General features: G+C 50.0%; 1 protein-coding gene across 2 annotated transcripts; it reads left to right on the plus strand.

The window, feature by feature from the left end:
• Window positions 1-5739: 5739 nt before the first annotated feature.
• On the plus strand, window positions 5740-53516 carry Anxa6 (annexin A6). Of its 2 annotated transcripts, XM_070022682.1 has the most exons (26): window positions 5740-5859; window positions 15367-15406; window positions 21286-21376; window positions 22475-22569; window positions 22977-23090; window positions 25039-25129; window positions 25417-25496; window positions 26873-26929; window positions 27691-27784; window positions 28283-28378; window positions 30328-30386; window positions 30793-30915; window positions 31615-31673; window positions 32882-32960; window positions 35421-35502; window positions 37131-37225; window positions 38113-38226; window positions 38350-38440; window positions 39318-39397; window positions 39946-39999; window positions 45743-45760; window positions 46993-47086; window positions 48517-48612; window positions 50510-50568; window positions 51748-51870; window positions 53082-53516. In XM_070022682.1, the coding sequence occupies exons 2-26, from the start codon at window positions 15389-15391 to the stop codon at window positions 53139-53141; spliced, it is 2022 nt and encodes a 673-aa protein (XP_069878783.1). In that variant the 5' UTR covers window positions 5740-5859; window positions 15367-15388; the 3' UTR covers window positions 53142-53516. The 2 variants fall into 2 exon arrangements, with proteins under 2 accessions (XP_069878783.1, XP_069878784.1); XM_070022683.1 differs by lacking the exon at window positions 45743-45760.
• The last annotated feature ends 16822 nt before the right edge of the window (window positions 53517-70338 follow it).

The following is a 70338-nucleotide window of genomic DNA, read 5'->3' on the forward strand; positions in this document are numbered from 1 at the left end:
TTAGTCACTTGGGCTGATTTGGGGCATCATATTTATGCATTTCCATTATTCTTCTTGCAAATTAAGAATGCTAATAAGTTTGGCACAGTGGTACAAGCCTGCAATCACACGCTGCTGGAGGAGAAAGGAATATCCCTAGTTCAAGGTCAGGCTGGGCAAAGTTTACCTTGTCCCAAGAATAAAAAAGAAAACAAAACCTAGAGGTTGGGAATTCGATCAATGGAAGAGCACTTGCCTGGCAAATGCAAGGCCCTGAGTTTGGTCCTCAGCTCTGGGGAGAAAAATACAATAAAGAACTGGGAGTAGCCCATGTGGTAGAGGACATGAGTTCAAAACTAACACCAATGAAACAAAACCAACACTAATAGTCCCTCTGTTGTACATTCGATCCCATTCTCTCTCCAAACATTGCACCAGTAATTCTCCACTCCCTTTTCCTGATCAATGTTCAAACTTGCATGTGAGCAATCTTCACCAGCAGACAAATAAGTTCTGATGTCTTCAGTCTTAAGAAAAAGAAATCAGGGAATATGGTTTAGGGGTAGAGTGCTTGCCTTGCATGCATGAAGCCCTGGGTTTGATTCCTCAGTACCACAATAAACAGAAAAGGCCAGAATTGGCACTATGGCTCAAGTAGAGTGCTAGCTTTGAGCAAAAGAAGCCAGGGACAGTGCTCAGGCCCTGAGTTCAAGCCCATACTGGCAAAAAAAAATCAACCAAATCATTTCTTGACAGGTACTGGTGGCTCAAGCTACTCAGGAGCTAAGATCTGAGCATCCTAGTTTGAAACCAACTCAGGCAGGAAAATCTGTGAGACTCTTATCTCCAATTAACCAGCAAAAAAGCCAGAAATGGAGCTGTGGCTCAAGTGGTAGAGTACCAACCCTGACTGAAAAGGAAAAAAAAAAAGGAGCTAATAGACAGTGTCCCAACACACACACACACACACACACACACACACACACACACACACACACACACACACACACACACACACACACACACACACACACACACACACACACACACACACACACACACACACACACACACACACACACACACACACACACACACACACCCCTCTTGACACAGAACTGCCAGATACTGCTTATTCTTGGTCTCTTAAGCCAGGCTCTGTCCCAGCATTCTGACACTCTGTTCCTTGCTGCAAGAGAAATATTGACCTTCACGTTGCTCAATCCCACAATGGATAGACTATTGGGCCTGAGCCTGCTGGACTTAAAAGCAGTGCTGACACAACTGGTCAGGCTTCCTCCTGGTAGTGTGTGTGTGTGTGTGTGTGTGTGTGTGTGTGTGTGTGTGTGTGTGTGTGTGTGTGTGTGTGTGTGTGTGTTACTTGCCTCCTGCCCTCTCCTGGGATATTTTCCTCTCAACCCCAGCATTGTTCCAGTCACCTTTGCTGGACGCTTTTCCTTCTCCCCAACTTGGAGTGTGTTTTTTGTTTCTTTGTTTTGTTCTGCTTTTGATAGCCCTGGAGTTGGAACTCAAAGCTTGGTGCTTGCTGGTCAAACACTCCACCCACCTGAGCCACATCTCCAGCCCTTTTTGGGGGATAAAGTATTGCTTTTTTGTCTGGGCTAGCAAAAACAGCAATCCTGATACTTATGCTTCCCATAGTAGCTGAGATTACAGATGTAGGCTACTGTGCCCAGTCATTGGTTAAAAAAAAAAAGGGTGTCAAGAACTTTTCTGCCTAGGTTTACCTCTTACAACGATCCTCCTGTTCTCTGCCTCCCAAGTAGTTAGGATTATAGGTGTGAATCACCAGTGCCCTGCTCTTCTTCCCCTGCCCCCCCCCAACTCTTAACAGATTACCTCTAGGATTCCCAGACTTACTAATCAACTGCCTATTTGACACAGCCCTTGGATGTCTACTAGAAACCTTCAACAAACAGGTCAGAGATTGAATTTCTGGTCATTCTCTCACTTCTACCCACAAATAACAGATCCTTCCTTTCACATGCTAGGAATTGAACCCACCCAGCTGCTTGGCCACTAAGCTGCTTCCTGTTTCTCTTCTTCTTTTAACTTCACATCCAGTCCTCCAAGTAATCATTTTCAGCTGACCTTCAAATATGTTCCATCTCTAAGTCCCCCCCAAATCCTCCATGTATATACCACTCTGGCCGAGCCATGGCCTCTCCAGCCTAGTAACTTCCTACAAAGCCATGTGTGGTAGCAAAATGAGATATAGTCCCAGCACTCAGGAGGTCTAGGCAGAAGAATCAAGAGTTCAAGACCAGCCTGGGCCACTCTAGCACAAAAAGAAAAACCTCCACAAAAAGTTCCTCTTTTTTCAACATTAACAATACTATTTTTAAAATGGGGAAAATAAAACAAAAGAAACATTAAATCTAGAATTCCCACGGGACTACATCAGTCTCACCCCTAAGTAAATAAAATAAGCGAACCAAACACAGAAGTGTTTCCAATCATTTACATCAATACTATTCACAAAGGTCAAAGAACTTAAGTCACTTGAACTCCAACAACAGATGAATGGAGAAACAAAACGTCATATTATGCAATGGGTTATTATTTAGTCTTAAAAAAAAAAAAAAGGTGCCAGTGGCTCATGCCTTGTAATCCTAGCTACTCAGGAGGCTGAGATCTAAGGACCACGGTTCAAAGCCAGCCTGGGCAAGAAACTCCGTGAGACTCTTATCTCCAATTAGCCATCAGAAAACCAGAAATGACACTGTGGCTCAAGTGCTCACCTTGAGCTGAAGAGCTGAGGGACAGCGCCCAGGCCTAGAGTTCAAGCCCCATGACCCCAAATAAATAAATTGTGTGTGTATGTGTGTGTGTGTGTGTGTGTGTGTGCACGCGCGCTGTGGGCAAAAATAGGGAAAGCAAGGGGAAGAGCAGTAGGTGGAAGTATGGAATTATGGGAGGCTTTGTGGAGAGACTGAGATTCAAATAAGATGCAGCAGAGGCAAGCCAGGGTGCAGAATTGAACAGATGGTTGTGGAAAGAATCCAAGCAAAGGAGCCAGGCGCTGGTGGCTCACGCCTGTAATCCTAGCTACTCAGGAGGCTGAGATCTGAGGATCGCGGTTCAAAGCCAGCCCGGGCAGGAGAGACCGAGAGACTCCTATCTCCAGTAAACCACCAGAAAACCGGAAATGGCGCTGTAGCTCAAGTGGTAGAGCGCTCGCCTTGAGCTGAAGAGCTGAGGGACAGCGCCCAGGCCCAGAGTTCAAACCCCACGACCGACAAAAAAAAAAAAAAAAGAATCCAAGCAAAGGAACATCTGGATAAGAGCCTCATAACAAGAGAAGGTCAGTCTGTCATGTCTCCAGATCTCTAGGAGGGGTGAGCTGGGCTGGAGCAAAGCCAGTGAGAAGTAGGTAGAGATAGCAAGAGCGTAGAAGTAAGAGGGAACGAATCGTGCAGGGCCTGTGAAGCCCGAGGGGACTTTGCCTTTTACTCTGAGTCATTTGGCAGCTGTCGCAGGTTATTGAGCAAAGGAGAGTCATGACAGTCACCATGTTGTGTAACCACTGGGTTCTGTCCAGTGCCCCAACCTTTTCATCACTGCAAAGGGAAACCCCCCACAAATAAGCAGTCATTCTGTTTCCCATGGACCCCCTAGTCCTAGTGGCCACTGATTTGCTTTCTGCCCCTTTAGTATTATGAAATAGTTACATATTGTATATAAATGAAATATAATGATTCCATTTGTGTCTGGCCTTGTTCATTTATCAGTGTGTGTGTGCATGTGTGCAGATACATGTAAATATTCACATGTACACATGCCATACTAGTACTGGGGCTTGAGCCAGTGCCATACTAGTACTGGGACTTGAACCTAGGGCTTTGTGCTCTCTCTTGGCTTTTTCCATTCAAGGCTGGCACTTTAGCCACAATTCTGCTTCTGACATTTTAACTGTTAATTGGAGAGGAAAGTCTACCTAGGCTGGCTTTGAACCTTGATCCTCCATACCTCAGCCTCCCAAGTAGCAAGGATTACAGTTATGAGCTAATTTGAAGTTTATCCACATGGCAGTTTGTGTTAATACTTCATTCCTCTGTGTGTGTGTTGCTGTTGTTGGTTGTGGGGCTTGAACTCTGGGCCTGGGTGCTGTCCCTTAGCTCTTCAGCTCAAGGAGAGCGCTCTACCACTTGAGCCACCATATAACTTCTGGTTTTCTGATAGCTAATTGGAAATAAGAGTCTCACGGACTTTCCTGCCCAGGCTGGCTTTGAATCGTGATCCTCAGATCTCAGCTTCCTGAGTAGCTAGGATTACAGGCATGAGCCACCAGCACCAAGTTGGGCATATTTATTTACTGTTTATCTATTTCCTCCTCTGCTGGCAGACAGACTCAATGAGAGAACAGAGATCTTTATCTATACAACTCTCAGAATAGTGCCTCTAATCCTAGCCCCTTAGGAGGCTGAGATCTGAGGTTCTAAATTGGAAGCCAGCCCAGGCAATAAAGTCCATGACATACTTATCTCTGATTAACCACCCAAAAGCTGGAACTGGGTCTGTGGTTCAAGTGTACAACACCAACCTTGGGTGTATATAGGGTTGGGGGGAGCTAAGGGATAGCACCCAGGGCTGAGTTCAAGTCCCAGTACTGGTGTGCAAGTGTGCACACGCACACACACACACACACACAGAGAATAGTGCCTGGCACATAGTAAGGACTAAATAAATGTTTTCAGAGAGTTGTGAGGATGAAGTGTGACATTGCATATAAGATGTTTACCTGAATGAAGTCTTTGCTTATAGAAAGTGTTAAATAGCAACCATTACCGTGATGCATAAGAAGAACTCACCAACATCTTCACTAGGTTCGGCTTCTCTTGTTCCATTCCTTCATGAAGTGCGCTCCCCTTCCCCCCCCCTTCTCCCCCTACCCCGCCCCCCCCAACCAATCCTGGGGCTGAACTCAAGGACTGAGTGCTGTTCCCTTATTTCTTTTTTGCTCAAGGCTGGCACTCCACCTCTTGAGTCACAGCTCCCCTTCCAGCTTCTTGGTGCTAAATCAAAAAATATGAGTTTCATGGGCTTCCCCCCAACCCTCCCGGGCTGGCTTTGAACCACAATGCTCAGATCTCAGCCTGGGCCAGGGGGAGCCCTGGCTGACAGTTGTTTTCAACACAGCCCTAGAGGGTCACTTCTGGACTCTGCCACCTTCAACACCGCCCCCCTCCCCATACACTATTCTATGCTCCCCCAGGAACCGAGCATCCAGGGTTGCTAGGGCCCAAGTTCGAATCCCGCACCACAGCCTACTAGCTGAGCGACCTAGGTCAAGGAACTGCCTCCTGCGGCCTGGGCTATTCTCCTCCTGGGAAGGGAGTAAGTCATGCCAGTGACCTGAAGGGGATGTTGAGGCATGAAACCCGATCAGGCAGCTGAGGTGTTAGGCCTCTCTCCACTTTTCAGTTTCTCAGCAAAGCGTTGGGGCTGTGGAGTTGCGGGAAATCTGGGGGGGTCCACAAGTCGGGGACACCCTTGGCCACACCTCCTTTACTCTGCAGATCTGGGGGTCTGGAGCCCCGGGTCCCCCGACGCCTCCCAGTACTGAGTGACATTCTAAAGATTCCCGAAGCAAAGGCTCCCGGGTGGGGTGGGGGTGGGGGCGTGGCTTGGCGGAGGGGGCGTGGCCAGTCGCGGCCTAACCCGATTGGCCTCTGCGTGCCACGTGCCCGGCGCCCAGGGTCGGCCCCGCCCCCTCGCTGCGCCTTGGCTGCAGCTGCTCAGCTAACGGGGCCGCGACCAGCGAGCTCGGCGTCCTGCGCGTCCCGCCCCGGTGCGCGTTCGTCCCTCCGTCCGTCCTTCCGTCCTTCGATCGCCCCGCGACAGGACGCTCCACGCGCGGTGAGTGGACCCTCGGGGGGGGGTCCCCATCCAGGGCTGAGTTACAGAGGTCTCCACGTCGGCTGACCCCGTGCCCTTTCCACGCGGGGCCTGGGGAGGGGTGCAACGACCCTGAGTGATCGGGGGGGGGGTGCGGGGCGCCAATGGGGGGGAGCAGGCCGCGCCCCTGCTGGGGATGGGGGGGAGAGGGTCACCGAGGGGGACCCCCGGCTTTGCTGAGGGTGTGGCCGGAGCGGGGGGGGGGGGGGGCGGCGCCTTGCGCCCTCTGCTTCTGATCGTGGGGAGGGGGGACCTGACTTGGGGGGTGGGAACTAAGAAACCTTGAAGGTCGGGGGGCGCTGAGGACCCGCAGGGATGGGTGTGACTGAGGCCGAGACTGAGCGTGAAAAGGGACAGAAGATGGCCTGTGTCGGGGTGTGTTGGGGGAGGGGGGAAACCCAGGTGCAGCTGGAGGAGGAGCAGGGACCCTCTTGTGCCCACCCCGGGCTCTGCGGGTCCCTCCTGCCACTGGGCCACGCTTGAAGGAACCTCCAAGGGTTCTTGGAGGGGAGACAAGGATCCCCCCCCACACACACACCTTTCTCTCTGCTTTGCTGGAAAGTCTACACCTTCCTCAGAGATCAGAGTCTTCGAGGTCCTTGCAGACATACTTGTAATGGGAGTTAGAATCCCAACCTCAGCTGCATCACCAAAACTTGCTGGGTGACCTTGAGGCTAGTGACTTTCCCTCTCTGAGCCTCCATTTCCTTCTCCCACGTACCCAGCGAATGACCCCAGCCATCGGTTTCTGTGCCAATGGTTCTGTCAGGTGCCAGGACCCTATTACAGGTTTGGGATTCTTGATGACAGGTTTGGAGTGCCTTGCCTACCCTCGTAGGCCCTGGAAGGAGAAAGGGAAGGGGGAAAGTGGGGGGTGGGGATCCTTTGGGAGGACTGCTCTGGTCCCACTTCCTCTCTCCTTCCTTCCCTCCCTCCCCTTCCTTTTGTTTAAACTCTGGTGGGTTTTCCAGAGAACTCCAAATTTGGACATACGGCTGCAGGGTTTGTGAAAAGACTCTGGTTTCGGCACAAATCTATCCTTCCTCCCCTCTGCCCTCCTCCCCTCTGAAACTGCCCCTCCCAGCCACACAGGATAGCTAAAGCCCTCACAGATGAGTGTCTGCGACCCTGCTAACCCCTGTGGACAACCCCTGGGGCCTGATCTCCTGTAAGAAGGAAGACTGCCCTGGGGGTGAGGAAAGCTAGGTTGCAGGTCCTGACGGGTAGGGCAGGGAGAGAGGGGAAGACTTAGACACCCCCGTTTTCCCCTGGGCCCCAAGACAGTCTTGCTGAGCTGGCTGCAGGCCACACTTGCCCACGAGTGTTCAGCTGTTTGAAGATTCAGACTTCTGGGAGTTGGGTGTGGCCAGGCTGGGCTGGAAGCAGAGGCCTAAGCCTCCAACCCCCTCCCCCACCTCTGCAGCTGTGGCTGTCTCTCATCGACCTCCCTTGCTCTTCCTACCCTTTGTTTCTGCTATCTCTGTGCATCGGTGGTTTCTGGGCAGGTGCTGCAGCTGGGGCCGGGGCGGGATGGAGCTCTGAGTGTTGGGAGGAGAGAGATGTCCCAGGAAGGCTAGGCCTCTAGGGCAGGATGGGGGTGGGAAGGGGAGTCTGCAGTGCTGGGTAGCTGCCCAGGGCAGGGAATCTCTGCACTGCAGCACCCAAGAGGGAGCCCTGGGGATGCCAGGCCTCAGCCCAGCCCCAGCCTCTGCCGTGCACCCAATCAGCTGGGTGCCCTGGGCACACCCACCTTGTTGGACTCAATTCCTTTTGCCGTGGATGGGTGAGTCCTTGGCGTGGTTGGCCTCTGGCACGTCCTGGGGGCGCCCCAGGCTGCAGCACCCAGCCTCTTTGGAAGACTTCCTGGGTGGGGAAGCTGGCTGAGGATGTGGTCTCTACACGGAATCCTGAGCCTGTGCGCCCCGCCCCCACCAACAGGAAGTGTGAGAGGGCTGGGAAGGACATTTCAAGATCCTCATCTTAAGAGATCAGGCTGGTCTTGTCTTCAGCCACTTTCCCTAAGTCCTTTTTTTTTTTTTCTCCTCCTGGGCTGAGAAATCCCCATTGAGCCTGGCTGTAAGAAGGATGGATGGCTGTCCTGTAAGAAGGATGGATGGATGGGGACGAAAGTTCTGTGAGCCTCAGATCTCCCATCGGCAAATGGTGAACACAGGGCTGGGTAGATGGCTTAGTGGGAGAGTGCTTGCCTAGCCTGCATGAAGCCCTGGGTTCAATTCCTCAGCACCACAGAGACAGAAGTGGTGCTGTGGCTCAAGTGGTAGAGTGCTAGCCTTGAGCAAAAGAAGCTCAGGGACAGTGCCCAGGCCCTGAGTTCAAGCCCTGTGTGTGTGTGTGTGTGAGAGAGAGAGAGAGAGAGAGAGACAGAGACAGAGACAGAGACAGAGAGAGACAGAGAGACAGAGAAATACAGCATGCCACTGATGGCTCTGGTCTGTATGTCTGTAATCCTAGCAACTCTGGAATCCCGGTTCAAAGCCAGCCTGGGCAGAAAAATCCCTGAGACTCTTTTCTCCAATTAACCAATGAATAAAGCTGGAAGTGGAGGTGTGGCTCAAGTGGTAGTGCACCAGCCTTAAGCAAAATAAGAAAGAAAAAAAAAGCCAAGCAAGAGCTTGAGGCCCTGAGTTCAAGCTCCAGTAATGGCACGCACACGTGCACACGCGTGCGCGCACGCACACACACACACACACACACACACACACACACACACACAGGTAACTAAGCCTGGTGTGTTCCTGAGGTGACAAGATAAGAAGCAAATATGAAAGTTGCCTCTTAAACCATGCTCTGAATAGAAGCAGGTACTGCTGTTGTAACCTCAGAAGGCTGGGGTGCTGGAGGAGGCTGGCTACCTGAGCCTCTTTGGCTAGACTGAGGTTCTGGTGCCCTCGAAGGATTCGTCCCAATGCAGTGGCCACAGCTATTGACTGAGCCCTTACAGCTTGACAGCCCCTGGCTGAACCCTTGATGTGGGCGTCACCGTCATTAGCCCTTTGGGACGAGTGAAGTCTTCCATGCCCCTCCTGTGTGCATGTCTTCATGTAAGCACTGAGCTTGGTCAGTCCCTTCTCACTACCTTGTAACTCTTTGGGGGGGGGGGGTGGGAGGGCTTGTGTGCGCATGGGCATATGTGCCCATGGGTTCTGGGCCTTGAATGGCCTTTTGCTCTTGCTTGGCTTTTTCACTGAAGGCTGCCACTTGAGTCATACCTTTACTTGTGGGGGTTTTTTTGGTGATCAATTCGAGAAAAAGGTCTCACTGACCTCTCCCCCCCACCCCCCCCACGGCTAGCTTCAAGCCCTGCTCCTCAGATCTCAGCCTCTCTGAATACCTAGGATTACAGGCATGAGTCACTGGGGCTGAGTGGGAGGTGCTACTTTTATCCCTACTTTACACATACAACTAGATACCAAGAGGTAAAATGTGTGTATCCGGGGCTTTGGCTTCTATCTTAGTTAGTCTGGCTCCAGCATAGAGCCAGCTTTGCTGATCGTCTCCCGATGTGACCTGAGCTGGGATTCAAACCCAGGTCAGACCATTTCCATCACTGGGGCAGCCAGAAGACCTCCCGGGGCCTTGTCCAGCCTGGGATCAATGGTTCCGGGTCAAGTGAGGAAAGACTGCTCTCTAAGAAACCTGAGTGCCTGGAGCTGGGGGCGGGTGGGGGGGGGGTGCCCAGGCCCAAGGCCAGGGTGGCATTTACCCAGGCTCCATTAATTGAAACTCGTGGAGGAGAACCATCAGAAAAGGGAAGAGGAAAGGATCTAGTTGGGTTAGTTTTTTGGTTTTGGGGGGGCTTTGTTTGTTTGTTTGGTCGGTCCTGGAGCTTGAACTCTGGGCCTGGGCGCCATCTCTGAGCTCTTCAGATCAAGGCAAGTGCTCTACCACTTGAGCCACAGTGCCACTTCTAGTTTTCTGGTGGTTACTTGGAGATCAGAGTCTCACAGACTTTCCTGCCAGGGCTGGCTTTGAACCTCAATCCTCAGATCTCAGCCTCCTGAGTAGCTAGGATTCCATGAGCCATCAGTGCCCAGCTTTAGTTTGTTTTTCTTTTCTTTTCTTCTTTTTTTTTTTTTCCATTTGTTTTGTGTGTATGTACCTGGGATAGAATCCCAGGGCCTCATATATGCTGGACAAGCATACTGTCACCTGGAAGGATCTAGATTTTATAATCCAAAGCGGGGTGGGGGTACATACACCCTTGGAGAATGATCTTCTGGAAGGTACAGATAGCAACCATCAGACTTTTCATTTTATTTTTTGCAATAGTAGAGTTTGAACTCAGGGCTTTAGCCTTCCTAGACAAGCGCCCCACTAAAGCAAAGTCCCTGCTTTAGTTACTTTAGGGATAGGGTCTCATATTTTTCCTGTGGACCCTATTTTTTCTGTTTACATATTCCTTGAAGCTGGGATGACAGGCGTACACCACTGTGCCTAGATATTGGTTGAGATGATGGTTTCACGAACTTTTTGCCAAGACTAACCATGAATCATGATCCATTCTCCTCATCGGTGTCTCTCAAGAAAGTGGTTGGTATTCTGAGCCACCAACTTCAGGCTCCTGTATAACATATACCTTAAAAAAATTTTGTTTTGCTTTTGCTTTGTGCTAGTACTGGGGCTTAATCAGAGACTGTGTGATGTCCCTTAGTTTTTGTTCATTTGTTTTTTGCTCAAGGCAAGCGCTCTACCATTTGAGCCATAGCTCCATTTCTGGCTTGTTCGTGGTTAATTGGAGATAAAGAATCTCAGGGACTTTGCTTCCCTCTGCTAGCTTCAAACCAGGATCCTCAGATCTCAGCCTCATAAGTAGCTAGGATTATAGGCATAGCACTGACACCCAATTCCTATATGTACCTTTATATATGTACCTATAAATACCTTATTTAAATATATATATATTGTTTAATGTAATTCATCTTCAGTTTTGTTCTCTTGTTACTAGTAGTTTCTGAGACCCAAAAATAATTGGTAGACTGTTGTGTTATCCTGCCAGCCTTGGGGAGACCCTTGTCGGTCTCTTTTTTCCCTTTCAGCCCTCATATCCTATGAGTGAACCTGATTTGCTCAGTAGGTTATCTTCAAGTTAATTAGTGATTATCTTCACAGAGATGGGCTGAATACCAAAATTCTTGAGTTATTTGTCTATCCTGGCCATAGAAAGCATAGAAAGAATGAAAACATAGCATGGCTAAATGTGCCTCTTTTTTTTTTTTTTTTAATTCTGTGACTTTTCCAAGTTACTAAAGAAAGTTTAGTGCATATCATCTGACAATCCTTCAGCACTTCATGCTCTTGGCTGTGGGTAGGGATTGAACCTTTAGGGAATAACAGCAAAGACACATAGACAATATAACTACTCAATAATTTTCCTCCCAAAGGGCAAAAATCAGGACCCACAGTGATATAAAAATGATCTTGTGCTAAGGTTTTTATTCGAAGCATTAATCTGTGATCAATGCCAGGCAGATGTCAATAACCAGCACTAAACCAGATCGCTAGATCCCTTTTATTGAGAAAAATGTCACTAGAAGCAAAACTGGTTTTTCTACCCGCTGGAGAGGGAAGGCTGTGTACTGGTATTGGAATTACTTTACATACCAGCAGTTAGTTATCTAAAGTTTGCTGACCTGTAATAGCCCAAAGATAGTGAAAGGCTGTAATTAGATAGTTTCCAGGGTTTTCCTTTAAGTTGGACTTTTAAAGTTTGTAAAAAGTATTGGTGGGCTGGGAATGTGGCTCAGTGGTAGAGTGCTTGCCTAACATGCCTGGAGCCCCAGGTTCGATTCCTCTATACCACCTAACACAGAAAAAGCCAGAAGTGGTGCTGTGGCTCAAGTGGTAGAGCACTAGCCTTGAGCACATAGAGGCTCAGGGACAGAACCCAGGCCCTGAGTTCAAGTCCCAGGACTGTCAAAAAAAAAAAGTATTGGCAATGCTTGTTTTTGAACTCAAGAGTCTCCCATTTGGTAGGCAGGCGCTCTACCTACTGAGTAAAACCCCCGGCAGGATTTTTCCTTTGAAATACAGATTTCTTTTTGCCTACAGTTCAGGGAGGCCAGCAGCGTCTATCCAATAGAGGCTGGAGGGAGGTTTTGTGGGGGTTCCAAGGAGGGGAAATCACTGCTGGCTTCCTGGAAGAGGTGACCTTTGCATCCTGCAGAAAGCAGTCGCTCTCACCTGGCTGTACTTCAGAATCACCCAGAGAAGTTTTTAGAAGTTACCAAAGCCAGATTCTTACCTCAGAACCATTGAAGTAGTCTTGGAGCCTGGGCACCAGATCCTTTTTTTTTTTTTTTGTCCGGTCGTGGGGTCTGAACTCTGGGCCTGGGTGCTGCCCCTCAGCTCTTCAGCTCAAGGCTAGCGCTCTACCACTTGAGCCACAGCGCCACTTCCGGCTTTTTGCTTATGTGGTGCTGAGGAATCGAACCCAGGGCCTCAGGCATGCAAGGCAAGCACTCTACCACTGAGCCACCTTCCCAGCTCCCAGGAACCAGATCCTTTTTTTTTTTTTTTTTTTTTGGTCACTCATGGGGCTTGAACTCAGGGTCTGGGCACTGTCTTGGAGCTTCTTTTGCTCAAGGTCAGCATTCTACCACTTGAGCCACAGCACAACTTCTGGCCTTTTCTATGGATATGGTACTGAGGAATCAAACCCAGGGCTTCATGCATGCGAGGCAAGCACTCTACCACTGAGCCACATTCTCAACCCAAACCAGATCCTCTTGATGTCCCTCTTGGCCCTGGCTAGGTAGGAACCTATTTGCCCTGGGGTTGTTCAGCCAAGACACTGGGGGATGAAAGCCCCTTTTCTTCCCTGAGGCACCCCTCGGATGTCTGAGAGGCTGGGGGACGGGGCCCTCTCATGCTTCTAGAACTTTGGATATGAAATGTCCAGCCAGTTTGAGACGTACGGTCCTGTTTGCTCTGGAAAGACTCCAAGGCCTTCGGAGAGCCAAAAGCAGTTTGTAAATGCTTTTGGTGTGATCAGCTCCCAGAGTCCCCAGAGGGGCTGTGGAATGTACTAGAAGGTTGGCTCTGAACCACAGACAGTCTGAACCCCCTAGCTCTGGGGAGAAGCTTGCTTGCCACGTAGGCACACCCAAAGAGGCCCCTCGTGTGAGCCTCCCCCTCTATCCAGATGGGGGCCTGGGTGGTTTCCAGCAATCAGGCCAAAGCACAATGGCCCCATGGTGCAGGTGACGGCCAATAGTGTCCTCCCTCCCCGGTGTCAGAGGGCTTCATTCAGTCTTTCTGATGGCCTTGGAATTTCCTTCCCCTCTGGCCCCACCACCCCAGGCCTGGGGAACCCCACAGCTGGAGGTCAGCCCCATCCTGGGCAGGATGTCAGCACCCCCCCCCACTCTGTGATTGGGGGCTGGTAGTTTCCATTTCCTGGGGAGAGCGTCACATTTGCAGCTGAGGGCCTCTGGTTGCCAGGGCAACAGCCAAGGTTTTCTCAAACTGAGCTGAGCCAAGTGGAGCAGGTTGACCCAGCTGAGCCCAGCGGAACTGCCCCAGGCCACAGGACCTCTGTCCCCCGCCCTCCGCCCTTCACTCTGCACCCCTGTCTGATAACGGTCATGATCGATCGCTTGGGGGAACTAGTCTTCAGGTGATGCAGGCAAATGGCCCAAAGAATAAGGAAGGGCCTGTTCCAGCTCCTTCCACCAACCCCATGAAAGTCCCACGTTTGTGCTCCACAGAACCTTGAAGTCCAAAGTAGGCAATAACCCTGGGGTCACATAGGTAATACGTGTGCTCTCCTGCGTGTGGCTTGCCGTGCCAAAGACAGGGCAGGGGTGTTCACTGGGATTTTTTTTTTCCTGAAGAGGGGCTGCCCTCCCAGAATTTCCCCTCATAGAACAATGAAACCTATTGAAATGGGTTTGTTTTGGTTTTGTGCCAGTACTGAGACTTGAACTCAGGACCTCACGTGCTTACTTGCCTTAAAAAAAAAAAACAAAACTCAAGGGCTGGCGATCTACTAAATCAACCCATGCTTACACTTCTGGCTTTTTTGATGGTGGGGGGGGAGGAGGTTGATTGGAGGTAAGAGTCTGCCTAGGCTGGCTTGGAACCCCGAACCTTCTAAGTAGCTAGGATTACAGGCATATAAGCCACCAGTGCTGGCTTCTTATTCACTTCCTTCTTCTTTTTTTGTCGGTTGTGGGGCTTGAACTCAGGACCTGGGCACAGTCCCTGAGCCTCTTTGTGCTCAAGGCTAGCGCTCTACCACTTGAGCCACAGCACCACTTCTGGGTTTTGAGGGGTTAATTGGAGATGAGTCTCATGGGCACTTTTTGGCCTGGGCTGGCTTCGAACCACGATCCTCAGATCTCAGCCTTCTCAGTAGCTAAGATTATTAAGCATGACTCACCAGCATCCAGCTTCTTATTCATTTTCTGTTTTGTGTGTTGTACCCCCTGCCCTCATGGCCTTGTCCTATCTAGAAAAATCTAATCTTCACAGTGGCCCACAGGATCCTCCATCCTGTCACTTCTGTCCTTTCCTGGCAATCACACCAAGCAATATGGTCCTGTATTGACACTGCCCCAAGATGAGAGTCTCTGACCCTCCATCCTGGGGTTCTACCAGCCGCTCCCCTTGCCTTCCAGTTGCTGCTTGGATCTCCAGAGCCTAGTGGGGTACCTGGCTGGGTATAGATGGTGGATAATGATCCCAGGTTCCAGCTGGACCATTCCCCTTAGAAAGAGGCTGCTGGGAGCCTGGCATCTAGCTATCTGCAGCCTGGGAAACCCTGGGCTGCAGCTGGCTTTGTGGTGACTTGAAGAACCAGCCATGGTGCGCATTGCATGGGCTCTGGACTCTGATAGTGGTTGAATTCGTATCTCAGTTGTTTGACCGTGGACCACACGTTGTGTTGCTCAATCTTAGTTTCTTTTCCTGGGGTAGAAGGGGGTGTCTCATGCCTGGAAGGACTAGTGGGGGAGGGTGCTTGGTGGTAGTGTTCATTTGTGGGTCCATGATCAGGTCTGAGTCCCCCCCCACCCACCCAAACCACTCCAGTCTAGACACCACTATGCCTGAAAGAAAAGTCTCAGGCTGGGCACTGGTAGCTCACTCCAGTAATCCAAGCTACTCAGGAGGCTGAGATCTGAGGGTCGCCATTTGAAACCAGCCAGGGCAGGAAAGACCATGAGACTCTTATCTCCAAGTAACTACCCAAAAAAGCTGGAAGTGGAGCTGTGATTCAAAGTGATAGAGAGCTAGCCTTGAGTACTAAAGCTCAAGGAGAGTGCTCAGGCCCTGAGTTCAAGCCCCAGGACTGGCAAAAGTAAACAGGCTCTGGCCCAAGCTGGACCTCCGTGTGTGTTGTAGCCTGGAGGGCTGGAGGCAGCTGGAAGATGTCAGGATGGAAAATAGAGAGAGGGGAGGGAAATGCAGGAATAACATGGAGGTCTCATGACTGTTTTTTCTCCACAGTGGCTTCTGTTGAACCAAGATCATGGCCAAGCTAGCACAGGTAAGAGCTCTCTCTGTTGAGGGTTGTTCTTGGCCTCCATGGGACCTGGGATCCCCCTGGCATCATTAGGCCTACTTCAGAGACCCCCTCAAAAGCCACACCTCTTTGGAGGCAAGTCACCAGTGACAATACATAATACCTCAAGCAGAAAAGGATCTAGGTATATTGGCTCACATGACTGACAAGCATGGGACTTCAGGTCTAGCTGGATCCAGGGGTTCAAATGTTAGTCAGGATTCCACTTTCAGGGAGTAGGTTTCCTCTGGGTGGCTTTGTTCTTGGGTCTGTTCTTCCTTGCTGTGCATGCTAGTTACCAGCAGCTCTATTCTGTCTTAGTGAGAAATGAATTCTTAATGCTTTCTGGGGGAATTTCCAGGTGTGTTCGCCTTGATTGGCCCTCTCTCAGAGCCAGATCCCACTGGACCTGTATAGCTCAAGATTTGTTCCCCAGAAAGGGAAGTGAATAGTGGGGAGACACAAAGAAAGGAAAGAAGGAAGCAAGCAAGCAAGCAAGCAAGCAATAATAGAGGGTCTTTCCCCCTATAGAGATAGAGGGTTGCGCATTAGTACTGGTGCTTGAACTCAGGGCCTGGGCACTGTCCCTTAGGTTATGCGCTCAAGGCTGCTGCTCTACCACTTGAGCCATAGCTCTACTTCCAGCTCTTTGCTGATTCATTGAAGATAAAAGTCCCATGACTCTTCCTACCTGGCTTGGCTTCCAAACATGATCCTCAGATCTCAGCCTCCTGAGTAACTAGGGTTACAGGTGTGAGCCACCGGTGCCTGGCTTCATCCCTGTTTTTTATGACTTGCCACAAAATGAACTGGGGGCCCAAAGGCTAGCCACAGCTTGGGTGCAACACCTTGGCATCTGAAAATAGCCCCATATCTTTCCCCCTTCCCTGGCTTCAGAGCATGCTCTGCCCCAGACCTCTCCCACTCACTCCAGGCAGAACTCCAGACATAGCTTTGCGGTTCTGTATTTCCCAGGTTGCTTCCTATGGGGCATTGGTATTGTAAGGTTCTAGATGACTCACATGAACAGGTCAACCAGGGAGAGACCAGAGGGGTCAGAGAGTGGAATATAGAGCTATGGACTCCAAGGCCAACAGTCGGGCTAGTGTCTGTTTGTCTGACCCGTGCTTATTATTATCATCAAACCAGGGGCTAATAGACATCCTTGCAAGCAAGTTCTAGGGTGGCAGGGCCTTTAGGGTCCCCTCCCTTGGGACAAGTCTTCCAGCAAGCTCAAGTTGATATCTAAGCCACGCGCCGATGGCTCACACCTGTAATCCTAGCGTCTCAGGAGCCCGAGATCTAAGGATTGAGATTTAAAGCTAGTCAAGGCAGGAGAGTCCACAAGACTTTTTTTTTTGGGGGGGGGGTGTCGATCATGGGGCTTGAACTCTGGGCCTGGGTGCTGTCCCTCAGCTCTTCAGCTCAAGGCTAGCGCTCTACCACTTGAGCCACAGCGCCACTTCCGGTTTTTCTGGTGGTTTATTGGAGATAAGAGTTTCTCAGCTTTTCCTGCTCGGGCTGGCTTTGAACCATGATCTGTAGATCTCAGCCTCCTGAGTAGCTAGGATGACAAGCGTGAGCTACTGGTGCCCAGCTCCCACAAGATTCTTTTTTTTTTTTTGGGTCCAGTCGTGGGGCCTGAACTCTGGGCCTGGGCGCTGTCCCTCAGCTCTTTAGCTCAAGGCTAGCGCTCTACCATTTGAGCCACAGCGCCACTTCCGGCTTTTTTCTTTTTGCTTATGTGGTGCTGAGGAATCAAACCCAGGGCCTCATGCATGCAAGGCAAGCGCTCTACCACTGAGCCACCTTCCCAGCCCCTTCCCACAAGACTCTTATCTCCAATGAACCACCAAAAAAGCTGAAAGCGGAGGTATAGAGGACAAGCCTTGAGAGAAAAAGCTAAGGAACAGTGTGTCCAGGACCTGAGTTCAAGCCCCAGTGCCAGCACAAATATAAAATAAAATAAAATCGTTGGTATCTACCACCTCCAATTATTAGCTCTGTTTCTAGTGGCCACCCTATGCCATACACATGTCCCTGTACAGACACGCTTACATGTTCACACAATGCTCCCTTTTCTGGAGTCTGTTTACTCTGGTTCCTTCTACAACTGTCCTTTCAAAAGAGGGACATGGGACCTGAAGGCCTGAGAGTGTGATGTCTCACGAGGTACCAGCTCTGTGGTCTAGTTCACCAGGACTGAAATGCAGGGTTGAAATACAGTGAGGAACCAAACCACTTCAAGAGCAGGACAAGGACCAGGCTCACGCCTGTTATCCTAGCTACTCAGGAGGCTGAGATCTGAGGATCACGATTCAAAGCCAGCCCACGCAAGGAAAGTTCGTGAGACTCTTACCTCCAATGAGCCACCAGAAAACCGGAAGTGGCGCTGTGGCTCAAGTGGTAGAGCGTTAGCCTTGAGTTAAAGAGCTCAGGGGCAGCGCCCAGCCAGGCCCAGAGTTCAAGCCCCACAACCAACCAAAAAAAAAACAAAAAAGGGCAGGACAAGAGAAGACAGATGACCATCCCTGGAACACTGGGAACTTACAAAGAAAGACCTACAGAAGGTTCCACCAGGGCAGCTGGAGTCTCATACAGGTGGCCCTCCCTGGGGCAGCTGCTGCTGCTGTGTTCTGGGTGTGGCTTCGGCCTACAGAGCGCCAGGGCCTAGGCTGCTCACCAGCTGGCACCAAGACCTGCTGAATATTTCAGGTGGAAAGTCCCTTGTCCTCCTCCCCCACCCTCCATCATGTCTACCTGCAGCCAAGATCCCTTCTGCCAAGAGACGGGACAGGCTGAGGAAAGACCCAGCCATCCACGAGGGGAGCACTCTCCACATGGGGGGGGGGGGTGAGGAGGACTGTCACTGGGCCCAGATGATTGTCTCTACATGTGACCAATGCTAAGAAACTCAGCCCCTCTTGCAGGGACCACGGTCCTGTGGTATTCTGGGTAACAGCTGTGGCTGGAGATTATTTACTTAGGGGGTTAGATGTAAAGTTCCAGCGTGGACATCGGTTGTCTTCCTGTCCACTGAACTCTTGGTGACAGCACTTGAGTGTTGTCCCTGGTCATCTCTGAGTGGCACGTGGGCTGGGTCTGGTACCTGCTTCTCTGGGGGTCCCGAGATCAGATTGTCTGTCTGTGCCAAGCTGGCTTTAGGAATGTCAAAAAAATGAGGCGTTGGGGACCCTTAGCATGGGGCAACACAAGTTTCCTGCAAGTTGCCACCGTCCAGTGTTTGGCCTGTGACTCCTTCCTTCCCTGCCCAGGGCCTGATCTGGTTGCAGGAGATTTGTGGATGGCGGGAAGAAGGCTGTGTCACTTTCTAGTCACGCTGGCCTTTGCAGAACTTTAAATAGCAGCCCGGGCGCCCACGCGTCACGCCTCCGCAGACATAAACGGAACAGCAGGCTCTTGCTCCTTGAAAGTGAATGTGTGGGTCACCCCACCCCCATGCCCTGCAGCTACTTGGTCCAAGAATCCTTTTCTGCCTCCACCATCCCCCAAGCAGAATTTGGCCCTGGCTCATTAACCTTGCTTCTATCAGAGATAGTTGTTACTTGCTTTGTTGGGATTTATGGGCTCCTCCCCCCCCCCCAATCAAATGCTATCTCTGCAGCTCTCTGCTATACTCCTTCCTGAACCCTGTGTTTCTCAGTGCCATGGCTGACCCGCAGGTACCTGCCACCTCTGAACCCATTGTCCATTCAGGTTTAGATCTGATGTCTTAGTCTACCTCTCCTGGCCTCCAGGGACCTTTGCCAGCTTGTCCTCGGATGCTGGTTCACGGCTTGGTTTACTCAACTGGCCCCACAGAGACAGACAGCTCTTATTTCTGCATTGAACTTGGGGGACGGGGGGCGCGGAGCTCTGGCTTTGGATCCCCTGAGTAAATTAGCAGCTGGAAGGCTTGTGGGGACAGGGGATGAGGTATGGGGTCTGGGTAGCTTTTTTTTTTTTTTTTTTAAATCAGTCATGGGCTTGAACTTAGGGCCTGGGTGCTGTCCCCATGTTCTTCAGCTCAAGGTAATGCTCTACCACTTGAGCCACAGCTCCACTTCTGGTTTTGTGGTGGTTAATTGGAGATAAGAGTCTCATGGACTTTCCTGCCTGGTCTGGCTTTGAACTGTGATCCTCAGATCTCAGCCTCCTGAGTAGCTAGGATTACAGGAGTGAGCCACTGGTGCCTGGCTTTGGGTGGCTTCTTTAAGTGGCTTCGCCTCTCTGCCTTTGCTTCTCTTGGCTTGGTTTGGCTCAAGCAGCTGCTAAAATAATCACTGGAGTGTAGGGCAAAGGGCTTTTGAACTGTGAGTGCATGAAAATAAAAGAGCCAGTGTCTCATGCCTGTAATCCTAGCTAGCTATTCAGGAGACTGAGATCTGAGGATTGCAATTCAAAGCCAGCCCAGGCAGGAAAGTCCCCGAGAGACTCTTATCTCCAATAAACCACCAAAAGTGCCACAGGAAGTGGCACTGTGGCTCAAATGGTAGAGTGGTCACTTTGAGCTGAATAGCTGAGGGACAGCGCTCAGGCCCAGAATTCAAGCCCCATGACCGACAAAAAAGAAAAAAGAAAAGAAAAGGGGTTCTTGTGGGTCTCACAGGATCATTTTCATACCTTCCAGCCAGCCAGATGTTTATCCTCTTTCCTGGGGGTGGCCAGGGCTGTGGATCTTGGCCACACCACCCTCCATGGAGAAATGGCACTGTCCTTGTAAGTTGGAACAAGTAGATCCAGAGATTCACCTACACCTTTCCCTGGAGTTATGTGAACAGTATTTGTTTTTTCATTCATTTTGTTTTGCTCTTTTGGTAGTATTAGGACTTGAATTCAGGCATCTGAAAGCCTAGCCATGCCCCTCCCCCAGTATTCTCCCTCCTTCCCTCTCCTCCTCCCTCCCCCCTTCCTTCCTTCCTTCCTTCCTTCCTTCCTTCCTTCCTTCCTTCCTTCCTCCCTTTCTTTCTTTCTCTCTTTCTCTTTTTTTTTTTTTTCATGGGGTTTGAATTCAGGGCCTGGGTGCAGTCCCTAAAATTGTTGTTTTTGTTTTTTTTGCTCAAGACTAGCTCTCAGGCTGGGAATGTGGCTTAGTGGTAGAGTGCTTGCCTACCATGCATGAAGCCCTGGATTCGATTCCTCAGTACCACATCAACAGAAAAAGCCACACGTGGCACTGTGGCTCTAGTGGTAGAGCAAAAACAGCTCAGGGACAGTGCCCAAGACCTGAGTTCAAGCCCCAGGACTGGCAAAAAAAACCTAGCAATCAACCACTTTGAGCCACAGCTCCAGTTCTGTGTTTTTTGGTGGTTGATTGAAGAGCTTCAACGAAGCCAGGAATTGGTGGCTCACACCTGTAATCCTAGCTTCTCAGGAAACTGAGATATGAGGATTCTGGTTCAAAGCCATCCTGACAGGACTTTTATCTTCAATTAACCACCAGAATACCAGAAATGGTGCTGTGGCTCAAAGTAGTAGAGCCTTGAGCAAAAAGAGCTCAGGGACAGTGCCCAGGCCCAGAGTTCAAGCCCCCACAAGTCGGGGGGGGGGCAGTTAGGGGGAAGGAATTGAGGTTCAACTAACTTTTCAGCCTCCTGAGTGGTTAGGATTATAGGCGTGAACCACCAATTTCATACTTTTTCTGTTTTAAATTTGCTTTTCAAATAGGGTTTTCTGCTTTTCCCGGGGTCAGTTCTGAACGTTGATCCTCCTGTCTCAGCCTCCTGAGTAGCTGGGATTACAGGTGTGAGCCACCTTACCTAGCTCAGTACTTGGTTTTATCAGAGGAAAGGACCTCAGCCTTGATTTGTTCCAGCAGTCCAGACCCAAGGTCAACATGTTACCCTCTGCCTTTCTTTCCACAGGGTGCCAAGTACCGAGGCTCTATCCACGACTTCCCAGACTTCAATCCCAATCAGGATGCCGAGGCTCTGTACACCGCCATGAAGGGCTTTGGTGGGTTTCAGGCCTCCCGGACAATAGGTTTTGCAGGAAGGAGGCTTCATTGGAGTTTGCCTGTGCTTGCTAAAAGTGTGGGCATAGCCCAGAGCCTGTTCCTGTTGGTGGGAAAGGGCATGAGACAGTGAAATGTCCTGTGGTTTTCATTTGTTTGTGAAGTTAAGGATTGAGCCCAGTACCTCATGCACTGGGTTTTCTGCCACCAAGCTGTGCCCCCCCCCCATAATAACCTTATTCATAATAAAGCATCTGGGGCCAAGGCTGGAAATGTGGCTTAGTGGTAGAGTGCTTGCCTAGCATGCATGAAGCCCCGGGTTCGATTCCTCAGTACCACATACACAGAAAAAGCCAGAAGTGGTGCTGTGGCTCAAGGACAGTACACAGGCCCTGAGTTCAAGCCCCAGGAGTGGCAAGAAATAAATAAAATAAAACATTTGGGGCCAACAGTAAATCATAAAGGATATTGGAAGCCTTCTCCACAGCCCCTACTCTACTCTTCTCCCCAATTCCAGGAAAGTGAGGGCCTTCTTGGTGTACTTGAAAATCATCTTGGTGGGCCCCTCCCCATAGGTCCCCCTGCCTTCGCTCAGGGTAACTGCTACCCTGGCTTCGGTGCTTATTGCTTTCTTCCTTGGAGACATGGGATTTTCTTTTCTTTTTGTTCTTTTTGGCTAGTTCTAGGGGCTGGAACTCTGGGTCTAGGCGTTGTCTCTGAGCTCCTTTTGCTCAAGGCTAGCATTCTACCACTTGAGTCACAGCGCCACTTCCAGCTTTTTCTGTGATTCATCAGAGATAAAAGTCTCAGGGGCTTTTCCTGCGCAGGCAGGCTTCAAAGCTTGATCCTCAGATCTCAGCCTCCTGAGTAGCCAGGATGAAAGGTCTGAGCTACCACTGGCACCTGGCTGATACCTAAGTTACGCTCAGATTGTAAGATCCTAGACAAGTCCTTGCCCCTCATTTTCCTTCCTTGTACTATAATACCTTTCAATGAGGACTTAAGAGACCTCATTGACCCCAGGGCTCTGACGAGGAAGCAGCCTGAGAGGGCTTCCTGGAGGCGGTGTGGGCTCATGACGATCATCTCCCCTCTTCCAGGCAGTGACAAGGAGGCCATACTGGAGCTGATCACCTCCCGGAGCAACAGGCAGAGGCAGGACATCTGTCAGAGCTATAAGTCTCTCTATGGCAAGGTAACCATGGCAACCAAGGGCAGAGAGGGTGAGGGTCAGCCCCCATGCTGGCCCTTCAGCCTCAGAACCTGCCCTGGCTCTTTCTCTTCGTGTAGTCTGACCTAAGGCTAGCACACCTGCTACATCCGGGGCTCTGTGCTGGTGTTAGGGCACCACTGGGAAAATTCCCAGATTGTAGGGGGGGAGCACGGTAGACAGGGAAGCAGTCAGGGGTAGGAAGGGTGCTGTGCTGGGACTTGAACCTGCGTGACCCATTTGATGAATGCCTGGGTGGGTGACTGAGGTTCCTAGGGCTGGCTTTCAGGGGTAACAGCGTGTACACCTGCAACAGGTGACTCAGGGCCCATCACCTAAGGCCTTGGGGCCTGTACCTGTGCCATGAGCCCCACCTCTTCCCCCCCCCTCAGGACCTCATTGCAGACTTGAAGTACGAACTGACGGGGAAGTTTGAGCGGCTCATCGTGGGCCTGATGAGGCCACTCGCCTATTGTGATGCCAAGGAAATCAAAGATGCCATCTCGGTAAGTAAGCATGAGGGCGAGTTTGGGGCTTGGGGGCCAGGGTATGGGTAATGAGGGATTCTAGGGCTCTCCAACAGGCATCCGCTGGGCCCAGATCTCCACAACAGATGACATCATGCTTCTAGAGGCAGCCACAGGGCTTACCTGTCTACTCTAGACAGCCAGCTGTGGACAGATGTGTGACACAGACTCCACAAGACCTTGGCCTTGACCCGGGAGTTTATACTTCTGAGGGAAGCAGGGTGTGGTATTGAAACCCCTCTGTTAGCAACTATGTGAAGATTAAACAAAACAGGACAAAAATACAGTGTCCGAGGTGCCCTGAAGAGAGTCATCAGGGAAAAATCCCAGGCCCTAGAGGGGCCTTAGAGGATGTCTGAGGGTAATTTAGGGAATGCCTGGGGAACAGATTTTTTGGGGGGACATTTGAGATCTTGTCATGCTCAACAGCTTGGATAGGCTGGGATTTGGTAAGTAGGAGAGTGGAGTCGTGTTAGGATGAGAGGAGGGACTGGGGGCGGGGGGGGATGGGGTGTTCACGCATGCGCTGTCTGCAAGGAAAAATGAGGGAAGGTAAAAAAGCCCATGATCATGATGTCTTTGATGGGATAGAGCTCAGGGATAGATCACCTGGCCCCTGAGCTCCATTGTCAGTCCCGCAGGATCTGTAATTAAAAGCCCTGGTTCGGATCCTGCACTTGGCAGTCAAAGAGGCGTGGTCACTGCTGGCATTGGGTTATCAACATGAGTGCAGTTCAGAGGCAGAGAGAGCAGGCGTGTGACCTTACCGCCTCCTCAGCATCCCTCACCAGCTACGTGAGCAACTAAGCCTAAGAACGGCTCTGCTTTGCACATGAGAAAACCAAAGCCCATGGGGCTGGGAAGGTGGCTCAGTGGTAGAGCGCGTGCCTCGCATGCATGAGGCCCTGGGTTCGATTCCTCAGCACCACATAAACAAAAAATCCAGAAGGGGGCACTGTGGCTCAAGTGGTAGAGCGCTAGCCTTGAGCTGAAGAGCTGAGGGACAGCGCCCAGGCTCAGAGTTCAAGCCCCAAGACCAACAACTCCCCCCCCCCCCAAAAAAAAAAGAAAAGAAAACCAAGGCCCAGGAAAACAGTCTCTGTTTAAAAAAATTGTATTGGTACTGGTTTCTGTCAAGGCTGGTGCTCTACCACTTGAGCCATACTTCCATTTCCACCTTTTCATTGGTTAATTGGATGTAAGAGTCTCATGGGCTTTCCTACTCAGGCTGGCTTTGAATTTTGATCCTGAAATCTTAGCCACCTGAGTACCTAGGAGGACAGATGTGAGCTACCAGTGCCTGGCAAGATTGTATTTTTAGTTTTATAATTTATTTTTTTGTCAGTCATGGGGCTTGAATTCTGGGCCTAGGCGCTGTCCCTGAGCTACTCAGGAGGCTGAGATCTGAGGATCACAGTTCAAAGCCAGCCCAGGCAGGAAAGCCCAGGAGACTTATTTCCAATTAACCAGTAAAAACAAAAAACAGCTGGAAATAGAGCTGGGTGGCTCAAGTGGTAGAGCACTAGCCTTGAGCAGAAAAAGCTCAGCGACAGTGTCCAGGTCCTAAGTTCAAGCTCCAGGAGACACACACACACACACACACACACACACGCACTAGCCTTGAGCAGAAAAAGCTCAGCGACAGTGTCCAGGTCCTAAGTTCAAGCTCCAGGAGACACACACACACACACACACACACACACACACACACACACACGCTGCTGATCAAAACACACACACACACACACACACACACACACACACACACACACACACACACACACACACACACACACACACACACGCTGCTGATCAAAACAGGACTAGAACCCATGCCTTGAGTGTCAGCGGTGTCAGCGGTTTCAGTGCTGAGGTCTTGCAGCCCAGGCCGCCGATTGACCCTCTATCCTCGCCCCTTTTCTCTTAGGGAGCCGGCACAGATGAGAAATGCCTCATTGAGATCTTGGCTTCCCGGACCAACGAACAGATCCACCAGCTGGTGGCAGCATACAAAGATGGTAAGATGATGGGAAGGAGATCCTTGCTCAGGATCTTTGCATGTGAAATGAAGGTGATTGTGGGGGTGGAGCCACTGAGACTGGCCACACCCCCTGTCCTCCCTTCCCTTTGACACCACCCATCTGCCCATGGGTCCAATAAGTACTCTGTGTGGGGTGTGGGATATGTATCTGCCATGTATCTGGGTTTGGGGACTTGTGACAAATACCTGATCACTTTGGTGGGGGTCAGCAAGAATCCCGGGGGCCTCTGGAGATGAGGCTAGAGTTTGTGTGTCCTCCTGCAGCCTATGAGCGAGACCTGGAGTCTGACATCATTGGCGACACTTCCGGCCACTTCCAGAAGATGCTCATCGTCCTGCTCCAGGTGAGTACAGGGCGTTCCTGGGCCCCTCCACAGAGCGGCCTTGCAGAGAGGCTCCTGGGGGCTAAGGGGCCCTTGTCCCTGATGCTTTGGCAGGTGGATGATCTGATGTGAGTCCTTCTTTCGTATTGTGTCTTCCTTCCCTCCCCTCCACACACTGTCTGCTGTGTTCACTGGAGCCTGAGAGGTTGTTCTGAGGATCTAGGCTCAGGTACCTCTCCTCCGCTTGCTCAGAGAGGCATTCACAGCTGGGCTGGGCTCCTTCCCAGCCCCCCAAGGGGCCATCACCAAAGGGGCTCTGAGAGGGTTATCTGTGGGCAAATTCAGCCTGCCACACTGGAGCTTTTTTCTTCATGTTTTCCCATACATGTGCACCTCTGTTCCGGGAAGCAAGGATCCGGGTTGGCCCCTTTGAGCAGCGTCCTGTTTCTCTGTGTCCTCTATTGGATGGGGCTCGGGGCTTGAGCAATAGGAGCATCAGGAGGGTCTGCGCCTTTGGGGCTGTGCACTCAGACCTGTGATTCAAGACCCAGATCGTCCTTGGGGAAATCTTCCTGCAAACGTGCCAGCCCTTTGCCTTGTGGCACTGTTGTCATAGGCACTGCCATCCAGATTTCGGGTCCTGGCTTCCGAGATGGCCTCAGTGTTACAGCCTAGGGAAACACCTGGGAGACCCTGGCTATGTCCGGTTTGGTTGTGGCCCTGAGAATAACTGGGCAGCCGAGGAGAGAGATCATTGTATGATTCTCTAGGAATCAGATGCCTTTTTTTTTGTCAGTCATGGGGCTGGAACTCAGGGCCTGGACACTGTCCCTGAACTCTTTTGCTCAAGGTTAGAGCTCTACCACTTTGAGCCACAGGACTATTTCTGGTTAATTGGAGATCAGAGTCTCACAGAGACTTTTCTGCTTGGGCTGGCTTTGAACTGGGATCCTCAGATCTCAGCCTCCTGAGTAGCTAGGATTATAGGCGTGAGCCACTGGCACCTGGCTTGTCTTTTTGTTTGTTTGTTTGCTTTTGGCCAGTCCTGGGGCTTGAACTCAGGGCCTCTGCCCTGTCCCTGACTTTCCTTTGCTCAAGGCTAGCACTCTACCACTTGAACCACAGTGCCTCTTCCGGCTTTTTCTATTTATGTGGTACTGAGGAATCGAACCCAGGGCCTCATGCATGCAAGGCAAGCACTCTACCACTGAGCCACCTGCCCAGCCCAGATGCCATTCTTAATCCCACGGCAGCTAAGTGTTTCTCCTGACCCAGACACCTAGCACCACCGCTGCTGTTCACCTCTGCACCACCAGGGTTTCTCTTCTTCTCTGCTCCAGCGCTGGCTCCCAGGCTCTGCACTGTTGGAGACACATTTTCCTTGTCTCTCTGTCTAGGGAACCAGGGAGGAGGATGATGTCGTGAGCGAGGACTTAGTCCAGCAGGATGTCCAGGTAAGCAGGCACTGAGGGAAGGTCCCCAAGACACCGCTGAGGAGCCTGGGGAGAGGGGGAGTGGGAGGGGGTCACGGGGATATTTATGTATTTATTTAGATAGTGCTTTGTGGAAGAAAAGGTCAAAGTTTATCTTTCAGAGGTATACATAGCAGGTACACAGGTGAGATGGATTTTGGAGCTTTCGTTGTGGTTGATTTTATTCATTCCGTTACGTCCTGTGGATTGGAGTTAAATGCCTGGCCTTCTGCCAATCACTTCATAAACAGCATCAGACAGTACTGGAAAGATGGGCACACATCGATCGGGGAGATAGACATGTGAGGAAGTATTGTAACCCACGGTAGGTCAAGGAGATAAAGAACAAAAAGTGATGGGAGAAAGAGAGAAGGAAAGAGAATTCTACCTGGAGACTGTAGGGGGGGGGTGGTACTTTGAGGGAGGAAAAAAAAGGACATTTAATTGGAGCCATGAAAGTTGAAGAGCTTCCCCAGAAAGAAAGGAAGGAAGGCTTGCAGGTATATGCAAAGGTCCTGAGGCTACCAATTACTGCTAATGTCAGGATCTGTTCTGAATGACTTGGCTAGGCTGTCCTGTCCCCCCAGATTCCTCTTCCTTTTTATTTATTTGTATTTATTTATTTTAATATTGTGATTTGAACTCAGGGCTTTGTGCTTATTAGGTCCATACTCTCCTACTTGGGCAACACCCCGAACCCTCTTGAGGTTTTGTGGCCATTAATTCATACCTCTTCTCTTTAGGATCTGTATGAGGCAGGGGAACTGAAATGGGGAACGGATGAGGCCCAGTTCATTTATATCTTGGGAAATCGCAGCAAGCAGCATCTCCGCTTGGGTAAGTTCCAGAAAAGACCCCATAGCTTGCCTGCCTGGGGGTTTGTGCCCAGATCGCCCTCTCTTTACCTTTTAAGTGACACAACAGCTACTTTAGCCCCGATCCAAAAGCTGATTCCATGAGAAATGAGTGGTTTTATAGGGTCCCTCTTCTAAGTCATTAATGAGGGGCCATGTAGATACAGATATAGATATATAGAGAAATGAATTCTGTAGCCATATAGATATAAAGTCTATAGATGGATATAGGTAGATAAACATACCTATCCATAGATAAATCTATAGCTGTAAATATATAAATATATCTATAAGTATATATATAATTTATATCTATAAATATATCTATAGATATAAATATATAAGCCTATATATAGATAAGATAAATATATACATATATATGGTAGAATTACATACGTAGGTCCCATCCCTCAGAAGTCACTGTGCCCTTCTTGCCATTTCAAGGACAGTAACCTAGACATCTTTCTCTCTTTTGACACAGTGTTTGATGAGTATCTGAGGACCACAGGGAAGCCGATCGAAGCCAGCATCCGAGGAGAACTGTCTGGGGACTTTGAGAAACTAATGCTGGCTGTGGGTATGTCCTGAGATCACCTTCCCAAGGGATTCTGGGATGCCAGCCCCAGAGAAAGGGGCCAGGAATTTGGACACGGGGAACTCATTTGTGGAGTAGGGAAGGAAAGCAGACGGGCCTGATTTCTGCCTCCCCCCTCCTCCACAGTGATAGAGGGAGCAAAGCACTGAACTTGGGGCTAAGATAGTGATGATCATAACCAAAGATCCTTGTGGAGCCTAGACTCATGCCTGTAATCCCAGCTGCTCAGGAGGCTGCGATCTGAGGATCATTGTTGAAGGCCAGCCCAGGAAGACAAATCCGAGATACTCTTAATCTCCAAGTAGCCACCAAAAAAGCCAAAAGTGGTGGAGGTGTGGCTCAAGAAGTAGAGCCCCTGCCTTGAGCGGAAAAAAGCCAAGCAAGAGTATAAGGCCCTGAGTTTAAGACCCGAACATAAAAGGAATTTTTTAAAAAGACCCTTGTGGAGGTCCTATTGTGCCCGCACCACAGTGCTTAACCTTTAGGAAAGGGCAGAGAATAAGCACTGCTCTTCCAGCCTTCAATGGTGAAGGCTCAGATCCAAACCCAGTGCCTCTCTCAAATTCCCTGCCAGCCCAGGCAGGAAAGTCCGTGAGACTCTCATCTCTAATTAACCACCAGAAAACCAGAAGTGGAGCTGTGGCTCAAAGTGGTAGAGATCTAGCCTTGAACACAAAGAGGCTTAGGGACAAGGCCCAAGCCTTGAGTTCAAGGCTCACAACTGGTGTGTGTGTGGGGGGGGGGGGGGGGAGGGTGGTCTGGATTTCTTGCTGGCTTTGAACTACTATCCTCAGATCTCAGCCTCCTGTGTAGCTAGGATTACCGGCATGAGCCACTGGCACCAGCGACTATGAATTCCTATCTCAGGCCTCATCTTCCCCCCCACCCCCATATACACATTGTCCCCTGCCAGCCTTATTTGAAGTAGTTGGGGTCTGACCTGCTTTGTCACGTGACTCCACTGCCAGTACCTTCCTGGTATAATAGAACCCAAAGAAACACCTTTCACCTTCCACCCAGCACCTACCCCTGATTGGGCTCAGTTCCTATGAAATGGTAAAGGACCAGAAACAGGACGTAGATCTTTGAGATAGACTCTTCTGATTTCTCTTTTTCTTTCTTCCTTTTTTTTTTGTTTTTGGTCGATCATGGGTCTTGAATTCTGGGCCTGGGCGCTGTCCCTCAGCTCTTCAGCTCAAGGCGAGCACTCTACCGCTTGAGCCACAGCGCCACTTCCGGTTTTCTAGTGGTTTATTGGAGATCAGAGTCTCATGGACTTTCCTGCCTGGGCTGGCTTTGAAACGAGATCCTCAGATCTCAGCCTCCTGAGTAGCTAGGATGACAGGCGTGAGCCACCGATACCCAGACCAACTCTTGTGATTTCTGTAGGCTCCTTGGCTGATTTCTTTCTTTGTTTAATTGATTATTTGTTTATTATTATGACTGAACACATGTTGCCAAGGCTGTGTGTAACAAGTCTTCACACAAGGCAACCTCTCTGTTTATGTCAGTGCACTGCACAAACACACCAGGAATGTAGGAACTCTTCTGGATGCATCCCTGGATAGAAGGAGGTGATGGGCAGTGACTAGGATAGAGAAATGGAGCTGGTGGGGCTGGGAAGGTGGCTCAGTGGTAAAGCGTTTGCCTTGCATGCCTGAGGCCCTGGGTTCGATTCCTCAGCCCCACATAAGCAAAAAGAAAAAAGCCGGAGAGTGGCGCTGTGGCTCAAGTGGTAGAGCGCTAGCCTTGAGCTGAAGAGCTGAGGGACACTGACCCACCAAAAAAATAACAAAACAAAGCAAAAATAAACCAACCCAAAAGCCAGGATTCTTCCTGCCTTTTGAATTTGGTGGCTCCTAAGGGATAGAAACAAGGTCATAGCTTTCCTAATCCGGTCAGAATAATCCGCCTCTTCTTCCTCTTTCCAGTGAAATGTATCCGGAGTACCTCAGAGTATTTTGCCGAAAGACTCTTCAAGGCCATGAAGGTGTGTGGTGTGGGGCTGGTGTGACTGGTTGGGGCCAGTGTGCGTCTTTTGCCAGTCATTTTTCACTTTCTTTTTTTTTTTTAATCAGTCATGGGGCTTGAACTCTGGGCCTGGGCGCTGTCCCTGAGCTCTTAACTCAAGGCAAGCACTCTACCACTTGAGCCACAGCGCCATTTCTGGTTTTCTAGTAGTTAACTGGAGATAAGAGTCTCACGGCCTTTTCTGCCCAGGCTGGCTTTGAACTGCAATCCTCAGATCTCAGCCTCCTGAGTAGCTAGGATGACAGATGTGAGCTACCAACGCCTGGCTTGTTTTTCACTTTTGATTATGAAAATTGTGTTTCGGCCTATGCTAGGGGCTCTCAGCCTCTTCTCAAGGACCTGTGTCAAACCTGTTTGTCATCCAGGGCCTGGGGACCCGGGACAATACCCTGATCCGCATCATGGTCACCCGCAGTGAGCTGGACATGCTGGACATTCGGGAGATCTTCCGGACCAAGTATGAGAAGTCGCTCTACAGCATGATCAAGGTCGGCTCAAGGGAGTTCAAGTGCAGGGGTGCTTGGGAGAGGCAGAGCTAAAAGGGAGGCAGGGCCATTGCATGAAGCCCGCATCATTCCAAGGGCAGTGAGATTCTGTCTCCTACAAGGTGTGGTCGCTGAAGAACGTAGTGATGACGGCCCTTGAGACCTTGGCTTTTCCAGGAGCCATAAAGTTAGATCTTTCCTTCCCTCCCCTCCCTCCCTCCCTCCCTCCCTCTCTCCCTCCTTCTTTCCTTCCTTCTTTCCTTCTTTCCTTCCATCCCTCCCTCCTCTCTCCCTCCTTCCTTCCTTCCTTTGTATTTTGTGTTGAGTAGAGGGCTAGGAATGTGGCTTAGTGGTAGAGTGCTTGTCTAGCATGCATGAAGGCCTGGGTTCGATTCCTCAGTGTTACATACACAGAAAAGGCTGGAAGTGGCGCTGAGGCTCAAGTGGTAGCCTTGAGCAAAAGAAGCTTGGGACAGTGCCCAGGCCCTGAATTCAAGCCTCAGGACTGGCAAACAAACAAACAAACTGGAGACACACACCACTATTTAGAAGTCTCTGCCACATCCAGACAGGAGGAGGAGCAGGGCTGGTAGGGAGGAGTGTGGAGCCTTCCAGTGTTTGGGCTATGCAGAACCTTTTCTTCTTGTCTGGGAGATGCTCAGGGACCGGTTGGAAGTCATCTTCTCTTCTCTCTCTCCCCAGAACGATACCTCTGGGGAGTACAAGAAAGCTCTGCTAAAGCTGTGCGGAGGAGATGATGAGTAAGTAGTCCCACGCGCTGGGCCTCTCCTAGCCTTCATCCTGGTGGAGGATGAGTGGATCGAATGAGGCGCGAGCGCCCTGCAGGTGAAAGATATCTTTGCCAGTGTCTGTGGAGCTTGTGGGTCTGTGCGTCTGGATATGAGTGTGATCTTCCATGCGTGTTGATGTCTTGAAAACTTGGAAATTCAGTCTGGGGTTTGGACCAGGAAACAGACTATGGGGATCCAGGCCCTGCTAACTTTGTAGCATCTTTGTGCCTCCGCCCATTTGCTTTGTGGCCCCACCCACTCCCCTGATTTACATATTTGTACGCTTGATGAGCCTTCCTATGGTGGCCCCATTGGGAAACTCCCATGGGACCCCCCACCCAGGATGGCCTGCAGGTGAGGAGAGCCTGTAGGTCCCGTGCACATGGCAACATGGCCTGGAGCAGGGGGGAGGGGAGGGAGGAGGCATATGGGGAGGGAGAGGGTCTGAGGGTGAGACCCAAGAAGAAGGGGCAGGTGACAGGTGACAGCAGCTGGGTTTTGTGGCACATGAGGAGAGGGGGGCGGGCCCCACAGAGGCCTCTTCCCTAAAGATTAAATTGGCCCCCATGACTTGACCAAATTTGGGGAAAGAGAATTGTGGGTGCTCAGTTGTGGAATGTCCAGGAAAGGTCAGGAGAGCATCCTGTCAGTGTGGAAGGTGCCACAGGGGCAGGGAATCAGGGACACAGAGTTGCTGGCACCCGGGAGGGAGTTGGGGGCCCTCACTGGAAGGAAGAGAGGACTGGAAAAGGTCCTGGCCCACTTGCTTCTGGGGTAAACAAGGCTGCTGGGAGGTTCCGCTTAGGAGAGGGCAAAGAATCTGGTGTGTATGTGTGTTGGTGTGTGTGTTCACGTGGGCATTTGTGTTGGGTGTCTATTGAAATGTATGTACTGGTATGTGTGTTGGTATGTATATTGGTGCATGTGTATATTGGTATGTGTGTTGGTGTTGATGTGTGTTGGTGTGTATGTGTGTTGGGTGTATATTGAAATGCATGTGTTGGTATGTGTGTTAGTGTGTATGTATGTCGGCATGGGCGTGTATATTGGATGTGTATTGAAGTGTACGTATTGGTGTGCGTGTATATTGGAGAGTCATCGGTGTGTGTCGGATGCGTGGAGAGCTGTGGCCCTTGATGACGTTCCCTCCCATCCTCTCCCAACCCCCTCCATTCCAGTGCTGCTGGCCAGTTCTTCCCGGAAGCAGCGCAGGTGGCCTATCAGATGTGGGAGCTTAGTGCAGTGTCCCGAGTAGAGGTCAGACCCTCCCCACCTCCTGCTTGACCTCTTCACTGGCAGCTTCCACTGTCCTGTGCTTCATTCACTCCCTGCTGCTCGGGTTGGCTCCCAGCTGCCCCCTGGAGGCCAACCTGAGAAAGCAGCTCTCGCGTCTGAAGCTTGTTTCCTCCCTCTCTCAGAGCATCAACATGGGTGGGCAGCCACCCAGAGGAGGCATCCCATGATTCCTGCACTGACTCTCACACGCCCTGGGAAGTGCTCTGGCCCCTCCCTTCCCTACTAACAAGCCTGGCTTGAGTGGACACCTGGCTAGTTCCACAGCAGGGGCCTAACCCCATTCTGAGCCCACAGCTGGGCTGTGCATGCATTGGACACCCAGGGTCCACTCCACGGAGGACAGGGAGGAATGGTTGCACAGAAACACTTGGGGAAAGACATGGCCGATACCTGATCCACATAAGAAGTTGGGGCCTTCGGATCCTCTCTGCTTTTGGCTGTGCGCCCTTTGCCAGGTCTCTACCTGTCTCTGGCCCTCTACGTCTGCATCTTTAAAAATGAGAGGCTTAGAGGTCTGGGGGCATGCTCATGTGGGAAGGCTCTGAGTTCAAACCCTAGTACTTAAAACAGGGCAGAGTTGGTGACTTGGGGGCTCGGAGTTCTGATGTCCTGATTTCCCTGAATTGATGGCCTCTGTCGTGCGAGGAATGAAGTTTAGTGTAGCGGTCAGGGCGTTCCTCAGCATCAAACATGAAGCCTTGCAGAGTGACAAGGCCGATCTTTAGTCTCACCACCTTCCTGAGGTGACACAGATACCATCTCAGCTTCTTGCCACCCGTTGGTTGTCCTTACTCATAAACAACTGAGGAGCGAAAGGAGCTGGTTTTAGATTCACAGCTCCATGTGTGTGTGTATGTGTGCGCATGCGCTGGTAGTGGGCCTTACACTCAGGGCTTGGGCTCTGTCCCGTAGCTTTTTCACTCAGGACTGAGCCACAGTTCCACTTCCAGCTGTCTGCTGGTTTATTGGCGATAGAGAGTCTCATGGACTTTCCTGCCTGGGCTGGCTTGGAACCACGATCCTCAGATCTCAGCCTGCTGAGTGGCTAAGGATTTCAACCGTTGTGAACCACCTTCATCCAGTCAAGTTCACAAGCTCACAGCTTTTTAACAAGCAATGACATCTTGTTAAAACGTAGTGATATTTAACCTGAAATTTTTGTTTTTATTACTTTTCTTTTTTTTAACATTTAGTATATTTTTATTACCTCTTCACAGGTGACCATTTGCTTATGATACAATACCAACTTTCTTTTTTCTTTTTCTTGTTTGGGTCTGGTCTTGGAGCCTGAACTCTGGGCCTGGGCGCTGTCCCTCAGCTCTTCAGCTCAAGGCTAGTATGCTACCACTTGAGCCATAGTACCACTTCCGGCTTTTTTTTTCTGCTTATGTAGTGCTGAGGAATCGAACCCAGGGCCTCATGCATGCAAGGCAAGCGCTCTACCACTGAGCCACCTTCTTAGCCCCACAATACCAACTTTCTAACTCATGATCATCAAATAAGTGTTTTTGCATCTGTTCAGGAACAAATATTTCCTGAGTGCCTGTTATGTGTTAGGTACTGTGGTAGACACAATAGGATATATCAAAGAATAAACTAGACAAAAGCTTACCCTTTAAATTGTCCTTGAGAGGCCTGGGAACGTGGCTTAGTGGTAGAGTGCTTGCCTAGCATGCATGAAGCCCTGGGTTCAATTCCATAGTACCATATACACAGAAAAAGCCAGAAGTGGCACTGTGGCTCAAGTAGTAGAGTGCTAGCCTTGAGCAATAAAGACAGTGCTCAGGTCCTGAGTTCAAGTCCCAGGACTGGCAAAAAAAAAAAAAAGAAAAATGGTCCTTTAGAATGGATATGTTAACGCTGAGGATGTAGCTCCTTAGGGGACCCAAGCCCTTCATTAGATCCCCAACACCCAAAAAGAAAAAGATGGCTCCAAAATGAATGTGTTTGACAGAGTAACCAAGCTGAGCTTGGTACGCATTGAGAAATAACAAACATAGAGAACAACGTGAAGGCCGTTGAATGCCATTTCAGAACACCTTGGCTACCTTTTTAGGGACAGTAGCTTTCCATCAAGTAGTTGGGGGAGGGGGATAGGATGAGATTCTGATGAATGGTGGGGGTGGGCCAGTGGAATGAGCAGCCACAGGGAACTGTGGGCCAGAGCTGTGTCCTCCAGCCTCCAGCTGGCCACTTACCCTTGACCAGCGCTGGCCCTGCTCCCAGGCCTGAAGTCTCTCATGTCTCAGCTGGAGGCCAGGCTCTGTCTTCCGCATCTTCTTCCTGCCTCCTCCTCCAGGCTGCTTGGTTCAGGGCTTGTGTGGAAAGCCTCTTCCCTTGCGCATGCTCAGATCTTGGCCAGCTCCTGGCTGGGGAGCCTGGCCTGTAGACACTTCCTGAGGGCTTCTCTGCTTCTCACAGCTGAAGGGAACCGTGCGCCCAGCTGATGATTTCAACCCCGACGCAGATGCCAAAGCCCTGCGGAAAGCCATGAAGGGAATTGGTAAGGGGGGGCCTGGGAGCTGGGGGGTGGCCGCTTCTGGGTGGTGGGTTTGGCATTGGGCTGAGCCAAGGGGAGGGCCGAGGCCTCTTACTAGGGTCCACAGGACAAGGAAGACTTTAGACTGAATCTTCCCTCTCTTGGAAAGCCTCCAGGCTCCATCAGACAGGAAAGAGGGGCTTCAGGAGAGTTGGAACCAAGTTGTGCCCAGCCCTCTTGGGAGCAAGTAGGCTGGTGTGTGTGTGTGTGTGTGTGTGTGTGTGTGTGTGTGTGTGTGTGTGTGTGTGTGTGTGTGTGTGTGTGTGTGTGTGTGTGTGTGTGTGTGTGTGTGTGTGTGTGTGTGTGTGTGTGTCCGTCCGTAGAACTTGAGTTCGTGTGTGTGTGTGTGTGTGTGTGTGTGTGTGTGTGTCCGTCCATAGAACTTGAGTTCATGCCCTGGCTTTGTTGCTGGCCCACTGTATGGCTTTGGGCAAGCTCTGAAGTGAGTCTGGGTCTCAATTGTCCCATGTGTAAAAATGAGTCTGGTCTCAGTTTCCAAACCCTGTGTAAAATGATCCTGGTCTTCAGATTCCAGGCTTGGAGCAAGAGCACCCCCTGCTGGCCAATCCCTCAAGGCTAGCTTTTGTTTTTTGGGGTTTTTTTGGTTGTTGTTGTTTTGGGTCCTGTCCTGTCGTGGGCCTGAACTCTGGGCCTGGACGCTGTCCCTCAGCTCTTCAGCTCAAGGCTAGCGGTCTACCATTTGAGCCACAGCGCCACTTCCAGCTTTTTTCTTTTTGCTTATGTGGTGCTGAGGAATTGAACCCAGGGCCTCATGCATGCAAGGCAAGCGCTTTACCACTGAGCCACCTTCCCAGCCCTGTTTTGTTTTTGTGTTTGTCTTTTTGGTGGTCATGAGGCTTGAACTCTGGGTCTGGATGCTGTCCCTTAGCTCTTCAGTTCAAGGGAGCGCTCTACCACTTGAGCCACAGCACCACTTCCAGTTTTCTGGTGGTTAATTGGAGATAAGAGTCTCACGGGGCGGGGGGGGGGGGGGGGGGAGCGGGGAGCCTGGGAAGGTGGCTCAGTGGTAGAGTGCTTGCCTTGCATGCATGAGACCCTGGATTCGATTCCTCAGTACTACATATACAGAAAAAGCCAGACGTGGTGCTGTGGCTCAAGTGGTAGAGTGCTAACCTTGAGTCCACAGAGGCTCAGGGACAGGCCTTGGCCCTGAGTTCAAGCCCAAGGACTGGCAAAAAAAAAAAAAATCCCTAGGTAACTTTATTCCAGCCTATGTATGTGACTGGTGTAGAAACAGGTCCAGAAAGAGAGAGAGACTTTGCCCAAGACAGCCAGCCATTGCCAAAGCTGGGACCGGAACGCGACTCTCAACCCAGTGATCTCTGCCTCCAAGGTGTCCCTTTCTGCCAAAGCAGTGACATAGGTAGCAGCAAGCAGTCCTGAGAATCAGTGGCTTGAGACAGCAGCACCGTGCCGCAGGAGCTCAGGGGCACATAGCTGCTGATCCAGCTTTACCCTAGGGTTGATGGCGACTGTCAGTGGGAGGAGGGAGAAGCGGGGTGGGGAAGGAGGCCGCTCAGGGAGGCAGAACCACAGGCCTTCCTCTGAGGCCTGTGACTTTGGTGACTCAGGAACCGACGAAGCCACCATCATCGACATCATCACGCATCGCAGCAACGCTCAGCGGCAGCAGATCCGGCAGACCTTCAAGTCTCACTTTGGCCGGGTAAGGGCTGTTCCTGAACCCTGGGCCCTGCGTCCATACAACCTCCAGAGGAGATGCCCCTGCCACTTCAACCTCTGCACAGCTAGGCAAGGGGGAAGGGGGGTCTTCCAGGCCTCATGCAGATGTGGGATCTTGGAATATCTCCAGTGTTTGGGTTTGGGCTGCCAAACAGGTGTGCTTCTGCGTTCTCCCAATTCCTTGTGGTCCGTGACACATGTGCAGGGTGGCTGGGTTGAGTCAGGGGCTAGTGCATGCAGCACTTTGAAGCCCTAGACCTTCTGCATAAGGAGAGCTGGCTTCTAGGTCCCAGCATTATCGGTGATTATGGCACCCTTGGTAGTATCTGGTGTAGGCTGATGAGATCCCCAGATAAAAATGGTGTGAGGTTTCAGCCTGGCCTCTAAGGAAAGCAGATCTACCCTCTCCCCGCCATCCCCCCTTTGTGCTTGAATTCAGTTCTGGATCTGGATCTTGAATTCAGGGCCTGGGCAATATATCCCTTAGCCTTTTTTCACTCAAGAATGGCACTTTACCGCTTGAGCCACAGCTCTACTTCCGCATTTGGCTGGTTCAATGGAGATAAGAGTCTCACAGGCTTTCCTGCCCTGGCTGGCTTTGAACCTCAATCCTCAGATCTCAGCCTCCAAAGTAGCTGGAATGATAGGTATGAGCCACTAAAGCCTGGCTCAGATCTGCCTCTTCACTGGCTCCCCACCACACCCTCTTGGCATTCTTATAATTAGTAAGTCCACCAGCAAAGTCTATCAGCAAAGAGACCTAGATCCCTCCCTACTGTCTCCCGTCCTCATTACAAATCTCCTCCCTGCCCTGGGTCCTCCATGGGCCAGTACTGGTGTGGGCATGACCTTGGGCTGTGCTCTTTGCAGGACTTAATGGCTGACCTCAAGTCTGAGATCTCCGGAGACCTGGCAAGGCTGATTCTGGGACTCATGATGCCGCCTGCCCATTATGATGCCAAGCAGTTGAAGAAGGCCATGGAGGTAGAGCGTGGGCACCAAAGGGATGGCATCCAGGCTGTTTGGGAGCTGGGGGGAGGGACACAGGTACCCCTCAACAGGGGGCCGAGACCCAGGCTGAGGTGGGCTTTTGTCCGAATGTTCTAGGGCGCTGGCACAGATGAAAAGGCTCTCATTGAAATTCTAGCCACTCGGAACAACGCAGAAATCCGGGCCATCAACGAGGCCTATAAGGAGGGTAAGTGTGGGAGTTCTGAGCCACGAGCTGCTAGTCGGGAGTGGGTGGCAGGAGAGCCAGGGTCCCCAACTTTTAGCCTCAGCCTTTAACTCGCCCCTCAGATCCCGCTAGTCCTCTTTCCCATAGTCCACGAGGCTTTGGAAAGCCCCTTGGGCCTCCTAGCCTGGTGTCTAGGGAAAAGACAGAAGTGGCCTAGAAAAGACCAAAGCCCAACGTTCTTAGAAGAATACCTGGGAAGAAAGAATGTCCCAGCCCACTACGAGCCGGCCAGGGCAGGAAAAGTCCATGAGCCTCTCATCTTCAGTTAACCAGCAAATGGCTGGGAGTGGGGCTGGGGCTCAGGTCTGTCATCCTAACTACTCAGGAGGCTGAGATCTGAGGATCATGGTTCAAAGTCAGCCCGGACAGGAAAGTCTGTGAGACTCTTCTCTCCAATAAACCACCAGAAAACTGGAAGTGGCGCTGTGGCTCAAGCGGTAGAGCACTTGCCTTGATCTGAAGAGTGCAGGGACAGCGCCCAAGCCCAGAGTTCAAGCCACACGACCAACATAAACAAACACACACACACACACAAAATTTGGTACACACACACACACACACACACACACACACACACACACACACACACACACACACACACACACACACACACACACACACACACACACACACACACACACACACACACACACACACACACACACACACACACACACACACACACACACACACACACACACCCCCCAATCTGGCTATAAATACCTCCTCCTCACCTCTAACACTTTCCTGTCCCAAGTTTGAAGATCTCCCACCACAAACCACCACCACCAAGTCTTCTTTTGCCAGCAGCTGCCCATCTCTCCTTTCTCTCTCTTAGACTATCACAAGTCCCTGGAAGATGCCTTGAGCTCTGACACATCCGGGCACTTCAGGAGGATCCTCATCTCTCTGGCCACGGTGAGTGAGTGCGTGGATCCACGTCTGGAAGAGAGGAAGGGTCACAGGGTGGGAGAGAGGATACTCCCCACTGGCCTTTTCAGTCCTGCCACCCATCCTGGTCCTTTTTTTTTTTTTTTTTTTTGGTCCATTGTGGGGCTCGAACTCAGGGCCTGGGCGCTGTCCCTCAGCTCTTCAGCTTAAGGCTAGCGCTCTACCACTTGAGCCACAGCACCACTTCCGGCTTTTTTTTCTGTTTATGTGGTGCTGAGGAATGGAACCCAGGGCTTCATGTGTGTGAGGCAAGCACTCTACCACTAAGCCACCTTCCCAGCCCGAAAGCTTTGTATTTGTATCCAGTTCCCATAATCTGAGCACCAAGGCCTCCTCCGCTGGTGGAGAGCTCACGATGCCACTGGCCACTAGGAGGCAGCATTGTCCGCAGGCTTCCTGGGAGGGCGTGGCTTCCAGGAGGTAATGTGATTGAGCAGGACCTGTGGTAGTGGTGGTAGGGCAGGCAGAGCAGGTGGGGATTTTCCGGGACTGACTGCTCATTGATCTTGCTGCAGGGGAACCGAGAGGAGGGAGGAGAAGATCGGGACCAGGCCCGGGAAGATGCCCAGGTAAGACTTCCATCCACCCCTACTGGGCTCCCTGAGAAGTGGCTCCTGCTGTGTGTGTGTGTGTGTGTGTGTGTGTGTGGTGTGTGTATCTGTCTGTCTGTCTGTCTGTCTGTCCCTGACAGAGCAGATCTGGTTTGATTGGTGATTGCTAAGACTCTGGGCCTTTTCTTCTCCATCCTTAGATGTGAGATGTAAGGATTTACAGAATGAGATTTGCACTGATGGTACTGGTTTGACTGGCATTGCCCACATGAATGGTAGGAGCCTCCACCCCCCTTCTTCCCCCCCCCCCAAAAAAATAGGAGATTCATAGGTCATCCAGATGAAGCCTGGGGAGAAAGGCAGTCAAGGAAGAAGGCAAGTAACTTCTAAAAGTCATATAGCTTGCTGTGAGCTAGTGGCTCACGCCTGTAATCCTAGCTACTCAGGAGGCTGAGATCTGAGGATGACAGTTCAAAGCCAGCCAGGGCAGGAAAGTCCATGAGACTCTTATCTCCAATGAACCACCAGAAAACCAGAAGTGGCGCTGTGGCTTAAAGTGGTAGAGCATTAGACTTGAGCTGAAGAGCTCAGGGACAGCGCCCAGGCCTAGAGTTCAAGCCCCACCACCACCACCAAAAAAAAAAAAAAGCTAAAGGTCATATTGCAAATTCCTGGCCCAGCTTGAACTGAGTCTAGAGGGAGCTGGTCTCAGCCGATGTTGCTGAAGAAAAGGCCTTAGTAACTGAAAGTCTTAGTTTTATTTTCTGTAAAACCCGACCAAGGGCTAAGCGAGTCCTGGGAGAAGCCTAGAAAGCAAGTTCCTAACAGCTGCTGGTGGTGTCTTGCTTGCAATGTTTTCTCATGGCGCATGCTCAGAACTCGGTAGATCATCGTTGACCACTGCGGGAGGGACTGTGCTGCGGTCTCTTGATCTGCTCTGCGTCTGCCCTGCTGCTTTGGATAGGCAGCACAGATCTGGAAATGGCTTCTCATGGAGGCGGGACAACCCCAAATTCATTTTTTCCTGAGCATCTGCATGGCTGTGCTCACTCCCCTGAGACCATCTGTCTGGTCTCTATGGGCCTTCATCCCAGGCCTGGATCTCCCATCTCTTTTGCCTGATTGGTCCTCACTGCTGGTGCAGGTGCTGTGTCCAGGGTTTGGGCATCGATCCTGCCAAGTGTGAATCCAGCCAGCTTCCTTCACAGTTTAGAGATGGGGGGAAGAGGCCAACAGTCTCAGCTACAGAATTCCTAGCCACGCCCCAACAAGTACAAAACTAATTGCAATAGACTGACTAGGGCACGAAGATCTTTCTATATGTTAATAATAAAATTTCCCAGCCTGGTGCTGATGTCTCGCACCTGTCATCCTAGCTACTCAGGAGGCTGAGATGTGAGGATCAAAGCTCAAAGCCAGCCAGAGCAGGAAAGTCCATGAGACTCTTACCTCCAATTAACCACTTGAAAGCCAGAAGTGGCGTTGTGGCTCAAAGTAAGTGGTAGAGCCCTAGTCTTGAGTGGAAAAAGCTCAGGGTCAACACCCAGGCCCTGAGTTCAAGCCCCATGACCAACAAGAGCAAAAAAGCCAGAAGTGAAGGTGTGGCTCAAGTGGTAGAACACTAGTCTTGAGCAAAAAAATCTAAAGGACAATGTCCAGGCCCTGAGTTCAAGCTTCAGTACTAGCACACATCTTCATCTTCATCATCATCGCCATCATCATCATCTTCTCTTTTTACTGAAGCTCCTTTCCTATCTGAGGTTTCTAGATAGCTTTGGTTTGATTGGCCCTCTGGCTTGCCTGTCTCCTTATTACTGCGTGCTAGCCTCTGCAATTTCCAGGCCGGGTAGCTGTTGTCCAGGGGCCCAGCCCTGGCTTGGGAATAGTGTCACAAGCTACAGGATTGCACTAGGTGTGCTATTCCAGTGGCATTGTTGGTGTGTTTGTGGGAACTAGCCTGGGAGCCCAGCCATACCCTCAGTAACTTGCCCAAACCAATTGCATGCACTCATTCAGAGATGATCGTTGAATGTCATCATGAGTGGCTTCATGGTTCCATGGGGGGGAGGGGAGAGGGCTTTGATCTTTGATGTTACCCAAAAATCCATCCTCCACTCCCAGAGTCATCTCCCAGGGAATGCTTGTGCCTGGTACTTGGTCTGCTTATGAGGCTATTTGCAGTGGACGCTGGGAGGGGCAAGGGGGAAGACCCTGTTGGCAGATGGTTTGCAGAAAGAAGGGAAGGGGGGAGAGAGAGAACCTTCTGGAAGCAGCCAAGGGACCCTTGAGCAGCCAGAGCCCTGCCGGACTCAGCTGCTTCCCAGGCTAGGATGCTGGACCCAAATCTCTGTGTACACCTGTTTTCTTACACCTAGAAATTTTTTTTACAAGTAATACATGTTCTTTATAGAAGCTATAGGAAATGGAAAAAAAAAAAAGAAAAAATCCACCATCTAGTAACTTTTTAATATCGTGACATATAGTAATGAAGTTGTTTTTCTACTGAAGATCAGATAGACAGACAGACAGACAGATAAATAGGCAGACAGACAGATTGGTCTATCCACATTCTCATGGTCAACCACTTCCTCACAATTTCTGACGTACTTCCTAATAAGTATGAGTGGCTTTTTAAAAATTCCAGATTAAAGGAATACTGATAAACACAACATGTATGCCTTTGCTCCCCTCATTCAAGACTTTGTGCTTTCTTAGTTTGCTCGTTTGGCTGGTGCTCTACTACTTAAACCTTGCCTCCAGCCCTGTTTTTTTTCTGGAAATGGAGTCTTGCAGACTTGTCTCCCTCGGCTGATTCAGATGATGATCCTCCATGTCTGTGCTTCCTGAGTAGCTAGGGTGATACACATAAACACCTTGCTCTTCTTTTTTATATAACTTATGTCAAATGAGGCTGATCATCTCATTTTTCTCTTTTTTTCCTGTCCCTGAGCTTCTTTTGCTCAAGGCTAGCACTCTACCACTTGACCCACAGCAATACTTCCAGCTTTTTCTGTTTATGTGGTACTGAGGAATCGAACCCAGGGCTTCATGCATGCTAGGCAAGCACTCTACCACTAAGCAACATTCCCAGCCACCGAGGATCTTCTTGTGCTAAACACCTGCTCTACCACTGAGCTCCACCCCAGCCCTGTCTAATCTTTTTAAGAAGCTGCAAAGATTGTTCCATTGATCAGAGAAACCACAATCTGTTTCTCATTGTTCTCTGCTACGGAGAAAGCTACAAGAGCAACCTTGTATTACATTCACTCTCTTACACTCATTACATACCTTAGGACACATCCCTAGTGATGTAATTAATGAAATGCCTTGTGTATTTAAATTTTCATAGACATTGACAGTCTATATGATAAGAAGGAGATTTCAGTAAACTGTTAGCTTATAAAATAAAACCAAGCTGGGTGCCAGGGGCTCACGCTTGTAATCCTACCTACTTAGAAGGCTGAGCTCTGAGGATCATGTTTCGAAGCCAGCCCAGGCAGAAAAGTTTCAATTAACCACCAGAAAACCGGAAGCAATGTTGTGGCTCAGAGTGGGAGAGCTGAAAAGTTTAGGGACAGTGCCCAGGCCTAGAGTTCAAGCCCCAAGACTGACAAATAAATAAACAAACAAACAAATAAATAAATAAAACCAGTGGGCTGGCAATGTGGCTTAATGATTGAGTGCTTGCCTAGCATGCATGAAGACCTGGGCTTGATTCCTCAGTACCACATACACAGAAAAGGCCAGAAGTGGTGCTGTGACTCAAGTGGTAGAGTGCTAGTCTTGAGCAAAAAGAAGCTCAGGGACAGTGTCCAGGCCCTGAGTTTAAGCCCCAGGACTGGCAAAATAACAAAAATTAATAAGTAAAAATGAAATAAAACCTGGGGAAATGAAAACTAGTACAACCTCTCTGGAAGGAGGCTTGGATGTTCCTCAAAAAAAAAAAAAAATAGGCTGGGTGCTGGTGGCTCACACTTGTAATCCTAGCTACTCAGGAGACTAAGATCTAAGGATCGTGGTTTGATGCCAGCCAGTAAAACTATTACCTGCAATTAACCACCAGAAAACCAGAAGTGGTGCGGTAGCTCAAAGTGGAAGAGTACTAGTCCTCTTGAATCAAAAGAGCTCAGGGACAGCATCCAAGGCCTGAGTTCAAGCCCCACAATTGATCAAAAACAAAAAGCTTAAACATAGAACTTCCCTGTGGCCCAGCCATTACCACTCTTGGACATCTACCCAGATCATTGCAAGTCAGGTTACTGGTAAAGACACTTGCACACCCATGTTCATTGCTGCACTATTCACAACAGCCAAGTGATGGAAACAGCCCAGATGCCCTACAACAGATAAGTATATGAATAAAATGTAGTACTGAGCCGGGCGCTGGTGGCTCACACCTGTAATCCTAGCTACTCAGGAGGCTGAGATCTGAGGATCGCGGTTCAAAGCCAGCCCAGGCAGGAAAGACCCTGAGACTCCTATCTCCAATAAACCACCAGAAAACTGGAAGTGGCGCTGTAGCTCAAGTGGTAGAGCGCTCTCCTTGAGCTGAAGAGCTGAGGGACAGCGCCCAGGCCCAGAGTTCAAGCCTCACGACCGACAAAAAAAAAAAAAAAAATGTACCGATACACAATGGAATTTTTCTCATCCATTAGAAAGAATAAGATCATGTCATTTGCAGGGAAATGGATGGATCTAGAACAAATCATGTAAGTGAGGTAAGCCAAGCTGAGAGACCAATGGTGCATGTTTTCTCTCATATGTAGAAGCTAGATCTAATGTAACTGGACATGATACCCTATATAGGACTCTAGGCATTCACGCACCAACAGTAAGACGGGGGTTTCAGTTCACCTAAGAGAATAAGTGCTCTGAGAATAAGGCATCTGGATTTGTTCCTGGTAATTTCCAGTAACAGCTACTTCCCTCGTGAAATACAGTGTTCTAGCCACAGGGGGCGCTGTGGAGAATAGTTATCTCATAGGCTGGAAGATGGCTCAGTGGTAGAGCGCTTGCTTTGCATGCATGAGGCCCTGGGTTCGATTCCTCAGCACCACATAAGCAGAAAAAACCGGAAGTGGCGCTGTGGCTCAAGTGTTAGAGTGCTAGCCTTGAGCTGAAGAGCTGAGGCTAGCGTTCAGGCCCAGAGTTCAGGCCCCATGGCCAACAAAATAAGGATTACAGTATCTCTCCTGCCCCTTCCAACTCAATATACCAAGGGCCCAGGGTATCAGGGGATTGAACTCAGGGCCTCATGCTCATACTTGGCATTTTCCCTGACACCTGATGTTCTACCATTTGAGCCAGGTCTCCAGTCTGGCATTTTGCTGTTGGCCCGTGATAAAATCTCATGATCTTTTCTGCCTGAGCTAGATCACAATCCTCAGCTCTCAGCCTCCTGAGTAGCTGGGATTAACAGGCGTGAGCTACCAGTGGCCAACATGGTGAAATTTATTTCTCTCAGTTTTATGACAAGCAAATAGGTCTGGAGCCTGCTCTTGGTACAGAGTGCGGGTCCTGTTTCTAGGGCTTTCTCTTATCCTTTAGGTGGATACACTTTTCATTATTCCCTATCTGTCTTCCACTTTGAGTCTAACCCAGAGTTATTTTTCCCTCCCTGCCATTACAGTTTTGAGGTATCTTAGGGTCTGGTCTCTAGGGTCCTTTGCCCCCACCCATCACCCCAATCCCAACCTCTCAGGCCTTCTCTGACTCTCGCCTTCCCTCTCTCTCCCTCCTCTCTCTCCTCCCCCGCTCTCAGGTGGCCGCTGAGATCTTGGTGAGTGTCCTGGTGTTCGTGTGGGTTTTATAGCTTCTCTGAGCAAAGTCTGTGCTTCTGGGCTGGGTAGAGTTGTGCAGGAATGTGGAGGATTGCTCCTCAGCTTCTCTCTCTCCCCCCTTCAGAGCCCCTTAAGGACCCCACTGCTAAAAAAACAAAACACAAAAAACAGGCCAGACAAGTATTTCCCACACATTATCCTAGGCATGATTTATACAATGTAAGTACTAGCTATGATGGTTTTCTTCAAATCAACTCATTTTCCCCCCTAACCTAAACTACATTATTATAAAGGCAATTAAAATTGAATCAGAGACAGACACGGTGGTTCACGCCTGTAATCCTAGCTACTCAGGAGACTGGGAGCTAAGGATCAGCATTTGAAGCCAGCTTGGACAGGAAAGTCTATGAGACTTATCTCCAATGAACCACCAAAAATGAACTGAAACTGGAGCTGTGGTACAAGCGGTAGAGCTCCAGCCTTGACTTAAAAGAAAAAAAAAACTAAGGGAGCCAGGCACCAGTGACTCATGCCTGTAATCCTAGCTACTCAGGAGGCTGAGATCTGAAGATCATCCTTCAAAGCCAGCCTGTGCAGGAAAGTCCCTGAGACTCTTATCTCCAATGAACCACCAGAAAATCGGAAGTGGGGCCATGGCTCAAGTGGTAGAGCGCTCACCTTGAGCTGAAGAGCTGAGGGACAGCGCCTGGGCCCAGAGTTCAAGCCCCATGACAAAAAAAAAAAAAAAAAAAGCTAAGGGACAGCACCCAAACCCTGGAGTTCAAGTCCCAATACCAGCACAAAAATAAACAAAATAAGTTGATATGGATGGCATCATAGCTGGTTAGAATATAATTGTGGGAACTGAGGAACGTGTCCTGGATATATGTTTGACATCATGACCCTTGGAGAAACACTGGCAAGGCCATTTCTGCTTGCATGCCATTCAGGCTTTCAGACAGCAGGAGGGAGGGAGGGATGGAGGGAGGGAGGGAAGGAAGGACTCCTAGCTTCTGTCCAGTGGCAGATTTGCCCAGTGCCAGTCCCAGAGCCAGGCCCTTCTATGCATATCCTCAGGGTCTCCAGGAACACTAGTTTGGGGTGGGGGGCTACTCTAGAGGATGAGGGAAGAAGTGGGGGCAGCCCCAGCCCCCCCCCAGATGGCTGGATTAGCCCCGCTTCTGACTGCAAGAGAAGAGATGATGCCCAGACTTTCTTGTGGTTTCTGCAGGAGATCGCCGACACTCCCAGTGGAGACAAAACTTCCTTGGAGACGCGGTTCATGACAGTCCTGTGCACCCGCAGCTATCCCCACCTTCGAAGAGGTGAGACCTCCCCCCACCCCTCCACTTCTGATTCAGCAATCAGAGCCCCAGATCTGACCTGGGTCTCTAGCTCGCGATGAGGAGCAGCCAATGAGCCGAAGCCTTCCTCTTGCACCAGGTGTGGAGCGTCATGGCTAACAGATCTCCAGAGTCCTGACACATCTGCAGCCTTCAGCCAGTTCCCCTCGCCTGTTGGGGAAGCGGGGGAGGGGGGGGGAGGATGCCAGGTGGAATTCCCCAGAGGCTCCCCGGGTGAGCCTCTGGTATAGTTCTGGTGTAGCTGCCAATACTGCTATGTTGAGAAGGATTCTGGGGTACAGTGGGAAAAGATCTCTGGGTGATGCCTGTCCAGGAGCAAGGCAGCGTGGGCAGCCGGTGATGGCAAAGAACCACGAGTCCCTGAATCAAATGTTGCCACACACACACAGGTGCACGGCTGTAGCACTGGCCCAATTGCGAAATTCCCTTTCCACAAAGGTAGTTTTTGCATTTGCCTGACCTCTTTCTGTATGAAAGGTGCTTTAACATGGTGGCCAACAGAAAAGAGAGTCTCGATGAATTCCCTTACTCTGCAGCTTAGGCAAGTTCCCAGATCTCTGCCTCCGTTCCCTTACCTAGGAATTGGGATTTTAGTTATGCCTTGAATGATTGTTGTTAGGATGTAAAAACTGGAATAGAAGCCAGATGCCAGAATCTCATGCATGTTACCCTGGCTACTTGGGAAATCTGAAAATCCCAGATCAAAGCTAGCCCAGGCAGACAAATCCATAAGACTCTTTCTCTCCAACTAAGCAGCAAAAGGCCAGAAGTAAAGGTATGACCAGGCACTGGTGGCTCACACCTGTCATCCTAGCTACTCAGGAGGCTGAGATCTGAGGATTATGATTCAAAGCCAGCTTGGGCAGGAAAGTCAGTGAGACTCTTTTCTCCAATAAACCACCAGAAATCGGTGTCAATATATATAATGTATTACACCACACCATGGTGTGGTCTATGGGTGTGTGTAATAATATGATTATACATTATGATTATGCATTATGATTTACATTAGGAATGTAGGTCCTATCATCACTACTTGCAGCAGCTTGGCTTCAAGATAAGAGTCCAGACAGAGGCAGGGGTCAGCCAAGGTCATTAGTGAGCTCAAGACACAGTGCCGGATGACTAGGACCCCTGTTCTTCTACCCCAGCCTAAGTTCATAGAACTTGCTAAAGCTGTGGGGCCGGAAGCTCTCATTTGGCACAGATCTGGCCGGAAGTCCACTATATATCCCTTCTCAGTGTCCCTGCCCAATTCTCAGCCTGGGATGTGGCCATTTCCCCTGCCCTTTCTGCTTTCTGGGGGTGGCCCTGGGGGGCAAGGAGGACATCGTCTCCCTCTCTGAACTGAGGGTCACTTCTTCCCTCCTCCTGGCTTCTCTTGGAACCAGTCTTCCAGGAATTCATCAAGATGACCAACTATGACGTGGAGCATGTCATCAAGAAGGAGATGTCTGGGGACGTGAGGGATGTATTTGTGGCTATCGGTAAGTGGAGGGAACCGAGGAAGGGGCTAGGGACACTGGGAACATGGGAGGATCCCCTAAAAGAATGGAGCTGTAGTCACTGGTAGAGGGAGTAAATACTGCCTCAGGTCTCAGCCAAGGGGGTGATGGCTGGGGCACGGTAAGGACTTGTTCACCATGGTGAGCATGTGGAGCAGGCAAGAAAACAGGCCTCCCGGGCTGGGAAGGTGGCTCAGTGGTAGAGTGCTTGCCTAGCATGCATGAAGGCCTGGATTCGATTCCTTAGTACCACATCCACCAAAAAGGCCAGAAATGGTGCTATGGCTCAAGTGATGGAGTGCTAGCCTTGAGCAAAAGAAGCCCAGGGACAGTGCCCAGGCCCTGAGTTCAAGCCCCAGGACTGACAAAAAAGAAAAAGAAAACAGGCCTCCCTGGTGAAAGAGGAAGACCAAGAAGGGTATTTGGGGGGTGCCGGACCCTCATGATCAACACACAATATGCATACGCTATGTGTTCACTCAGGACACACACTACACGTCCAGACGCTGCACTCAGCACCTGACTGCGCTGGCCTCTTCTTACATAATTTAAATTCTCGAATTTAAATTCTTGACTGTGAAAAGGATCTCATTTTCCCTGTTCTTGGTGTAAGTAGATAGGAACAAAGACTGCACTCTTGTAGTTGTTTTTGTTTTGTTTTTGTTTTTTATCAGTCATGGAGTTTGAATTTGGAGCCTGGGCGCTGTCCCTGAGCTCTTCAGCTCAAGGCTAGTGCTCTATCACTTGAGCTACAGCGCCACTTCTGGTTTTCCAGTGGCTAAGTAGAGATAAAGAATCTCACAGATTTTTCTGCATAGGCCACAATCCTCAGATCTCAGCCTCCCAGGTAGCTGGGATTACAGGTATGAGCTACAGGCTCCCAGCTCTGAACTCATTTTTATTAGTATTAGTTACTATTGCTTTGTGACTTCATTTTTGATACAATGTGTCGCATTAATGCACATACTTTTTAAAAAACATTTTGGTGCCAGTCCTGGGGCTTCAACTCAGGGCCTGGGTGCTTGTTCCTCAGCTTTGGTGTTCAAGGCTACCCAGCACTTGAGCCACAGCCCCCCTTCTGGCTTTTTCAGTGGTTCATTGGAGATAAGAGTCACACAGCCTTTCCTGCCTGGGCTGGCTTCAAACCATGATCCTCAGATCTCAGCCTCCTGAGTAGCTAGGATTTACAGGCATGAGCCACCAGTGCTTGAGTCATACTTTTATTTTTTTAATGCCAGTCCTGGGGCTTGAACTCAGGTAATGGGTGCTGCCACACCTCCACTTCTGGCTTTTTAGTGGGTAATTGGAGAAGTGAGAATCACAGACTTTTCCTACCATGGCTGGATGACAAGTTATCCGCACCCAGGCAGGGTTTTCAGTGTGAAGACCCGGATCAAGCCCACCGGGATGATAGGCTGCCTGCCACCAGAGTTGCAGGGGTCAGTACATCTGGGGTGAGGCATGAGCGTTAGCACTCCTGTCAGGGTCACAGGCGCTGCAGATGCTGTTGGCTGGGTGCCAACCACACTTTTGAGAACCTCTGCTCCGAATGTCTATAGAACCCAAGTCTCTAAAGTGGGTTTCAACACACATCGCTCATATTGATGCCCTTGAGACTCTTGACACTAACCAGGAGTGAGTGCCCTCTGAAACCTCTCCTGACCTTGGTCAGCTGCAAGTACCCTACCTGCAAGCCCAGTTGCAGCCCTGTTAAGAGCCAGGTTTAGGGAGGAAGTAAGACTGCAGAGGGGAGTGATGATGGTGTCATTCCCCAGTCTGACCTGAGGGTGGCACTGTTCTCCAGACTCTGGGGAAGTTGGGGGAATGCCCAGAGCCCCAGCACACAACCAAATTCCCTGTGTTCCTCTCTTCTCACCAGTTCAGAGTGTCAAGAACAAGCCTCTCTTCTTTGCCGACAAGCTTTACAAGTCCATGAAGGTAAGGCGAGTGGCCTGTTCCTTCTTTTCCCTCCCAGCACTGACTTTTCATGCACCCAGACACAGATAGGCGTCATCTCCCAGATCAGGACTTCTCTGGCCGCTGTGCCCTCTCTCCTGTCAAGTGTCAGCATCTGCCAACTGTCAGAAGTGATTGTGCTCTGCTCCCAAGGCATATTTGGCAGTGTCCAGTCATATTTTCAGTTGTCACAACTTGGAGAGTTGACATCTGGTCGGGAGAGAGAGTTGATAAATAACCCTATAATAAGCCGGGCATGGTGGTATATTCCTATATACCTTGGGAAGATTGTGGTCTGAGGCCAGCTTGGGCAAAAGCATGAGTCCCTGTCTGAAATAAACTAAAGCAAAAAAAGGGGGAGGGAGATGTGCCAAGAGCATGGTTTAAGTAGCCCAGTACTGAGGGACGGGGGGAGATTTCATTGCACAGCTGCTAATTATAAAGAATGTCTGGCCTCAAACATGAAGGCTGAGAAACTTGCTTTGCCTCCTCCATCTACGCCCAATACCTGCTCCTTGGACCCTGTGTTTGTTTCCTGCCATAACAAATCAAGTGGCAACAGAGACTTTATCGCTCGTAGTTCTGGGGACTAGAAATCCAAAGTGAAGCATTTTGCGATTGGTTCTTTCTAGAGGTTCCAAAGGAGGAATTACCCCCCTACTTCTAGTGGTTACCAGAAGTCCCTAGAGTTCACTCTTGTGACTAGATCACTCCATCTGTGCTCTACCCTCAACAATAATCCGTTGTATATCTCTATATAGTCCAGTCTGCCCCCTACAGCTCTCCGTTCACTGACTAGTCTACTTGCTGAATGCTGGGATTACAGGCATGCACTTCTATGCTCAGCTTCCTCTCTTCTTAAAAAAACGACAGCACTTAGTAACTAAGAAGGCACACTCTCATCTACTACAAACTTCATCTGAGTAAATCACAAGGACCCTAGGTTACGTTCTGAGGTTCCCATTGGGCCTGAGTTTTAGCGGGAATACTAGTCAATTGATATGGTCCTTTCTTGTCTTTCCAGATAGTTGGTCGTCCCTCTGGGGGATGGCTTTGGTAGGGTCAGGACTACTGGGGGAAAATAGAGACACCTTCTACTTCTTGTATGACCCAGCTCTGTGTCTCCTGCCTTGTGTCTCCCTCTTGTCTGAACTCCACTAGGGTGCTGGCACAGATGAGAAGACCCTCACCAGGGTCATGGTGTCCCGGAGTGAGATCGACCTGCTCAATATCCGGCGGGAATTCATTGAGAAATATGACAAGTCACTCCACCAAGCCATTGAGGTAAGGAGAACTCATTCAGGAGGGTCTTTTCTGAGGAGAGTCTGGGCATAATGAGATGGGGGGCTCCCATCTCATCCGGTGGCTCAGTATAGTAGTGCACATCTGTCATTCCCTCTACAGGGAAACACAATAGCTGGTTACAGTAGTGCATGCTTATCACCTCCGTGATGGAGATCACCCCCCAAATAGGAGAATGGTAGCCCAGGCCAATCAGGTCAGAGAGTGTGAAATCAAACAAACAATGCAAGGGTGAAGCCCACACAAGCTGGGCGCTGGTGGCTCATGCCTGTCATCCTAGCTATTCAGGAGGCTGACATCTGAGGATCATGGTTCAAAGCCAGCCTGAGCAGGAACATCCATGAGACTCTTATCTCCAATGAACCACCAGAAAACTGGAAGGGGTACTCAAGTGGTAGACCACTAGACTTGACTAGACTTGAGCTGAAGAGCTGAGGGACAGCGCCCAGGCCCAGAGTTCAGGCCCCCGGCCCAAAAAACAGGAAAAAAAAAAAAGAGGACTGGGAATGTGGCTTAGTGGTAGAGTGCTTGCCTAGCATGCATGAAGTCCTGGGTTCCACATACAGAGAAAGAGCCGGAAGTGGTGCCATGAATCCTGTGGTAGAGTGGTAGCCTTGAGCAAAAGAAGCTCAAAAACAGTGCCAGGCTCTGATTTCAAGCCCTGAGACTAGCAAAAACAATAAACAAACAAACAAACAGTGATTAGAGGCCAGGCACCAGTGGCTCACCCCTGGAATCCTAGCTACTTAGGAGTCTGAGGCCTGGAGGTTCAAGGGTTGAAGCCAGCTCAGGCAGAAAAGTCTACACTATTTCAACTGTAATTAACCATCAAAAGGCTAGACTAGAGGCACAGCAGTACGTGAGCAAGCGCAAGGTCCTGAGTTCAAGTCCCCATACAATAGCAGCCACTGCTGGCTCCAGGATCTGAACCTTGCAGGTCCTGTTAGATGTGGAGGGCGGGGTAGAACGAGTGAGTTGCTGAAGAAAAGGAGGCAGTGGTGTCCCAGTTCTACCCGGGTCCGATCCAGTGAGCTTTGGTGCCCAGGTCACAGTTGTGTGTCAGGAGCATCTCTCTCTGGTCTTAGTGTGGGTGACTGAGACGCGTGGAGATGTTCACGCCGATGGTCGCTAGGATGGGGTGTTAAGGCAAGGACTCTTTTCACTCATTCTTGTTCTGTTTCTGTCCCTGCCAGGGTGACACCTCTGGAGATTTCCTGAAGGCCTTGCTGGCTCTCTGTGGTGGTGAGGACTAGGACCACCAAGCTGTGGTGGGTGGGGTTTCTCTGCCAAGAAACAGTTGGTAGTCCCCATGACCAAGCCGCCGTTCCAACTACAGAGACTAAGCAAGGAGCGCTGGTGGAAAATGGGGTGCAGGTGGGGTCCCTGCTCCTCACCCGGTGCTCAGGAAAAGTTGCCATTCCTATGGGCCCAGCACAGTCCCCCCTCCACCCCCTCACACCCCCATCCTAGCTGGGCAGATAAACAGGAACCATCCTGTCTCATCCACCTCCACTTCCCTGTATCCCCTCTTCACCCTCCCTCAGATTCTGTCCCTCACCACACCCCCCCCCCACTTCTCTGATTTGGACTTTGTCGAATCCCCCAAATACCAAAGCCTCTGCTTGAAACCCAGTGGTGTGTGTGTGTGTGTGTGTGTGTGTGTGTGTGTGTGTGTGTGTGTGTGTGTGTGTGTGTGTGTGTGTGTGTGTGTGTGTGTGTGTGTGTGTGTGTGTGTGTGTGTGTGTGTTGAATGGCGGGTGCCAAATGAATGTGCTGGGGGCGGAAGGGGGGAGAAATGTGTGCGGGAACCCAAGCCCTCCCCCAGCCCACTTGTCCACTTAGTCGTGTAAAGTGCTGGACCAGCACCAGTTGGGATGCCTGGGTCTATCTAGCTTGCATCCAACACACACACTTGCTTTCTGACCCTTTCCGTTCAGTCTTAAATCACTACAGAATAAGAGACCATACAATGTTGGCTTTTTGTAAGTCACGAGGCTTGATTTCAGGGCCTGGGTGCTGTTCCTGAGCTTTTTTCCCCGCTCAAGGCTGGCACTCTACCACTTGGAGCCCCAGTGCCACTTCCACTTTCCTAGTGGTTAACTGGACATCGGAGTCTCCGGGACTTGACTGCCTGGGCTGGCTCTGAACCACGATCCTCCGATCTCAGCCTCCTGAGTAGCTAGAATTACAGGTGTGAACCACTGGCACTGGCCCTGAGTTTTTCCTGATGTTTCTGGGAATCCCACGGAACAGTACACACTTGCCTAAGCCCGGACACCCATCTGTGTGATGTGCACTCATTACCGCCAACCCCACACTTCCTCTTTTGACCCCCTCAAGGGTACAGATTTGATCAGTTTGGGGAGGCGAGGCCAAAGTTTCCACTGCATGAAGATTACTGATAAGCAAGTGGGCCTGACTGCAGTTCCTTATCACTTCCTCTCTCTGCTCTATAACTTTGATCTAATTGGTCAGCTACAGATTACAGACACTCCAAAGAATGGTGCTTTAAAATACTAACTATAGGGGCTGGGAATGTGGGAATGTATGCATGAAGCCATGGGTTCGATTCCTCAGTACCACATAAACAGAAAAAAACAGAAGTGTTGCCATGGCTCAAGCAGTAGAGTGCTAGCCTTGAGCAAAAGAAGTCCAGGGACAATGCCCAGGCCCTGAGTTCAAGCCCCAGGACTGGCAAAATAAATAAATACTAATTATAATGGCAAAGTTGGGCATGGCAGCTCATGCCATTTAATCTTGGCTCCTTGGGAGGTAGAAATTGGGAAGATGGAGGTATAGGCTAGCCCAGGTAAAAAATAATATCCTATCTGAAAAATAAAGTCACGCCACAAAAGACTAGGGCTGTGGTGTGAGTGGTAGAGCATCCAGCAAGCACAAGTCCCTGTGTTTAAGCCCCTGTCCTGCAAAAATAATAAAGTATATAATAAAGTATATAGAAATTTGGAGCTCAGAGCACTAGAATCAGAGGGGTAGGAGGAGACCCCCCCAAGAGGCTCAGGGAATGGTGAAGAGGAGGCCTGAGAACCAGAATTGAGAACAACGTAGACCCAGCCCTTCTCATTCCATTCTAATGTGACTTGCACTTCACCTTCAGTTACTGTGCTTGCATCCTGGGATTACTCAGTAGGAGGAGACTTTGTAGGTGGAAATAGTTGCCATAGAAACAGGAGTCTCTTACAGCCCTAGGAAACCTTTGATGTTTCTTGGGGGAAGGTAGGTATGCATCCAGCCACATTATTTGAGAAAAACCATAGGCAAGCTGGGAGCTGGTGGCTCACACCTGTTATGCAAGGTACTTAGGGAGGCTGATGAGGATCTGAGTTTGAAGCCAGTCTGGGCAGGCAGGAAAGTCCATGAGCCAATGATCTCTAATTAACCAGCCAAAAAGACAAGTGGAGATGTGGCTCAAGTGGTAGAGTACCAGCCTTGAGTGAAAAGTCCAAGAGAGAGTATCCAGTCCCTCAGTCAAACACCAGGACTGGCAGAAGAACGAGAGGAAGGGAGGAAGAGAGGAAAGGAGGGAGCAAGGGAGGAAGGAAAGGGAAGAAAGAAAGAGAAAACAAGGCTGGGTACCAGTGGCTCGCCTGTAATCCTAACTACTCAGGAGGCTGAGGCCTGAGGATCACAGCTTGAAGCCAGCCAGGGGAAAAAGTCCTTGAGACTCTTATCTCCAATTAACCACCAGAAAATCAGAAGTGGAGCTGTGGCTTAAAATGGTAGAGTGGCCAGTTGCCTTTGGTTCATGCTGTAATCCTAGCTACTCAGGAGGCTAAGATCTGAGGATCATGGTTCAAAGCCAGCCTGGGCAGAAAAGACCATGGGACTCTGATCCCCAGTAAACCACCAGAAAACCAGAAGTGGCACTGTGGCTCAAATGGTAGAGCGCTAGCCTTGAACTGAAGAGCTGAGGGACAGTGCCACGCAGGCCCAGAGTTCAAGCCCCACAACTGACCCAAAAAAAAAAAAAAAAAAAAGCGCTAGCCTTGAGCAAAAGGAGCTCAGGGACAGTTCCCAGGACCTAAGTTCAAACCCCACGACCAACCATAAAGGAGTTGAAGGGAGGGAGGGAATAAACCACACAAGCAGGAAGATCAGCTGTTGGGAGAACATTGGGATGACCCAGTGGTTCACATCTGGGTGTCTGCAGTGCAGCCCGTGTTTTCCTTGGACTTGGAACAGAGGGAAGAGTCGCCATTATCCCAAGTTAGAGATACCCATTCATGTGTGAGCCCATGCTTGTAGATGCCCCCAGGGGCACCATGCTAGGTGCCAACCACGTGAGCCCTGAGAGTTTTGGTCTTTAAGCAGATCCCTGTTGGGATCTCTCCAGAATGACACAGAAGCTTGTGTCTATGGCCCAAGTTCAAGGAGGAGAAGTGGTGGGGGCTAGAACACAAAAAGGAAAGAGAAAGCAGAAGCTGCAGCCGCTGACGGTGTCAAAGTGGGAGGCTGGGAACTTATCAGCCTTGATGGGGCCTCAGATTCTCACCTCAGTCGCCCATCAGGAAACTGGTACAGACCACTTCTGCAGTGGAAGCACCGGCCAGGCACTAGTGGCTCACACCTGTAATCCTAGCTACTCAGGAGGCTAAGATCTGAGGATCATGGTTCAAAGCCAACCCGGGCAGGAAAGACTGTGAGACTCTATCTCCAGTTAATCACCAGAAAACCAGAAATGGCGCTGTGGCTCAAGTGGTAGAGTGCTAGCCTTGAACTAAAGAGCTCAGGGACAGCAGCCAGGCCCAGAGTTCAAGCCCCATGACTGACCAAATAAATAAATAAAAGAATCACATAGACTTTCCTGCTTAGGCTGGCTTTAAACCATGATCCTCAGATCTCAGCCTCCTCAGTAGCTAGTAGATGTGAGACACCAGCATCCAAAGGTGGAAGAAAGGTTTTAGACAAAATATAATCAAGTGCACACTTACTGGGGTAAGTTACTTACAGTACTGGGGTACTTACAGTAAGTGTGGAGGCCAGACTAGAAAATGGAGAGGGACTTCAAAAGCTGACTTGAGCTGGCTTACACCTAATAATACTATTCAGGAAGCTGAGCTCTAAGGATCACAGTTTAAAGCCAGCCCAAGCAGAGAAGTCTGAGAGCCTCTTATCTCCAGTTGACTAGCAAGAACGCCAAATTAGAGGAATGGTAAGTAGTAGAGCATCACCATGAGCAAGCAAGCAAGCCAAAGTTTAAGCTGCAGTACTGGTATACATACACACATACATACACAGCTGTCTTGAGTTTTACACAGTAAAAAGCAGTAATGGGCCAGGCACTGGAGGCTCACACCTGTAATCCTAGCTATTCAGGAGGCTGAGACCTGAGAATCATGGTTTCAAAGCCAGCCCAGCCAGGAAAGTCCCTGAGACTCTTATCTCCAATGAGCCACCAGAAAACCAGAAGTGGAACTGTGGCTCAAAGTGGTAGAGTGCTAGTCTTGAGCAAAAAGGAGCCCCAGGACCTACAAAAACAAAACAACAACAACAAAACCCACAGGGCTGTGCTTGCCTTGCATGCATGAGGCCCTGGGTTTGATTCCTCAGCACCACATAAGCAGAAAAAGCAGGAAGAGGCACTGTGGCTCAAGTGGTAGAGTGCTCGCCTTGAGCTGAAGAGCTGAGGGACAGTGCCCAGGCCCAGAGTTCAAGCCCAGTGACCGACAACACACACACACACACACAGGGTGGGCAGGGGGCAAGGGAATTGCACAGAGGCAAAGGCTGAAGCAGAGCTGGGCAAAGCAGGCCAGGACTGCTCTAGGGGCTTTTGAGAACACCATTTGGCTAGGTCAGGAGAATCCAGGGAAAGGGCCTTGGAGTTTAACCTGCATGCAGAGCTGCAGAATGTGCTAGCAGCAGGGTGTGGCATGAGAAACGCCCTTTAGGATAGATAACCCTGGCAGCCAACGAGGAAGAGGCCCTGAGTGTGGACCAATGAGGACTTTAGAAAAAGAGAAGGACATGGGGAGGGAGGGACAAACAAGGGAAGTAGGAGGGGAGGAAGGAGAGGGGTGGAGGGAACTACAAAGCCAGGTGACATTAATCCAGGGAAGCCAGAGGCAGGAGTAGCTTTGAAGGCAAGATGTGAGGCTAACGCCCCACCCCCATCTCCTTTTTACCAGCCAGGGACTGTCCTTGAAGCTACTGAAGGACCAACAAAGTCCCAAGCCACAGCTGTCTGGGAATGCAGCCCAGGCAGCAGCTGTTCTCAGAAGCTTCTAGAACTTGTACTTCCCTTTGTGCATAAACCCACCCCTTCCTCTTCCAAGTTACCACCACCTGTCCATGGTATTGCCAGCTGCAGTTGGAGGCCCTCCCTGGCCATCTATCAGGAGGGCGTTGGACCTTGCTCTGGGAGGGTCTGATTAAACAGGAAGAATGGAGAAAGGATAGGTTTTGCTCATAGCTTGTCATAATCCCAAGCCACGGCCTGCCAGGAGACCCATAGTCACTGGCCAGATGTAGATAACACACTCAAGATGTCCACAACGTGGGCTGGGAATGTGGCTCAGTGGTAGAGTGCTTGCCTAGCATGCATGAAGCCCTGGGTTCGATTCCTCGGTGCCACATACACAGAAAAAGCTGGAAGTGGCACCGTGGTAGAGCACTAGCCTTGAGCACAGAGAGGCTCAAGGACAGTGCCCAGGCCCTGAGTTCAAGCTCCAGGACTGGCAAAAACAAACAAAAAGATGTTCTTAACACATGGTGTTGATAACAGGTACCATGTTGACAACACAAACACACATTGTTGGTCACACACAAATGATCCGAGCTAAGCCCGGGTACCTGAAATCTGAGGGTCACAGTTCAAAGCCAGCCTGGGCAGGAAAGTTCATGAGACTCTTATCTCCAATTAACCACCAGAAAACTGGAAGTGGCACTGTGGCTCAAGTGGTAGAGCGCTTGCCTTGAGCTGAAGAGCTCAGGGACAGTGCCCAGGCCCAGAGTTCAAGACACACAACCAACAACAACAAAAATGATCAGAGCAATCTGGAGTACGTTGTGCTGTTACTTTGCTTTTTGTGCTGCTACTTAGGGCCTAGACATGGTCCTGAGCTGCAATTTTTTTTTATTTGATGAGCAGGGGTGGTACAATTAAATAACTAAGGCAATAATTATATTTGTTCTTAATCATTGTTACCCCATCCCTCATTATCTCCCACTTACTCCTCCCTATTTCCCCCATCCCAAGTTGTAATTTCTCTGTCCAACATAGTGTCAGTGTTGCTGTGGTTCATCTGTTGTCCTGTGCTATTTCTGTGATTCCCTTTTCCCTTCTGCATATTGCATTATCTACCACTTGAGCCACAGTGCCACTTCGGCTTTTGGCCCGGGGGGGGGGGGGGGGTCTTAGTTGAGCGGAGATAAGACTTGTCTCACAGACTTTCCTGCCCAGGCTGGCCTGGAAATGTGATCCTCAGATCTCAGCCTCCTGAGTAGCTGAGGTTACATCTGTGAACCATGGGCAGCACTTTCACATTTTGGTTTGGTATGATGTTTTTTCGTTTTGTCAGTTGTGGGGCTTGAACTCTGGGCCTCGTTGCTGTCCCTCAGCTCTTCAGCTCAAGGCTAATTAGTGCTCTACCACTTGAGCCATAGCACCACTTCCGGTTTTCTGGTGGTTAATTGGAAATAAGAGTCTCATGGACTTTCCTGCCCGAGCTGGCTTTGAACCGTGATCCTCAGATCTCAGCCCCCTGAATAGCTAGGATTACAGGCGTGAGCCACTAACGCCCAGCTAAGTACAATTTTTTTTAATAGATCACACACACCTCTATAAAATCAGAGACCCTTCTCTTAATATGTGAGTCCTACAACAGAAGGAGAAACACCCAGGCCCTGTGGTAGGTGGACTGTAGGCCTCAAACCCTTGAGGTGCTCTGCCCTACTTGATACTCTATCCTGGGGAGACCAGATCTACTGGGGCACCAGGCAGTGCTCAGGGAGATGGGCCTTGGGGCAGGTTGCCTGAGGACAGGCTCAGGGTGAGTAAAAGTTAAAGAAGCTGGAAGGAGACATTCTCCTTCAGAAGACGATTCCCACTCAGTTTACCATCCCGGGAATGTTTTGGAAGCTGGTGGTGAAGGAGTTAGTGGTGCCTTTGGAATGTCCCTACAAAAGCCTGGAAAACCCACAGTGCTAGGATTTGTTCAAGGTGACTCAAGGTCACTATCTGCTCTATGCTTTTTCACTGGACCCAGGACCAAATTCCCCTGTGAATGACATGCAAACCCAAACATTAAACCCTGCTAGCTAGTCAGGCGTGAGTGGTCACACCTGTAATACTAGCTACTCAGCAAGGCTGAGATCTGAGGATCAAAGTTCAAGCCTAGCCAGGGCAGAAAAATCCATGAGACTCTTTATTTTCCACATAACTAACAAAACACTGAAAGTGCAGTTTGTGATTCAAGTGGTAGAGCCCCACAGCATTGAGCAAAAAAGCTAAATGAGGTTTTGATATCCAGAGTTCAAGTCCTAGTATTGACATATAGGAAAAGAAACCCTGGCCGGGTGCTGGTGCGCATGAATGTAATCCTAGCTACTCAGCAAGGCTGAGATCTGAGGATCACAGTTCAAAGCCAGCCTGGACAAAAAAAACCTGAGACTTTTTTTTTTTTTTTTGGTTGGTCATAGGGCTTGAACTCTGGACCTGGCTGCTGTTCCTGAGCTCTTCAGCTCAAGGCTAACACTACCACTTGAGCCACAGAGCCATTTCTGGTTTTCTGGTGGGTAATTGGAGATAAGAGTCTCACAGATGTTCCTTTCTGGGCTGGTTTTAAACCATGGTCCTCAGATCTCTGCCTTCTGAGTAGCTAGGATTACAGGTGTGAGCCACTGGTGCCCAGCTTGTGAGACTCTTGTCTCCAATTAATCACCAGGAAAACCAGAAGTAGCACTGTGGCTCAAAGTCATAGAGTGCTAGCCTTGAGCAAAAGAGCTCCAGGCCTCTACTTCATACCCTACAACTGACAAAAAGAAAAGAATAAAGAAAAAGAGAAAGAAAGAGAAACCCTGGCCAGGTGCTGGTGACTCATGCCTGTAATCCTAGCTACTCAGCAGGCTGAGGATCAAAGTTCTATGAGATTCTCATTTTCCAAGTAACCAGCAAAAAGCCAGAAACGGAGCTGTGGTTCAAGTGGTAGAATGTCAGCCTTGAACATAAAAACCTAAGAGAGATTTTGAGGGCCTGAGTTCAAGTCCTTGTACTGGCACCAAAAAAGAAAAGAAAAGAAAAGAAACCCTGAGGGCTGGGAAGGTGGCTTAGGGGTAGAGTGCTTGCCTAGCATGCATGAAGCCCTGGGTTCGATTCCTCAGTACCACATATACAGAAAAAGCCGGGAGAGGTGCTGTGGCTCAAATGGTAGAGTGCTAGTCTTGAGCAAAAAGCAGCTCAGGGCCAATGCCCAGGCCCTGAATCTCTTCGCTGGCATTGTCAGCACCTTGGTCTTCCCAGAGTTAGAACACACACAATGCATCTTGGTACTGGCTCATGGCCTACCTGCCCGCCTTCCCCCCACCCCCACCCCCGAGTTTTCCTACTGTGGAAGATGCCTTACATGATGCCACCCAAGGAGCAGCTTAGCTGAATGCCAGATCCTTGGAAGGTTCTCAGGCTCTATTATTTTCTCGGCCTTTTCCAGGATCCTCGCTTCTCTCTCTCCCTTTCCCATCCTTGAGTTCAGGTCAGCTGGAGTGTAGCATTTGCATAGACCAGGCCTGGGGAAATTCCCACTGGTGACCAGGCTTCCCTTTTTGAGGTTAGACCACATCATCAGACGGCTCCCTTCCTCTCCAGCTCGCCCCAGCCCTCTGCCGATCGATCACAGCCTGTGAGCTGACAGGTGTGGATCCAACCACACAGATTTAGTGTCATCCTGTGATCCTAGGCACTGTCTAGAAGGCTGGACTTGGGACAAAAGTTAAACTTGATAACGCACCTGCCAGGAAGGAGACAGGACAGGGGCAGGAGATGCAGGAAACTGGAATTCTGTTTCATCAATAACTCTTTGTCTTTTCCTGGCCACCGGCCTTGCTTTCCCTGGGCCTTCATTTTCTCCTGTTGCAGTGAGAAGATTGGAGAAAATCAGCTTTGTTCCAGAGTGGATCGTCTAAGATTCACTAAGGGGAAAAAAAAAAGCACACTTCCTTTTACAACACACACTTGCAACATTTGTTCTTGGATCCTCTTCTTTTGAAAGAAAAAAAAATATTTATATATCTTGCAACATTCACCCTGTATCTGTTTCCTTAGAAATCACAGTTTTACAAAACCCATTGCTGAACCCCATTTTTCCCATGCCAACAACATGACATGTACCTTTTGTGTCTGCTTCATAACTCTTGAGTTTTCCTTTTTCCTTTTTATTTTTTTATGTGGGTCGTGGGGCTTGAACTCTGGCCCTGGGCGCTGTCCCTCAGCTCTTCAGCTCAAGGCAAGCGCTCTACCACTTGAGCCACAGTGCCACTTCCGGTTTTCTGAGTGGTTTATTGGAGATAAGAGTCTCATGGACTTTCCTGCCTGAGCTTGCTTTGAACTGTGATCCTCAGATCTCAATCTCCTGAGTAGCTAGGATTACAAGTGTGAGCCACTGGCACCCAGCTTCATTTTTCCTCTTATAACGCCATGCAAACTGCCCTGTGATCCAGAAAAAAGAAAAGGATGGGGCTGAGAATATGGTTTAGTGGTAGAGTGCTTGCCTAGCATGCATGAAGCCTTGGGTTCAGCTTCTCAGTAACACATACAGAGAAAAAGCTGGACGTGGTGCTGTGGCTCAAGTGGTAGAGTGCTAGCCTTGAGCAAAAGAAGCTCCGGGACATCATCCAGGTCCTGAGTTCAAATCCAGGACCAGAGGGGGAAGGGAAAGGATGAGCTCCTCTAAGATTGTTGTTATCACAGACTCTGACCTAGTTCTGAGTGGGCAACTTTGCTGGTCCAAAAAGAACAGCACCAGGGCTGGGTAGGTGGCTCAGTGGTAGAGCGCTTGCCTTGCATGCATGAGGCCCTGGGTTCAATTCCTCGGCACCACATAAGCAGAAAAAGCTGGAAGTGGCGCTGTGGCTCAAGTGGTAGAGCACTACCCTTGAGCTGAAGAGTTGAGGGACAGCGCCTGGGCCTTGAGTTCAGGCCACGACCGAACAAACAAACAAACAAAAAAGAACAGCACTAGTGGCTCACATCTGTAAGTCCAGTTACTCAGGAGGCTAAGATCTGAGAATCACATTTTGAAGTTAGTCTGAGCATGAGAGCCTGTGAGATTTTTATCTCCACTGCCTTACCAAAAAGCCAGAAGAAAAGTTGTGGCTCAAGTGGTGGAGCACTAACCTTGAGCAAAAGAAGCTCAAGGATAGTGCCCAGGTCCTGAGTTCAAACCCCAGTTTGGTCACGGGTGCACACACGCGCACACACACACACACACACAAGAACAAGTGTGAGGTCACTTATATGAGAACCCATTACTAAAAGGGTAGCTTCTAGCAGGGTACCAGTGGCTCATGCCTGAAATCCTAGCTACTCAGGAAGCTGAGATCTGAGACTTGAGATTCAAAGCCAGCCTGGGTAGGACAGTCATGAGGCTCATTGCCAATTAACCAACAAAAAGCCAGAAGTGCCGGGCACTGGTGGCTCATGCCTGTAATCCTAGCTACTCAGGAGGCTGAGATCTGAGGATCTGTGGTGTTGTGGCTCAAGTGGTAGAGTGCTAGCCTTGAGCTGAAGAGCTGAGGGACAGTGACCAGGCCCAGAGTTCAAGCCCCATGACTGACCAAAAAATAAATAAGTAAAAATAAAAATCCAGAAGTGGAGCTATGGCTCAAGTGGTAGAAGGTTAGCCTTGAGAAAATACTCGGGGACAGTACCCAGGCCTTGAGTTCAAACCCCAAGACCAGCATGTGCGTGCACACACACACACACACACACACACACACACACACACATAGATTTTTTTTTTAGCTGACATGAGACCTTTTCTTTTGCCAGTCCTGGAGCTTGAAACTCAGGGCTGGGCACTGTCCCTGAGCCTCTCTGTGCTCAAGGCTAGCATTCTACCACTTGAGCCACAGCACCACTTCTGGCTTTTTCTGTGTATGTGGTACTGAGGAATGGAACCCAGGGCTTCATGCATGGTAGGCAAGCACTCTACCACTAAGCCACCTTTCCCAGTCCTGACATGAGACTTTTCTAATGATTTTTATGCTCAGACAAGAAAAAGCACGCCCACTACCTCCCACTGCTTTTCCATGGCTAATTCGAGCAGTCAACTCTCTCTTGGGAGTTGGAAGGCCTAACTCAGCGTCTGCTGAGTAAATTCCAGGGTGACTCTGGAATTTCTTTTAAATACTTCATCTAGGGCTCTGCACCCAGCCCCACCCGAGAGAACCTGGTTCCTTAAGTGTGTGGAGGAGCCCCAGAAATGTGCTGACCCCTAGATTTGGTTCTAATATGATGATGAGTTTCTGTTATCGGTGAGCTTTCAACAGAATCCGTGAACGAAGAACCCCATGAAGTCATAACTCATAGTTCCCAGAATAATCATCGAATGGCTTCCACGAGTCCAGTGCTGTTCCCAGAGCACCAAGGGCAAGAGCCTAGGGGAGGGAGGGAGAAGGGAGAGAGTGATAATTAGTATCCAAAGAATGGTCCTAGAAACTGGGTATAGGTGGCTCTTGCCTATAATCCTAGCTACTCAGGAGATCTGAGATCTGAGATCTGGTTTAAAACCAGCATGGGAAGGAAAACCGATGTGATTCTTAGCTCCTGTGACCTAGCCAAAAGCTGAAAGTGGCGCTGTGGCTCAAGTGATCAAGCCCCAGCCTTGAATGAAAAACTTAAGGGACAGTGCTTGATTCCTGAGTTCAAGCCCCAGTACTGGTGCGTGTGCACGCACGCACGCACGCGCATGCGCGCACACACACACACACACACACACACACACACACACACACACACAGAGAGAAAAAAAAATAAGAACATTAATCAGAACTGTGAAGAGAAAAAACATTGGAGCAGGAGTCAGGAATTTTTGCCTTACTCATTGAGAACTCATTTCCGATCTAGGCTTCACTTCCTCATCTGTAAGATGATGCATTGTTCTAGATCCTTCTAGCATCCATCCCCTGTAAGGGCACAGAAGAACTGAGGATCCAATTCAGTGAGCTCTCTACTTCTACCTGCCTCCCCCTTACCCATTTCCCATCCAGGGCTTGCATGAGATCCTAAGGAGACCTGGCTTTGGCCATTTCTCCAAATTCACTGCCGATTCTTCCTTCTCCTTTGTTTCAAACCCCATGCTGAAGGCCATTTTCAGTTCCCTGAATCAATTCTCTCTTCTAGGTGTATATTCTGTTCTCTTGGATGTCATCCCCTTCCATATGATCTTGTTTGACTACTTCTAGGTTTCAGGTTAATAAGTCACTTTTTCATCAAGTGCCAGTGGCTCACGCCTGTAATCCTAGCTACTCAGGAGGCTGAGATCTGAGAATCTCGGTTCAAAGCCAGCCCGAGTAGGAAAGTCCGTGAGACTCTTATCTCCAATAAACCACTCAGAAAATCGGAAGTGGCGCTGTGGCTCAAAGTGATAAGAGCGCTGGTCTTGTGCTGAAGAACTCAGGGACAGCGTGCAGGCCCAGAGTTCAAGCCCCACCACTGACAAAAAAAAAAAAAAAAAGTCATCCGGGCGCCAGTGGCTCACGCCTGTAATCCTAGCTACTCAGGAAGCTGAGATCTGAGGATCTCGGTTCAAAGCCAACCTGGGCAGGAAAGTCTGTGAGACTCTTATCTCCAATAAACCACCAGAAAACCAGAAGTGGCGCTGTGGCTCAAGTGGTAGAGTTCAAGCCTTTTTTTTTGGGGGGGGGGGGCAGGTCCTGTTGTAGGACCTTGAACTCTGGGCCTGGGCGCTGTCCCTCAGCTCTTCAGCTCAAGGCTAGTGCTCTACCACTTGAGCCATAGCGCCACCTCTGGCTTTTTTTTTCCTGCTTATGTGATGCTGAGGAATTGAACCCAGGGCCTCATGCATGCAAGGCAAGCGCTCTACCACTGAGCCACCTTCCCAGCCCCTGAGTTCTAGCCTTGAAGGAAAAAAAAAAAGCTCAGGGATAGTGCCCAGGCCCTGAGTGCAAACCCCAGGACAGGCACAATATTAAATAATAGATAAATAGATAGATGATAGATAGATAGATAGATAGATAGATAGATAGATAGATAGATAGATAGATAGATAGATAGATAGATATTCCTGGTATTACTGAAGAACTGAATTGCTACCTTTATTATATATATATATTATATAATATGTATTATGTGTGTGTATATATATATATACATATTTAAAATCATCTACCACTTGTGCCACAGTTCCACTTCTAGCTAAAATGTAAAAGTCTCATGGAAGCCAGGCGCTATGGCTCACACCTGTAATCCTAGCTACTCAGGAGGCTGAGATCTGAGGATCAAGGTTCAAAGCCATCCCTGGCAGGAAAGTCTGTGAGACTCTTATCTCCAATAAACCACCAGAAAACTGGAAGTGGCACTGTGGCTCAAGCGGTAGAGCACTCTCCTTGAGTTGAAGAGCGCAGGGACAGCACCCAAGCCCAGAGTTCAAGCCCCACGACCAACAAAAAAAAAGTCTCATGGACTTTTCTTCCTAGTCCGGCTTCTGAGATTAAATCTCAGCCTACTGAGTAGCTAGGATTATAGACATGAGCCACTGGCGCCCAGCTTTAATTACTTTATAGTTAAGTAAATTGGTCAAATGTGGCTACTTCTACTGGATAGAACAGTCTTCCTGGTTTTTTTTGTTTTTTTTGGTGTTTTTTTTGCCAGTCGTGGGGCCTGAACTCTGGGCCTCGGTACTGTCCCTCAGCTCTGCCACTTGAGCCACAGTGTCACTTCTGGCTTTTTCTGCTTATGTGGTGCTGAGAAATTGAACCCAGGACCTCATGCATGCAAGGCAAGCACTCTACCACTGAGCCACCTTCCCAGCCCCAGTCTTCCTGTTTATGGGGGTTTTGGTATTTGGGTTTTTTTTTTTCCTGCCAGGAATGAACTTGAACTTTGGGCATCTCACTTTTGCTTAGCTTTTTTGCTCAAGTCTGGAGCTCTGCCACTTGAGCCATAGTTCCACTTCTGGCTTTTTACTAGTTAACTAGAGATAAGTCTCAGGCTTTTCTGCCTCAGGCTGGCTTCAAGTACTGGATCCTCAGATCTCAGCCTCCTGATTAACAAGATTGAGGTATGAGCCATCAGTGCCCAGCTCCTGTGAGCTTTGAGAAGAAAGTAGATCTGATTTGTCCACTGAGCACACCCCCAGCCCAGACTTGTGCATTCCTGTATCCTCACTTGCTGTAAGATGAAGATGTTTGTATCCAAGGAAATTCAAGAGAAGCCAGCTCATACAACAACCCTTCTCTCCTCTTCCCAGCATCTGTGCATAGGACAGGGAACAGAGACATTAGGTTTGAGGACTGGAGGCATGCTTCAGTTGGTAGAGCGCTGATCAATCCGTGATCACATCAGGTACCAAGTTCAAGACTGGATCTCTGAACAAAGAAAGAAAAAAAGAGACCTTAAGTTTCTCTTAGTCCTTACATTCTCTCCCTCTCCCCACCCCCCTGTCTCTCTCATATTGGAGCCTGAACTAAGGGCCTAGACTCTGTCCCTTAGCTTTCTCACTCAAGCCTAGCTATATTGGGCTGGGAATGTGGCTTAGTGGTATAGTACATGCCTAGCATGCATGAAGCCCTGGGTTCGATTCCCTGGAACCACATAAACAGGAAAAGCTAAGGTGGCACTGTTGTTCAAGTGGTAGAGTGCTAGCCTTGAACAAAAGGAGCTCAAGGACAGCACTTAGGGCCTGAGTTCAAGCCCCAGGACTGGCAAAACAACAACAACAACAAACAAAATAATAGTGCTCTACCATTTGAGCCACAGCTTCACTTCCAGCTTTTGCTGGTTAATTGGAGATAAGAGTCCCACAAACTTTCCTGCCTGGGCAGGCTTTGACCCATGATCCTCAGCTCCCAGTCTCCTGGGTAGCTAGGATTACAGGGGGGAATCACAGGCCCCCAGCCAAACACTTGTCTTTAAGCTCCATAGCAAAAGTCAGGCACAACAGGGCTCATGGTCCCTATTTTGCAGCAAGGAGTCAAGATGAGTGGGGTGAGCCCCCTGGATTGGGCGGGGGAGGGGTCCTCTGGGCACCACTTGTTATCTGAAAGCAACCCAGCCATGCAGGAAGGGAAGGCATGGGTTTTGCCTTCTCTGCAGAGACTCCGCAGAGAAGGAGGAATTCAGTGGAAATGGATGGATGGGAGCAAGGCAGGAAGATGTGGGCTGGACCTCTGGCAATTTCCTCAAGCCTGTGAGTGCTGGAATCCCCCCACCTTAGGCAGAGGAGGAAGTGGAGAGCCTCAGGAGAACCCAGAAGGACAGGACAGGTGGCCTCTGTGTCCATTTCCCCCAGTCCACTCAAAACCTCACCAGGCATCCGGTGGTGCTTCTCCAGGGGACTCCCCTCCCCCTCCCTGGAATTCCTGGCAAGCCACAGCTGGTCTGGGAAGTGACAGGTGGAGGCTGACAAAAAATAATATATATATACACACACACACACATATATATATACACACACACACACACACACACACACACACACACACACACACACACACACACACACACACACACACACACACACACACACACACACACATATATACACATATATATATAAAGAAAGGACCCTGTGCTCTGCCCGAGGGAGAGGCTAGGGCCTCAGCTGGGCCTGAAGAGTTGTCTGGTGTCTATGCTCCTCCATCTTGGGGAATTCCCCTCCTGCCTAAAAGTCAGCCCAGCCCAGCCCTCCTTCCTGCAGAGCACACAGAAAGCCCAGCAGTCTTTCTCCGGGACGTACGGCAGCCCCTACTGTACTGGCCTTTGGACTTCCCTGCCCTTCCCCAGGTAAGAGAGACTCAGGCTGGGAGCAGGTGGACCACAGGGCATGAGAAAGTTACTTACCGTACAAGGGTGCCCCCCCCCACCGGGCCCCCAAACCACCAGACTCCCTGCCAGCTCTGTGCCAGGAGCTGTCTGTATCTTCTCTTTCCTGCCCACTGGGGTCCGTTCCTCCTCAGCCCAGTTTGCTGGGCTTCCCACTCCCCAACCACCACCCCCAGTCCTCCACTTCCCCCCCCTGCCCAGATCTGGGCTCTGGATCTCTCTGCTCCTTGCTTGGCTTCATGTTCCCATCTTTATAATCCCCTTCCTCTACCCTTCTCTTCTTGCCCTGTCCCTCTCGGCTGCCCTTTCTTCCAGATGTCCCTAGACACACACACACACACACACACACACACACACACACACACACACACACACGGGAAAGAAAAGAAAGATCTATTTTATTTGTCTTACCCCATAGGTCTGAGTGAGTGTACATGTTTTTTTAATATGAGAATGTATGTGTGTGCGTGCATGCACACACGCATGTGTGTCTATGTATGTTTTTTGGGGAGATGAGGCATCCAGGGTAACAGGGTTTGGAAGTAAAAAATCAGACAGCAAGAGACCAGGTGGGAGCCCAGGCTGCCTGGGAAGCGTAGAAAGGCCAGGCCCTTCCTTGACAGTGGAGAAGACGAACCTCCCACTCTCTCCTGGTCTTATTTGCTGCGTGGGCCACTGGCTTTCCTCTGGTTGAATCTTTCACAGAGAGCTCAGGGCCCTGGGAACGGGCCAACAGCTGGCACACAGTGGGCATGCGTGCGGCCTTGTCTTTGATCACAAACAGTCCAGATTTTCCCCAAACTGGTCACAGGCCAGGGAGCCCAGGGAAGTCCCTGGCTAAGAGAAGCCACATCCTCGGATGACTTCAGGGGCTGCGGAGGGATAGAAAGAGAATGCAGAAGGGCCTAAAAGGGCACAGCTTGTGGGAAGACACAGGGGCAGGGTAGGATGAGAAGGGGAATGCACTTGGGGGCCTGCTAGGGCTTCCCAGAATTGGGAAATGCCTCATTTGCTTGTGTGGGTCTGCCTCCCTGAAGTGGGCCAACCTCTTTCCACTCCAGGAGGATGATAAGGCCCTTCCTGCCAACATCTAGTGTGACACCCTAACCTGGAGATAGTCAGGCCAAAGGGAGAGAAGCAGGAGGAGGGAAGACTCGGGACTCCTGAGGGCCTCGGGGAGGGCCCTGCCATGTCACGTATGTGACAAGGCTGGGAATTTCCCACAGTGTCACTTTGTGCCAGTTTTTCTCCTTCTGTGGTACCCTAAAAAAAAAAAAGTAACATGCAGGCTAGGGACACTGCAGGGAAGAAAGAGTTGAGAAGGAGAAAGAGAAACAGGAAAGAGCCTGGGTTTAAAACAAACAAACAAACAAGCAGCAGAGGCCTGCTAGCTACTCAGGAGGCTGAGATCTGAGGATCCCAGTTTGAAGCCA

The sequence above is a fragment of the Dipodomys merriami genome, unplaced genomic scaffold, assembly GCF_024711535.1.
Source record: "Dipodomys merriami isolate MVZ:Mamm:240054 unplaced genomic scaffold, mDipMer1.0.p SCAF_151, whole genome shotgun sequence".
Taxonomy (NCBI): Eukaryota; Metazoa; Chordata; class Mammalia; order Rodentia; family Heteromyidae; genus Dipodomys; species Dipodomys merriami.

Coding starts and splice junctions, on each gene's coding strand:
- Anxa6 (XM_070022682.1), top strand. Junction 30,387..30,792: donor GACTCTTCAAGGCCATGAAG/GTGTGTGGTGTG, acceptor TTTGTCATCCAG/GGCCTGGGGACCCGGGACAA. Junction 48,613..50,509: donor GGATGTATTTGTGGCTATCG/GTAAGTGGAGGG, acceptor TCTTCTCACCAG/TTCAGAGTGTCAAGAACAAG.